Source organism: Hordeum vulgare, chromosome 1H (genome assembly GCF_904849725.1).
Source record: "Hordeum vulgare subsp. vulgare chromosome 1H, MorexV3_pseudomolecules_assembly, whole genome shotgun sequence".
In the NCBI taxonomy this organism is placed as follows: Eukaryota; Viridiplantae; Streptophyta; class Magnoliopsida; order Poales; family Poaceae; genus Hordeum; species Hordeum vulgare.
Genome location: NC_058518.1, coordinates 512,367,821 through 512,439,453, shown reverse-complemented (window position 1 = coordinate 512,439,453; position 71,633 = coordinate 512,367,821). Strand labels below are relative to the sequence as shown.

Sequence of the window (71,633 nt, the reverse complement as noted above, 5' to 3'; positions counted from 1 at the left end):
GAGATGCTTGCACCAGTCCATAAATGGATCGCTGGAGCTTGCACACCTTGTTAGCATTCTTAGGATCGACAAAACCTTCGGGTTGCATCATATACAACTCTTCCTTAAGGAAACCGTTGAGGAACGCCGTTTTGACATCCATCTGCCATATTTCATAATCGAAAAATGCAGCTATTGCTAACATGATTCTGACGGACTTAAGCATCGCTACGGGTGAGAATGTCTCATCGTAGTCAACTCCTTGAACTTGTGAAAAACCCTTTGCCACAAGTCGAGCTTTATAAACGGTCACATTGCCGTCAGCGTCCGTCTTCCTCTTAAAGATCCATTTGTTCTGAATAGCCTTGCGGCCCTCAGGTAATACTTCCAAAGTCCACACTTTGTTCTCATACATGGATCCTATCTTGAATCTGGGCCCACCATTGCTTCTTCATAATTTACAGGTTCATTGTTGTCTAACAACATGATTGACAAGACGGGATTACCGTACCACTCTCGAGCAGCACGTGGTCTCGTCGACCTGTGTGGTTTGACAGAAACTTGAACCGGAGTTTCATGATCATCATCATTAACTTCCTCCTCAACCGACGTCGCAACGACAGAGGTTTCCCCTTGCCCTGCGCCACCATCCAGAGGGATGAGAGGTTCGACAACCTCGTCAAGTTCTATCTCACTCCCACTCAATTCTCTCGAGAGAAACTCCTTCTCGAGAAAAGCTCCGTTTTTAGCAACAAACACTTTGCCCTCGGATTTGAGATAGAAGGTGTACCCAACTGTCTCTTTTGGGTAACCTATGAAGATGCACTTTTCCGCTTTGGGTTCCAGCTTTTCAGGCTGAAGCTTTTTGACATAAGCATCACATCCCCAAACTTTAAGAAACGACAACTTTGGCCTTTTGCCATACCACAGTTCGTATGGTGTCGTCTCAACGGATTTTGATGGTGCCCTATTTAAAGTGAATGCAGCTGTTTCTAATGCATAACCCCAAAACGATAGTGGCAAATCGGTAAGAGACATCATAGATCGCACCATCTCTAATAGAGTACGATTACGACGTTCGGACACACCATTACGCTGTGGTGTTCCAGGCGGTGTCAACTGTGAAACAATTCCACATTGTCTTAAGTGAGCACCAAACTCGAAACTCAGATATTCACCCCCACGATCAGACCGTAGGAACTTGATCTTCTTGTTACGATGATTTTCAACTTCACTCTGAAATTGCTTGAACTTTTCAAATGTTTCAGACTTGTGCTTCATTAAGTAGACATAACCATATCTACTCAAATCGTCTGTGAAGGTGAGAAAATAACGATATCCGCCGCGTGCCTCTACGCTCATTGGACCACACACATCGGTATGTATGATTTCCAACAAGTCACTTGCACGCTCCATTGTTCCGGAGAACGGAGTTTTAGTCATCTTGCCCATGAGGCATGGTTCACACGTGTCAAGTGAATCAAAGTCAAGTGACTCCAAAAGTTCATCGGCATGGAGTTTCTTCATGCGCTTTACACCAATATGACCTAAGCGGCAGTGCCACAAAAATATGGCGCTATCATTGTTAACTCTAACTCTTTTGGTATCAATGTTATGTATGTGTGTATCACTATCAAGATTTAATATGAACAATCCTCTCACATTGGGTGCATGACCATAAAAGATGTTACTCATAGAAATAGAACAACCATTATTCTCTGACTTCAAAGAGTAACCGTCTCGCAATAAACAAGATCCAGATATAATGTTCATGCTCAACGTAGGCACTAAATAACAATGATTCAAGTTCATAACTAATCCTGATGGTAACTGAAGTGAAACTGTGCCGACGGCGATTGCATCAACCTTGGAACCATTTCCTACACGCATCGTCACTTCATCTTTCGCCAGCCTTCGTCTATTCCGCAGTTCCTGTTTCGAGTTGCAAATATGAGCAACAGAACCGGTATCGAATACCCAGGCAGCACTGCGAGAGCCGGTTAAGTACACATCAATAACATGTATATCAAATATACCTGATTTTTCTTTGCCCGCCTTCTTATCAGCCAGATACTTGGGGCAATTGCGCTTCCAGTGACCCATACCCTTTCAATAGTAACACTTTGTTTCAGGCTTAGGTCCAGCTTTGGGTTTCTTCGTCGGAGTGGCAACAGGCTTGCCGCTCTTCTTTGAATTACCCTTCTTGCCTTTGCTGTTTCTCTTGAAACTAGTGGTCTTATTCACCATCAACACTTGATGCTCTTTACGGAGTTCAGACTCTGCGACTTTCAGCATCGCAAACAACTCGCCGGGAGACTTGTTCATCCCTTGCATGTTGTAGTTCAACACAAAGCCTTTATAGCTTGGCGGCAGTGATTGAAGGATTCTGTCAGTGATAGCTTCTTGCGGGAGTTCAATCCCCAGCTTAGCTAGATGGTTTGAGTACCCAGACATTTTGAGCACATGTTCACTCACAGACGAGTTCTCCTCCATCTTACAAGCATAGAATTTATCGGAGGTCTCATACCTCTCGATACGGGCGTTCTTCTGAAAGATAAACTTCAACTCCTGGAACCTCTCAAATGCTCCATGACGCTCAAAGCGACGTTGAAGTCCCGGTTCTAAGCCATACAAGACTGCACATTGAACTACTGAGTAGTCCTCCTTACGTGCTAACCAAGCGTTCTTAACATCCTGATCAGCCGTAGCGGGTGGTTCATCTCCTAGCGCAGCATTAAGGACATAATCCTTCTTCCCAGCTTGTAAGATTAGCTTAAGATTACGAGCCTAGTCTACAAAGTTGCTTCCATCATCTTTCAACTTAGCTTTCTCTAGGAACGTATTAAAATTCAGGGTGACTGTCGCGTGAGCCATGATCTACAACACAAATATATTCAAAGTGGACTTAGACTATGTTCAAGATAATTAGAGTTTAACTTAATCAAATTACTCGCTAAACTCCCACTCAAAAAGTACATCTCTCTAGTCATTTGAGTGGTTTCATGATCCACTTACACTAGCTCAAGTCCGATCATCACGTGAGTTGAGTATAGTTTCAGTGGTAAGCATCCCTATGCTAATCATATCATCTATATGATTCATGATCGACCTTTCGGTCTCATGTGTTCCGAGGCCATGTCTGCACATGCTAGGCTCGTCAAGCTTAACCCGAGTGTTCCGCGTGCGCAACTATTTTGCACCCGTTGTATGTGAACGTTGAGTCTATCACACCCGATCATCACGTGGTGTCTCGAAACGACGAACTGTAGCAACGGTGCATAGTCGGGGAGAACACAATTCCGTCTTGAAATTTTAGTGAGAGATCACCTCATAATGCTACCGTCGTTCTAAGCAAAATAAGGTGCATAAAAGGATTAACATCACATGCAATTCATAAGTGACATGATATGGCCATCATCACGTGCTTATTGATCTCCATCACCAAAGCACCGGCACGATCTTCTTGTCACCGGCGCCACACCATGATCTCCATCAACGTGTCGCCATCGGGGTTGTCGTGCTACTCATGCTATTACTACTAAAGCTACATCCTAGCAAAATAGTAAACGCATCTGCAAGCACAAACGTTAGTTATAAAGACAGCCCTATGGCTCCTGCCGGTTGCCGTACCATCGACGTGCAAGTCGATATTTTCTATTACAACATGATCATCTCATACATCCAATATATCACATCACATTGTTGGCCATATCACATCACAAGCATACCCTGCAAAAACAAGTTAGACGTCCTCTAATTTTGTTGTTGCATGTTTTACGTGGTGACCATGGGTATCTAGTAGGATCGCATCTTACTTACGCAAACACCACAACGGAGATATATGAGTTGCTATTTAACCTCATCCAAGGACCTCCTCGGTCAAATCCGATTCAACTAAAGCTGGAGAAACTGACACCCGCCAGTCATCTTTGAGCAACGGAGTTACTCGTAGCGATGAAACCAGTCTCTCGTAAGCGTACGAGTAATGTCGGTCCGAGCCGCTTCGATCCAACAATACCGCAGAATCAAGAAAAGACTAAGGAGGGCAGCAAAACGCACATCACCGCCCACAAAAACTTTTGTGTTCTACTCGAGAAGACATCTACGCATGAACATAGCTCATGATGCCGCTGTTGGGGAACGTCGCATGGGAAACAAAAAATTTCCTACGCGCACGAAGACCTATCATGGTGATGTCCATCTACGAGAGGGGATGTGTGATCTACGTACCCTTGTAGACCGTACAACAGATGCGTTAGTGAACGCAGTTGATGTAGTGGAACGTCCTCACGTCCCTCGATCCGCCCCGCGAACAATCCCGCGATCAGTCCCACGATCTAGTGCCGAACGGACGGCACCTCCACGTTCAGCACACGTACAGCTCGACGATGATCTCGGCCTTCTTGATCCAGCAAGAGAGACAGAGAGGTAGAAGAGTTCTCCGGCAGCGTGACGGCGCTCCGGAGGTTGGTGATGATCTCGTCTCAGCAGGGCTCCGCCCGAGCTCCGCAGAAACGCGATCTAGAGGTAAAACCGTGGAGATATGTGGTCGGGCTGCCGTGGCAAAGTTGTGTCAAATCAGCCCTAAAACCTCCGTATATATAGGGGGGGAGGGGGGAGCCTTGCCTTGGGGTCCAAGGACTCCCAAGGGGGTCGGCCAAACCTAAGGGGAAACCCTCCCCTTCCAAACCGAGTCCAACTAGGTTTGGAAGGAGGAGTCCTTCCCCCTTTTCCCACCTCCTCTTTTTTTCTTTTCTCTTTGATTTTTCTTCCTATGGCGCATAGGGCTCTCTTGGGCTGTCCCACCAGCCCACTAAGGGCTGGTGCGCCACCCCCAATGCCTATGGGCTTCCCCGGGGTGGGTTGCCCCCCCCCCCCCCCCCGCCGGTGAACTCCCGGAACCCATTCGTCATTCCCGGTAACTCCGAAAACCTTCCGGTAATCAAATGAGGTCATCCTATATATCAATCTTCATTTCTGGACCATTCCAGAAACCCTCGTGACGTCCATGATCTCATCCGGGACTCCGAACAACATTCGGTAACCAACCATATAACTCAAATACGCATAAAACAATGTCGAACCTTAAGTGTGCAGACCCTGCGGGTTCGAGAACTATGTAGACATGACCCGAGAGACTCCTCGGTCAATATCCAATAGCGGGACCTGGATGCCCATATTGGATCCTACATATTCTACGAAGATCTTATCGTTTGAACCTCAGTGCCAAGGATTCATATAATCCCGTATGTCATTCCCTTTGTCCTTCGGTATGTTACTTGTCCGAGATTCGATCGTCAGTATACGCATACCTATTTCAATCTCGTTTACCGGCAAGTCTCTTTACTCGTTCCGTAATACAAGATCCTGCAACTTACACTAAGTCACATTGCTTGCAAGGCTTGTGTGTGATGTTGTATTACCGAGTGGGCCCCGAGATACCTCTCTGTCACACGGAGTGACAAATCCCAGTCTCGATCCATACTAACTCAACGAACACCTTCGGAGATACCTGTAGAGCATCTTTATAGTCACCCAGTTACGTTGCGACGTTTGATACACACAAAGTATTCCTCCGGTGTTAGTGAGTTATATGATCTCATGGTCATAGGAACAAATACTTGACACGCAGAAAACAGTAGCAATAAAATGACACGATCAACATGCTACGTCTATTAGTTTGGGTCTAGTCCATCACGTGATTCTCCTAATGACGTGATCCAGTTATCAAGCAACAACACCTTATTCATAATCAGAAGACACTGACTATCGTTGATCAACTGGCTAGCCAACTAGAGGCTTGCTAGGGACAGTGTTTTGTCTATGTATCCACACATGTATATAAGTCTTCATTCAATACAATTATAGCATGGATAATAAACGATTATCTTGATACAGGAATTATAATAATAACTATATTTATTATTGCCTCTAGGGCATAATTCCAACACTATGTGGGGGTTAGGTGTGCTTCCATGGGCTTGCGTCAAAAGGAAGATCTCATACAACCCATGAAGGATGACGTCAAGTGGTGATCGTCATCAAGATTGTGGTGTGCAAGTTCAAGTGGATCAGCACGAATATATCATTGAAACTATTGTTATTGATCATGTGTTGATAAGGACAAGCTCATGTGCTAACAAGGACAAGATCAAGTAAGCATTCCTGAGCACTACATGCTTGATTCTTGTGGATGTTCACATGGTGGACAAATGAAGATGAATACATAAGCTAGGCTTTCCACATTGTGTATGGGAGAGCTTCTTGAAGACTTCATCATGTCTTGCTTTCAACTTGAGCCAAGAAGGAACAACAACATCAAGCTCAAGTGAAAGGGCTAACTCAAAGGTATCAGTTCCTTTGATGTTAGTGGTGCGGAGTGATGATCAACGAATAAAAGTATACACTCAAGTATGGATCATCAGTACCCCTTTTATGATTCTTGAGTCTTTAGGGATCCCGCACTATTAAGAGGGGATCACAGGCTTTGCGATGAACTTGCTCAAACTACATCTCTACTTTTCTGTTCATACCACATCTCCACTCCTCTGCTGTTATCTGAAAACAGAACCAATGCCTCGGACATCCGGCTTCCTCCGGACGTCCGAGGGACGGACGCCCGACCACTTCAGAAATCCGGAACCTTATACCAGAGAAATCCAGAGTCAAATAACTCGGACTTCCGGCTCTCTCCGGACGTCCGAGGCCCGAACGTCCGACTCTCCTCTGGACGTCCAAGGCCCGCATGTCCGACCCCCTTCGGAAAATCAGAACCTTGCACCAGAGAAATTTGAGTCAAATAACTCGGACTTCCGGCCTCCTCCTATCGTCCGAGGGCCGGACGTCCGACCTTCCTCCGGACGTCCGGTCCCTGTTCGACTACACAGTGGTTCCTGATATATTTACATCCCTCGGACGACCGACCCCTGTCGGACATCCGACCCCTTGTGGGAGTCCGGACATCCGAGAACTGCCGGATGTCCGACCACTGTCAGACTTGAGTGACCCCAACGGTCACTTTCCCTTCTCCACTATAAATACCCCCCCCTCCCACTTCGTGAGAGGGGGCCCAACACAGCCATATCCTCATAAGAACACATTTCTACCTCACACACATTTGCTCACACCAAATCTTAGATCCCAAGAGCATTTGTGAGCCCCTTTGAGAGTTGTTCCAATCAAAAGATAGATCGTCTCCCTCTCCTCCTCTCAACCCAAGCTATTTGAGATTTGAGCAAGTTTTGAGCATTCCCCGTGATCTTGTTACTCTTGGAGGTTGGAGACTCCTAGGCAGTAGGAGTTCTTCGGAGAGGAATCAATCCGTGTGATTTCCCCAGAAAAGTTTGTGAGGGTTTGGAAGCCACCTCAAAGGCTTACCACTAGTGGTTGAGAAACGCCTTCGTGGTGTTATATCAAAGGGAGAATAGAGTGAGCCTTCGTGGCGTTGGTGTGCCTTCGTGGTAACATCCACCTCTCTAACGGTGACTAGCTTCCCTCCAAGGAAGTGAACATCGGGATACATCTTTGTCTCAGTGACCTTGGTTATCCTTAACCCTAACTCCTTACTTGTGGTTTACTTGTGTTACTTGAGCATACATACATTGCATATTGTTTGTGCTCATTATATTGTGTTGGCTATTTCTTTGTACAAGATTAATCGTTCAAGCATACCCTCTATATCCACACGTTCACACTTGCAGCTTTTGATATATCGTGTGCTATAGTGTGATCTAGTATCTTGTGTCGTTCACCTACTTGTCGTGTGATATAGCTCAAGTAAGTTTGTGTAACTTACTTGTGCTTGTTAGTAACCGTGTTGTGTCCATCTTGGTAGATCGTGTTGTTGGTGCACGTTGCGGTGCCTATTGCATTTAGGATTTGTGCTTGAAAAGTATCCTCTTAGTTTATTTCTGCATTAGGTTTAAGCCAAATCCGAAGAAGTTTTTAAATAGCCTATTCACCCCCCCCCCTCTAGGCGTCATCGTGGTCCTTTCAATTGGTATCAGAGCAAGGTCTCTCTTTAATTAGGTTTCATGATCTAGAGAGTATCGATGTCGACTATTGGATTAGTGCACAATGACACATTTGACTTTGATGGCACAAATTATACCCTATGGAGAATGTGTATGCTTCATCACTTTCGGGCCATGGGCCCAAATACTTTACAAATTGTTCTTGTAGGGATTGCCGACAAAAAGGATGAAGCATCTTCATCTACTAATGAAATGTATCTTGATTGTGAGGCTTTTCTTGCCATTCGTCGAACCATAAGTCCTGAAGTGTTTAAGTCTATCTCGACTTGCAAGTCAGCTCATGAAGTTTGGACTAAACTTGAAGATATATATGTTGGGTCCAATCTTGATGAAGACGATATTATGATGAAGGAGTTGGTGCATGAGCTCTTCACTCTTTTCGATCATAAAGAGTCCACCACTACTTCCATATCTGATTGCTTGCACACCTCAGCATCTTCAATCTCACAAGGTAATGACATGGTGAGTGAAGAAATATATGTTGATGAAAATGTCATAGCCTCTATGGACATGAGCATATCTAGCACCACACATAGTGTAAATTATTGTGCTGATAGGTCATGCATTTCACTAAAGATCCCTCGACAAATGTGTGTGCTGATATGCCTGCTTTCCCGTGTCCTCTTGATCAAAATATCTTGTTTCTTCCTAGTTGCTCTATGACTAATCATTTAGGGGAAATCAAGAAATATGAAGTACTTTTGACTAATGAAGAATCTGATTCACCAAAAGAATCATCATCAACTCCTCCAGTTCACATGTGCCTCATGGCAAGAGGTAATAATGAGGTATCATCTTCCCTGTGCAATAATGATGATATTTGCGATGAGAATGATGATGATGACTTGACTGGAAATATCTATGTGATCAGTAAAATTCTTCATAAAGCTAAAAATAACGCTCTTCAAAGATTCCAAGATGTTCTTGCTTACTTTGAAAATTGTAATGATTCACTTAATCATGAACAAGCTAAAAGTGAACAACTTGAACATGAACTTGAGAAGAGTCATCAAGCATGTAGAGACTTAAAATCTTCAAAAGGAGAGATTGAAGTTGCTCATGATAAACTTAAAAAGGATTTTGAGGTCCTTCTCCTTGAATGCAATAATGTCAAGGGAGAGCTCATCAAAACCTCTAAGATCTATGAGGAGCTTCAATCTACTCATGAGAAGTCTCTATTTGCTACTTACTCCTCTCATATTGTTGATGATACTTGTACATCTAACTCAACCTCATTTGAAGTATCAACATTGAAGGAGAATATTGAGCTACGTGCTCAACTTGATTTACTAACTAGCAATTATGGGAAGTTGGAAGAAAACCATGTAATGCTCACAAGCTCTCATGCCGATCTTCTAACATCCTATAATGTGCAAAAGTTAGCTCATAAGGCTATCATCACCAAGGTAACATCAAGTGAGCCTCATGTGGACAATGGCACTACTTCTAGTCAAAGTACTATATTTCCATGTGCTAGTCCTCGTAATTCGTCTACTCATAATGTTGCTACGTCGTGTGATGAATTACTTTCCTTGCCTTGTTGCTCTAACATTGAAGCTTACACTTCCTCTAGTACTTGCATTGATACTAACCGTGCAAAGGAAATCGAAGAGGTCAAGGCCCAAGTCACTTCTTTGAAGAAAGACTTGGAACAGTGTCATGAAGGGATGTCCACACTCAACAACGTCATGTGTGAGCAAACATCTCCGAATGACAAAAATGATGTTGGAGTAAACTCAAATAAGAACAAGAGGGGCCTAGAACAAGTCAAGAATTCGGCCAAAATCATTTGCTTCAAGTGCAAAGTTAAAGGGCACCATGTTAGATCTTGCCCTCTGAAGACGAAGTCTCAAAGTCACAAGCAACAAGGGAAGCAGCCACAAACTCAATCACATATTCAGCTACAAGTTGAAGGAAGGCCTCTTCCCAATAAGACCCAAGCCAACACTCGCCGAGGTGAGAAATCAACTAGGAAGAAAGCAAAGGGTGGATGTTGCTACTTATGTCGTGAGAAGGGTCACGTCGCTTCGTCTTGCACAAGAGGTAACTTATCCACCCCAATCACTATTGATGATATCTATTCCCTTGGGAAGGATAAGGTTGGCAATGTGTTTGCCAAGTTTGTTGGTACTCAAAATGGTGTCAAGAAAAGAACCATTTGGGTTGCCAAGCCGATTGCGATTAACCTCTTAGGACCCAACGTAGTTGGGGACCAACAAGCTCAAACTTGATCAATAGGTGACTATGGAGGACATTAGAGACTTGGATACATAATGAATAATTAAGGGGTCTTCATCATTCATATTATCTCAAGCAAAGTCATTTGGATTATCGAGTTTCTATCTTATATCCAATGTGCATCCTTACGGTAACTTGTACTTAAACTGTTTACATTGTTAGGTGCTTGCCCCTTTGCATGTTGTGGTTTTGTACCTTGCATGCGTTTGTATATGTTGTGCTTCCAACTTGCTTATCTTGAGTAATCGAGTATGTGTATGTTGGTTTGCATATCATGTACATGTGAGTCTTGTATTGAGCCTTTTTGCATCTTGTTTGTATTTTTGTTGGCTCTTGTGAGAGATTAATGGATTATCCCATTGTGGGGGAGTGATGTGCTTTGCACACCTCACAATCCTACAAATGTGTATAGATGGGGAATACCACTTAGTTTTGATATTTCAAGATTATCTAGTTTCTATGTGGTATGTCTTACTCATGAGAAATTCAAATTCTATACGGTCCATTAATTATCTCTTGTTGGTTTTAATTTGCCACTTGTTAATATTGTTGGTTTATCACATTATGGGGGAGTAATATGCTATGTGCATATTACAAACCTAGAAAATGTGTACATTTGAGGTGTTGCCACTTAGTGTTGATATTGTAAATTATCTTGTTCCTAGGTGGCATGTTAGCTCTACAAGTGTCATTTGCTTGCGTTTTATGGGTAAAGATGATCTTGGATATATTTGCGATCTACCAATGAGTATCACTTCCAAAATACTTCTAGTCCTTGACAATTGGTATTCCCATCATGTGATAGGAATTGCTAATCGTCTTTACACTGAATTTTGTGTTTCGTTTGTCTTCCTTACCTCTTATGGATCTATTTTAACATGTCTAGTGTTTTTATAGATATATAGAAAGTGATGATCCCATCGTGTGCATTTTGTATTTAAATGCAAATTCTATATAATGCACGTCCCTTGGAGGAGCTATCCTATTTTCTTTAGAACACTCTCTTTATTCATCCATCATAAAATCTTTTGATCCCCATCAAGTGTGTGTTGATGGGAGGTAAGTCTTGCTCTTTATGATGCTTTGTGCCATCATGAAAATTTGTCAAGGGCTTGGTTTGTTGAAACCTAGCTCTCTTTTGAAAAATAGATACCTCGTGTTTGTTTTCCTTCAATTGGTTTCTTGTTTCCTTTTATTTGGCATGTGTCAATGGATATCTCATTCCTTAAGGTATCTTTTAATTGATATCCTTCAAGTGATAGTTCTTTTTTGTTTAGGATCTTATTATCACTTGATACCTTGTCTTTTGGTGACTTATCAACCTTGTGTTGAGTTGATTCTTGAGAGTCTTGAGCATGCATATCTACTATATACAACTTCTTTTGCTTGCTTTCCTTCTTTGACCCAATATATAGGGGAAACTCCACCTTGTCATAAATTTGCTAAAGTGTGCATGAAATTCAAATTCATATCTATATGCACATATGTATGTGGAGTTTGTCCTATGTATTGCTGGTTTTCTAACTCTTTGGTCCCAATGAGTTTGGGCACCATTTTGTTTGTTTTGCTGTTCCAGGAACAACTGGAGATGCATTGGATGCTCGGCTCACCTATAAGGAAGGTGTTGAGACCATGTGATTATTGGATCCAAGTTAGGGTGATCAAAGAACAACTATCTACTACATCAATCCAATGTTGTCTCGGTAACAAGTATCCACTTCATGCATTCTTTTCTTGCAAAGGCCCCAACCTGTCTTTTCTTTTCCAGGTTGCATCATGGCATGAATCTCTTGATTCGTTCTTGTAGTACTTGTTTGCTTTCTCAAAGCATCCGAACGATGATGTCTTACTACTAGTTGGGATGTCTTTGATGTTCGTATGTTGGAAGTTCATATTGTACAATAAGAAAATTTTAGGCCATGTGCTATGCTTCTAAGCAAAAGATCTCATTGATATATTTATGACTTCCTTTTGGATATCTAGTTTGTTCCTTCTTGTAACCATTTCGTGTGTACATCCTTCTTTGTGGATATATATCATCATGATTGTCTTCTACTTAGAATCTTTTACACATGAGAGAAGTTACATCTCTAATTGATATCCTCTTTTCTTTCACGTCCATCGTTCCATTCCCTTTTTCAGTTTTTGGTGGCTTCGTGAAAGGATTTGTTTTGAGTGCGTATCTTATTTTCCTACATCTTGATGCACTCTTTGGCCGTGATGATTATTTTTCCTCATGCTTGTCTTGATGAGGGTTTTGCCATTTCAATTAGTATCTCTCCTCTTGACAAGGTTCTTACTTCCTATCTTCACAATGGGTTGTCACAAGCGTTGGTTCTTATTTTGTTTATTAGTAAGCTTGTGAACCCATTTTCTAGTATGCGTGTGTGGGAATGACATGTCTTGCACTTTGTATCTCATTTCATCAAGACTATGTTGATGAGTAATGCTCATCCTTATCTTAGTCTTCTCAAGTGCTTTGCCATGACTCACACACATTACTTTGGTTGAGCCTATTCTTAAGTTGCTTCTTTTACATGTTGCTCAACCATTTGTTTTGTGCAATTGATATTCTTATTGTCTCATCTATCTTCTTGCACTCGTTGTGTGTTTTTATTAATTTTAGGGGAGCAACGATCCTATTTTGTGCACCTGTATCAAATACAAAAATCTCGTATTAGTGCACAAATCATGGGGAGCTTCTCTAGTTTTTTGATAAAACACTCTGTTGCCTTTATCATAATATCTTTTATTCATGTGGTTCGAAGGACCATATGATTGTTTGTTCCATCTGGAATCTTTTGATTGCTTGCCTCTATTTTTGTATGTCTTTGTGGCATACGATCCTTTTATTTGCAATCTTTGGGTCCTCAATATAGTTTGTTTTCCTCCAACTACTTATCATTGTATTTGTGTATTTCTCTGCTCTCATTTGCTGAGAAGTACACACTTTTTGAAAGACCACCTACTATATTGGCTTTCTAAACTTTCCGTCCATTTTGGCAATCGATGTCAATGGGGGAGAAGTTTAGAGAGTTTACTTTGGATATGTTTAGAGGGTTTTGCTTTTATTGCGTAAGCATTTACATCTTGCACGCATGCATTATTACCTTGTATGTGTGCGCTTGGTTATGCTTATTTCCTTATATAAACTCTCTTGAAGTGGTTGTCTTCAATTATCAAAATGGGGGAGATTGTTAGAGCATATATCTTCATATGTGGTTTTGGTAATTGATGACAATTCCTATGGACTAATGGTTGCCTTAAGTTATATTTATAGGATTTGTCCATAGGCACTTCTTGAAGTCCATCTGTTGGGTTCAAGGAGTTTATATGATGACCAAGATGGTATTCAAGGTATTATCCAAAGAATGGTCATAGAGACACTAGGTTGATCAAGATCTCAGACAAAGAGTAAATCAAGATGATCAACACACAAAGCGTATAAGATGTACCGAGAGGGATCAAGTGATCCCATGGTATGGTAAGCATTGTCCATTACGTGTTTGTGTACTAACCCATGGTCTTTGTGAGAGTCCTATGTGGGGGTTAGGTGTGCTTCCATGGGCTTGCGTCAAAAGGAAGATCTCATACAACCCATGAAGGATGACGTCAAGTGGTGATCGTCATCAATATTGTGGTGTGCAAGTTCAAGTGGATCAACACGAATATATCATTGAAACTATTGTTAATGATCATGTGTTGATAAGGACAAGCTCATGTGCTAACAAGGACAAGATACAGATAAGCATTCCTGAGCACTACATGCTTGATTCTTGTGGATGTTCACATGGTGGACAAATGAAGATGAATACATAAGCTAGGCTTTCCACATTGTGTATGGGAGAGCTGCCTGAAGACTTCATCATGTCTTGCTTTCAACTTGAGCCAAGAAGGAACAACAACATCAAGCTCAAGTGAAAGGGCTAACTCAAAGGTATCAGTTCCTTTGATGTTAGTGGTGCGGAGTGATGATCAGCGAATAAAAGTATACACTCAAGTATGGATCATCAGTACCCCTTTTATGATTCTTGAGTCTTTAGGGATCCCGCACTATTAAGAGGGGATCACAGGTTTTGCGATGAACTTGCTCAAACTACATCTCTACTTTTCTGCTCATACCACATCTCCACTGCTCTGCTGTTATCTGAAAACAGAACCAATGCCTCGGACATCCGGCTTCCTCCGGACGCCCGAGGGACGGACGCGCGACCACTTCAGAAATCCGGAACCTTATACCAGATAAATCCATAGTCAAATAACTCGGACTTCCGGCTCTCTCCGTACGTCCGAGGCCCGGATGTCCGGCTCTCTTCGGAAAACCGGAACCTTGCACCAGAGAAATTTGAGTTAAATAACTCGGACTTCCGGCCTCCTCCTGTCGTCCGAGGGCCGGACGTCCGACCTTCATCCGGACATCCGGTCCCTGTTCGACTACACAATGGTTCCTGATATATTTACATCCCTCGGACGACCGACCCCTGTCGGACGTCCAACCCCTTGTGGGAGTTCGGACATCCGAGAACTGTCGGATGTCCGACCACTGTCAGACTTAAGTGGCCCCAACGGTCACTTTCCCTTCACCACTATAAATACCCCCCTCCCAATTCGTTAGAGGGGGCCCAACACAGCCATATCCTCATAAGAAGACATTTCTACCTCACACACATTTGCTCACACCAAATCTTAGATCCCAAGAGCATTTGTGAGCCCCTTTGAGAGTTGTTCCAATCAAAAGATAGATCGTCTCCCTCTCCTCCTCTCAACCCAAGCTATTTGAGATTTGAGCAAGTTTTGAGCATTCCCCGTGATCTTGTTACTCTTGGAGGTTGAAGACTCCTAGGCGGTAGGAGTTCTTAGGAGAGGAATCAATCCGTGTGATTTCCCCCGGAAAAGTTTGTGAGGGTTTGGAAGCCACCTCAAAAGCTTACCACTAGTGGTTGAGAAACGCCTTTGTGGTGTTATCTCAAAGGGAGAATAGGGTGAGCCTTCGTGGCGTTGGTGTGCCTTCGTGGTAACATCCACCTCTCCAACGGTGACTAGCTTCCCTCCAAGGAAGTGAACATCGGGATACATCTTTGTCTCAGTGACCTTGGTTATCCTTAACCCTAACTCCTTACTTGTGGTTTACTTGTGTTACTTGAGCATACATACATTGCATATTGTTTGTGCTCATTATATTGTGTTGGCTATTTCTTTGTACAAGATTAATCGTTCAAGCATACCCTCTATATCCACACGTTCACACTTGCAGCTTTTGATATATCGTGTGCTATAGTGTGATCTAGTATCTTGTGTCGTTCACCTACTTGTCGTGTGATATAGCTCAAGTAAGTTTGTGTAACTTACTTGTGCTTGTTAGTAACCGTGTTGTGTCCATCTTGGTAGATCGTGTTGTTGGTGCACGTTGCGGTGCCTATTGCATTTAGGATTTGTGCTTGAAAAGTATCCTCTTAGTTTATTTCTGCATTAGGTTTAAGCCAAATCCGAAGAAGTTTTTAAATAGCCTATTCACCCCCCCCCTCTAGGCGTCATCGTGGTCCTTTCAGAGGGCCTCCAGGGCACACAATGTGACGATGGCCCGGTATAGGGAGAAGGCAGAGAAGTGGCCCGAGGGCTCGAGGCACCAAGACATGCGGTACGCTGAAGTGACTCAAAATAAATGACCCAAAAATGACTCAAAATGACTCAACTTTGTACTAAAATTAGTGCAAAGTTGAATCATTTATTTTGGGACGGGAGGAGTATAATTTAGAGGCTCCATTAAGAACATAAAATCTCTTGTTAGCTGGAATTCCTCAACAAGTTAAGAAGTGGGGGAATGTCGTAATGAAAGAAAAAGGGATATATATATATATAGCATGTACCACCGGTGATAGTTACCATCACTTGTATTACTTTTTCGGTAGTATGTCTTGTATTTTGTGTATGCTTCTTTTTACATACAAATATATAAATATTTCACAAATATAATAAAAACTATGGGTGAACTTGTAATTTTTTCAGGTAACTCACTTTGAAAAATGTTGTATATGGTATATGAACATAACTAAAATGATAAATTGGTATATATACAACCGCATGATACTATATGAAACATGTGGGGTAACTCCTCCTGGATGATAGAATATGTGTGTGTGTCTATATATATATATATATATATATATATATGACGACCGTTTGAGGCACCTAGGTGCCCATGCTCTTTGTCTTTCTACCACCCGATTGAATTTAAATGTGTGCTATTACAAAGGGTACGTGTATTAATGCATTAGTCACTAATTAGATACCATAAATAAGGCCCGTGTCCATCATGCATGGAAAGAATTCTATAGTAGAAAAAAAAGACTAACATGCATGGCAACGTTGCATATTTGAGTCATTAAAAGAAATAGGAGAGAGAGAAATCAAAAATAAATACTTCATGATTTGTATACATTCCTTTTCTTAGGTATATGGAGATATTTAAACAAATGGTACAAATGTGTTGAAGGAAGTATATGACACTATTATGTGGGATGCATGTTTTTTAATATAATCTAACGTATACAAATGATATTAATGTGTTGAAGAAGAATAATTCGTAGTCCACATATAGACCAACTATCTCAAGCATATATATAAATTTCACATGACCATAGTTGTATCTCGGCTGAAGCAATTTCCCGTTTTTATTGTCAGATACCTAAAACGTATCGTACAAAAATGCAAAGCATTCTTTTTCACTGTAGAAATCTATTGTACAAAAATGCAATGTATTTTGTTGTCAATTTATCAAATCTTGTGGGTATGTAATATCCAATGCATTTTACATTATAAAGGTAAATAAGTGTTACATACCCATACACCATATTCCAGAAAATATATACCCATGGTATGTGACATACCTAGCAATAATATACCCCAAAAATGAATTGTTGCCATATTTAAAATATATAAAGATTGATATGTAAATCATTTAAGGAAGTTTGAAGGTATCATATACACATGTATAATGTTCTGGGTACGTACAGTGGAACGATGTTCCATACTCCTAAATATTTCTTGGGTATATCCATTTTGGATATATAATTATTGAGTATGTCACACTTTGACTATCATCTTGGTGTATATCATTTTTGAGAGAAATATTTCTTCGGTATATCATTTCCCTTTAATTAACATACCTTGGGAATATTTCTTTATCATTTTATTAATAGGTATATCATTTTTTGAAAAACATTCTTTATCATTTTATTAATAGGTGTATGCATACCTGCATATGTATATAATATTATTAGTAGGTATATGCATATCCGTGTATGTACATAATTTCGTTACTAGGTATCCATATTCACGTATGTACATATTTTACTAGGCAGAACCCAGAATAAATAATGGATAAATATAGCCGTGTATATACATAATTTATTTTGTAGGTATTATATACTATCGATATTCATGTGTGCGTAGAAGGTTCGTCAATCGACGAGTCACATTATGCGTACATGCATGTATACCTCGATCCAAAAAATAATGCATGTTAACATGTATACTCTCTTTTTTTATTTTCTTATCCTCTTTACATCAATTAATGCGTGTTTTAATTATTTACAAATCAATAAATGCTAAAGAATTGACATATTATTAAATGCTAGGTGCTTAGCCTTCTAGGCACCCCAAATAATATATATATATATATAGGAGAGAGAGGGGAGAGAGAAAGAGAGAGAGAGAGAGAGTAGGAGGGAGCACCTATTTGCGACATTCTGCGTCAAATAGAGGTGGCGCCACACAGGGGGTCCTCGAATGGGCCGGCCCAGTACAACGGCGTCAAAAATGTTTTTGTTTTGTTCCTTTTTCCTTTTTTCCATTTTTTTCTTTACTTCGTTTTATGTTTCTTTTTATTTATTTTTTCCTTTTTATACTTCAAGGTTATTCAAATTTACTAAAACTAAGTTCATGTTTGAAAATTGTTTTTAAATTATGAAAAATGGTCTTCCTTTAAAACAATTCTCAATTTAAAAAAATGTTTGTATTTCAAATAAAATCATGATTTCAAAAAAAATTCGAATTTTCAAAAATGATTTTATTTATAAACAATGTTCTTATTTTTTAAAAAAAACTTGTATTCGTTAACATTTTTTTCCTTTCCACATTATCTTTTTACCTTTTCCTTTTTTTTTTTGACATTTTCCAATTTTTTCTCTAAATTTCAAAAAATGTTGTCGTGTTCAAAGAAAGAACAGAATAAGACAGTGAAGATACAGGAAAAACAAGCTTAAAGAACTACATACAGAGTGTGATGGACCGGCCCAGTTGATCGCACCCTGTACCTTTGCCAGATTATTGGACGCAGCGAGCGTCAAATAGGGATTTCCATAGTAGGAGGCGTCCCTATGTCAAACTTACAGCGAGCGAAATCACTAGTTAGCGAATACATCTTCCAACGATTACTCTCACCTTCACAGGTTGCGACAAGTGTCACACTACATGCGTGCCACTTGTCGTAACCTGGGGGTTTTCCTTTTTTCGTATATAAGTATTTTTAAAACATTTTATCTCCTAAACTGTGTGTCCAAATCTCGAATCGTTTTCACCTTTGGTTTTCTCGCGTCGAGATCTTCAAAACTAGATACTTTGTTGATAGATTTTGACGATTTTTTTTTCATTAAAAACCGGAAAAAAAAGCCATGCCTCACGCGATGGAAAAAACAAAAAACACATTTTTTTCCTTACCAAGAGGCACGGTTCATGCCTCTCGCGAAGGCAAATCCGTGCCTCCCGCGGAAGCAAAATCGTGCCTCTTGCGAAAAAAGAGAGAGCAGAAAACGCGTTTTTTTCCTCTTTCTGGGAGAGGCACGGGCATGCCTCTCACAAAAAAAACAGAAAACACGTTATTTTTCCTTTCGGGAGAGTGCCTCTCGCGAAGGCAGAACCGTGACTTTCACGAAAGCAAAACCGTGCCTCTCGTAAAAAAAACAGAAAACGCGTTTTTTCTATTTTCGAAAGGCACGGGCGTGCCTCTCGCGAAGGCAAATCCGTGTCTTTCGTCAAAGCAAAAACGCGCCTCTCGCAAAAAAAAGAAAACGTGTTTTTTCCTTTCCAAGAGGCACGGCCGTGCCTCTCGCAAAAAAGAAAAAACAAGTTTTTCACATAAAAAACATGTTTTCCGCGGGGAAAGAAAATATTTTTTCGTCCAAAAGTTACGAAAGACCGATGAAAAACCATAACACAAAAAAAATCAGAAAGAACCACTCAAAAAAGGCAAAAACGTGTGCGAAAAAATAATAAAAAAAAGTCTGAAAGAAACGCTCAGAACGCGACATGTGGCGGCAGCTGGAAACGCTTCAAGTGGTGACGCGCGGGAGCGATCGCTGGAAGACTCTTGAGGGAGCGCTCACCGGCTAGTTGCTCCCTACAGCGAGACCTAGGAACCCTCGCGTGAAGGTGATCCCGTGATGGGCCGTCTCATGCGCACGCGAGACCAGAACCTTGTTTTTTCTTCTTTTTTTGTCATGTTTTGTGTTTTTTATTCTCTCTTTATTTTTTTACTTTTGCTAAAATATAATAGACATTATTATGAAACATAGTCTACGTAAAACATTTAAATTCTTTGACCAAAAATTTGAAAAATGTTCAATATGTATAGAGAAAATATTTGTTGCGTCTATAAAAAATATATAGCACAAAATACAATGTGAATGGAAACATTTGGTCATGTATTTATAAAATATAATCAAGCATTTCAAAAAAATTGAACAAGTAATCTAATTTTTTGAATCAATCATTCAACAAAATGTATGTGTATAACAAAAATTATAACCTTTTACTACAAAAAGATGCAATTTTTTTATGATCAAACATTTGAGGAAATGTTGAAAATTATTTGAAAAAATGTTAATCAAACATTTGAAAAAATGTTGAATGTGTATAGATAAAATGTGTCCATGTATCAAAAAATTATTAAATTTTATTTGAAAATCATAAATTTATATACAAAAAATGTTGACCACGTATTAAAAATGTTATACTTGTATTTGAAAAATATTAAATGTGTAGAGAAAAAAGGTTGATCGAGCATTCAGAACAATTAAATTTATATTTATAAAAATGTTTATCAAGCATTTTAAATTTGTTAACATTTATAAAAAAAATTAACCATGTATTAAGGAAATATTAATTAGGTAGTTGAATAATGTTAATGAAGAGTCTAAAAAATGTTAAACATGTACTAAAATAATGTCTTAGTTATACACCAAAAATGTGTTTAGAAATCTAGTTAAATCCGAGAGGAAACAAGAAGAATCGATGAAAAACAAGAGTGAGAGAAACCAAACCGAACAAAATGAAAGAAAATGGGAAGAAAATAAAAATTAATAATGAGAACCAAAAAAGTAATAAATAGTTAAGTACTGAGGAAAAGAAAGAAAAAAAAGTAAAAATGAAGGAAAAACTAAAAATTGTTTGAGAAAAATAAAAGAAGAAACATGGAAAAACAAAAAAAAAACGGCTCTTTTCCCTGTAAATAGGTCGTGCCCTAGTACTCAACACGAACCATGCGCGTACGCAATGACTAGCTTCGCTACACATCATCGAGGAGTCCCGGGATCAAATGATGGGATCTCTCTTTTTGTTTTAAAAGTGCGCTAATGGGCCGATCCGTTGTTGCACACTATTAAGGTGAAAGATCCGTTCGTCTCGCTTAGATATACTACGTAGATCCCATGGAGAGTGGGTGGTTGTGACAGCCGAAAATAGGAAAAGTTCGCTTCGATTTTGAATGGGCTCGTGTGTTCTTGTTTAATGTCTATTGGACTAAAAGCATCGACCTCGTTGTGCTCGGATAGAGTCCATAAAAAAACAATAGTACACATACAAACTCACACACGTCACTCTAACTAAGTTTAAAATTATGTTCAAAACTAAATTTAAAAAAATGAGAAATTACATACAAAATTAGATACGATCAAAATTTAGAAAATGTTAGTTTAACAAAGCAAACTCTTAAAACCAACTAAAAGTCCATGTCACATTCCCTTTTCTTTTCTCAGACCTCTCGATACGTTTCTCAGCCGATAGTTAATGAGCCTTTGCCCTCTATCTCTCTCATCCCCATTTTCACACCATGCCCCTGAACCCACCCTTAATTGTACCTTAGCTTACGATGATTAAATAATTAATTAAGAAAAAATGTTCAAATTATCCTGCTGATCTTCTTCTCTCGTAAGCCTCCTTCTCCGCGTGCCATGTACCTGCATCAACTGCCCACCGCTTCACGAGAATCTTATCCTATCTGTACGAAGCAGCTCCTACACATATTTTCTTTCTTCCCTCTTTCCCTTACATCTCATCGTGCATCATGGCGGAGCACAAACACAACGGCTAGGAAATAGGAAGAGTTTTGACCTGAGTAAATTGCCAAAAACTACCACATTTCGCGTAACCGTATCCAGTAGCTACTATTTTACGATTTTGTATGAAAAACTATCAAAATTTTGTTAATCCGTTGCTAAAAACTACCAAGATTTGTAACTGTCCGTTTTAGCTCGTTTAATCGTTTTTCTGGCAAGCCCGGCCCACATGTCAGGTTGACTGTTAGCTTTGACCGTTATTACACATAGGACCCACATGTCAGATCTTTCTTCCACCTCTCTCCACCCTCGTATGCATTACATCGAACATGTTATGTGCGTCCCTGTGCGTGTCCTCGCCGCCACCAGCAGGCCTCTTGCCGCCCACCAGCGTCAGTCTCGTCTTGGGCGAGGTGGCAGAGGACGACGCCAGCGCCGTGGCCGCGGCCACGTCGGCGAGGGCGGCGACCTGGAGGAAGACGGACGCCGAGGCGGCCGCCGTGTCGCTCACGGCCTGGGCCACGGTTCGCGCTACCTCGACCCCGGACGAGGAGGAGGAGGTGGCGTGGTATGCACGGGCACGTAGCGGGCGACGGCGATGGCGAGGCCGGCAAGGTGTCCTACTTCAAAAGGTGTCCTACTTCAACTGCTGCTTGGAGTTACCGTCGTCGTGTATGTCCAGGAGGGGGCGGATGGGGCGCTGCCACCGTGCTCCTGGCCGCCGTTATGGGCTGCTCCCTCGTGGTGTACCTGTCGAGGTGGAGGACGTACCGGTACAGGGTGCCGCAAGGCAGCCCCTCACGCCGCTGCTTCGGGTCATCGTGGCCACCGTCTCGAAGCGGCGCCTTCAGCTGCCAGCCGATGCCGGCGAGATGTACGAGGAGGACGACTGCAAGAAGCGGCTGCTCTGCCACACCGACCAACTCTGGTGTCTCAACAAGGCAGCAGTTAGCAGTATTAGCTCTGAGGACAAGCGAGGTCTAAGCTTGGGGGAGTTTATACGTCCATTTTACTGTTGCAATTGTGCCCTAGAGGCAATAATAAATATAGTTATTATTATAATTCCTGTATCAAGATAATAGTTTATTATCCATGCTATAATTGTATTGAATGAAGACTCATTTACATGTGTGGATACATAGACAAAACACCGTCCCTAGCATGCCTCTAGTTGGCTAGCCAGTTGATCAATGATAGTCAGTGTCTTCTGATTATGAACAAGGTGTTGTTGCTTGATAACTGGATCATGTCATTAGGAGAATCACGTGATGGACTAGACCCAAACTAATAGACGTAGCTGTTGGAATTATGCCCTAGAGGCAATAATAAATATAGTTATTATTATAATTCCTGTATCAAGATAATAGTTTATTATCCATGCTATAATTGTATTGAATGAAGACTCATTTACATGTGTGGATACATAGACAAAACACCGTCCCTAGCATGCCTCTAGTTGGCTAGCCAGTTGGTCAATGATAGTCAGTGTCTTCTGATTATGAACAAGGTGTTGTTGCTTGATAACTGGATCACGTCATTGGGAGAATCACGTGATGGACTAGACCCAAACTAATAGACGTAGCATGTTGATCGTGTCATTTTGTTGCTACTGTTTTCTGCGTGTCAAGTATTTATTCCTATGACCATGAGATCATATAACTCACTGACACCGGAGGAATGCCTTGTGTGTATCAAACGTCGCAACGTAACTGGGTGACTATAAAGATGCTCTACAGGTATCTCCGAAGTTGTTAGTTGAGTTAGTATGGATCAAGACTGGGATTTGTCACTCCGTATGACGGAGAGGTATCTCGGGGCCCACTCGGTAATACAACATCACACACAAGCCTTGCAAGCAATGTAACTTAGTGTAAGTTGCGGGATCTTGTATTACGGAACGAGTAAAGAGACTTGCCAGTAAACGAGATTGAAATAGGTATGCGGATACTGACGATCGAATCTCGGGCAAGTAACATACCGAAGGACAAAGGGAATGACATACGGGATTATACGAATCCTTGGCACTGAGGTTCAAACGATAAGATCTTCGTAGAATATGTAGGATCCAATATGGGCATCCAGGTCCCGCTTTTGGATATTGACCGAGGAGTCTCTCGGGTCATGTCTACATAGTTCTCGAACCCGCAGGGTCTGCACACTTAAGGTTCGACGTTGTTTTATGCGTATTTGAGTTATATGGTTGGTTACCGAATGATGTTCGGAGTCTCGGATGAGATCACGGACGTCACGAGGGTTTCCGGAATGGTCCGGAAACGAAGATTGATATATAGGATGACCTCATTTGATTACCGGAAGGTTTTCGGAGTTACCGGGAATGTACCGGGAATGACGAATGGGTTCCGGGAGTTCACCGGGGGGGGGCAACCCACCCCAGGGAAGCCCATAGGCCTTGGGGGAGACACACCAGCCCTTAGTGGGCTGGTGGGACAGCCCACAAGTGCCCTATGCGCCAAGGAGAAGAAAATCAAGAGAGAAAAAAAAAGGAGGAGGTGGGGAGGAAGGGGGACTCCCTCCCACCAAACCTAGTCCAACTCGGTTTGGGGGGGGGGAGAGTCCTCCCCCTTGGCTCGGACGACCCCCTTGAGGGTCCTTGGACCCCAAGGCAAGGCCCCCTCCCTCCCAACTATATATACGGAGGTTTTAGGGCTGATTTGAGACGACTTTTTCCACGACAGCCCGACAACATACCTCCACGGTTTTTCATCTAGATCGCGTTTCTGCGGAGCTCGGGCGGAGCCCTGCTGAGAAAAGGTCATCACCAACCTCCGGAGCACCGTCACGCTGCCGAAGAACTCTTCTACCTCTCCGTCTCTCTTGCTGGATCAAGAAGGCCGAGATCATCGTCGAGTTGTACGTGTGCTGAACGCGGAGGTGCCGTCCGTTCGGTACTAGATCGTGGGACTGATCGCGGGATTGTTCGCGGGGCGGATCGAGGGACGAGAGGACGTTCCACTACATCAACCGCGTTCTCTAACGCTTCTGCTGTACGGTCTACAAGGCTACGTAGATCACTCATCCCCTCTCGTAGATGGACATCACCATGATAGGTCTTCGTGCGCGTAGGAAATTTTTTGTTTCCCATGCGACGTTCCCCAACAGTGGTATCAGAGCTAGGTTCATGCGTAAATGTCTTCTCGAGTAGAACACAAAAAGTTTTTGTGGGTGGTGATGTGCGTTTTGCTGCCCTCCTTAGTCTTTTCTTGATTCCGCGGTATTGTTGGATTGAAGCGGCTTGGACCGACATTACTTGTACGCTTACGAGAGACTGGTTTCATCGTTACGAGTAACCCCCTTTGCTCAAAGATGACTGGCAAGTGTCGGTTTCTCCAACTTTAGTTGAATCGGATTTGACCGAGGAGGTCCTTGGATGAGGTTAAAATAGCAACTCATATATCTCCGTTGTGGTGTTTGCGTAAGTAAGATGCGATCCTACTAGATACCCATGGTCACCACGTAGAACATGCAACAACAAAATTAGAGGACGTCTAACTTGTTTTTGCAGGGTATGATTGTGATGTGATATGGCCAACGATGTGATGTGATATATTGGATGTATGAGATGATCATGTTGTAATAGAAATATCGACTTGCACGTCGATGGTACGGCAATCGGCAGGAGCCATAGGGTTGTCTTTATACTAACGTTTGTGCTTGCAGATGTGTTTACTATTTTGCTAGGATGTAGCTTTAGTAGTAATAGCATGAGTAGCACGACAACCCCGATGGCAACACGTTGATGGATGATCATAGTGTGGCGCCGGTGACAAGAAGATCGTGTCGGTGCTTTGGTGATGGAGATCAAGAAGCACGTGATGATGGCCATATCATGTCACTTATGAATTGCATGTGATGTTAATCCTTTTATGCACCTTATTTTGCTTAGAACGACGGTAGAATTATGAGGTGATCTCTCACCAAAATTTCAAGACGAAATTGTGTTCTCCCCGACTGTGCACCGTTGCTACAGTTCGTCGTTTCGAGACACCACGTGATGATCGGGTGTGATAGACTCAACGTTCACATACAACGGGTGCAAAACAGTTGCGCACGCGGAACACTCGGGTTAAGCTTGACGAGCCTAGCATATGCATACATGGCCTCGGAACACATGAGACCGAAAGGTCGATCATGAATCGTATAGATGATATGATTAGCATAGGGATGCTTACCACTGAAACTATACTCAACTCACGTGATGATCGGACTTGGGATAGTGTAAGTGGATCATGAACCACTCAAATGACTAGAGAGATGTACTTTTTGAGTGGGAGTTTAGCATATAATTTTATTAAGTTAAACTCTAATTATCTTGAACATAGTCTAAGTCCACTTTGAATATATTTGTGTTGTAGATCATGGCTCACGCGACAGTCATCCTGAATTTTAATACGTTCCTAGAGAAAGCTAAGTTGAAAGATGATGGAAGCAACTTTGTAGACTGGGCTCGTAATCTTAAGCTAATCTTACAAGCTGGGAATAAGGATTATGTCCTTAATGCTGCGCTAGGAGATGAACCACCCGCTACGGCTGATCAGGATGTTAAGAACGCTTGGTTAGCACGTAAGGAGGACTACTCAATAGTTCAATGTGCAGTCTTGTATGGCTTAGAACCGGGACTTCAACGTCGTTTTGAGCGTCATGGAGCATTTGAGATGTTCCAGGAGTTGGAGTTTATCTTTCAGAAGAACGCCCGGATCGAGAGGTACGAGACCTCCGATAAATTCTATGCTTGCAAGATGGAGGAAAACTCGTCTGTCAGTGAACATGTGCTCAAAATGTCTGGGTACTCAAACCGTCTAGCTGAGCTGGGGATTGAACTCCCACAAGAAGCTATCACTGACAGAATCCTTCAATCACTGCCGCCAAGCTACAAAGGCTTTGTGTTGAACTACAACATGCAAGGGATGAACAAGTCTCCCGGCGAGTTGTTTGCGATGTTGAAAGTCGTAGAGTCTGAACTCCGTAAAGAGCATCAAGTGTTGATGGTGAATAAGACCACTAGTTTCAAGAGAAACGGCAAAGGCAAGAAGGGCAATTCGAAGAAGAGCGGCAAGCCTGTTGCCAATCCGCCGAAGAAACCCAAGGCTGGACCTAAGCCTGAAACAGAGTGCTTCTATTGCAAGGGTATGGGTCATTGGAAGTGCAATTGCCCCAAGTATCTGGCAGATAAGAAGGCGGGCAAAGAAAAATCAGGTATATTTGATATACATGTTATTGATGTGTACTTAACCGGCTCTTGTAGTAGTGCCTGGGTATTCGATACCGGTTCTGTTGCTCATATTTGCAACTCGAAGCAGGAACTGCGGAATAGACGAAGGCTGGCGAAAGATGAAGTGACGATGCGTGTAGGAAATGGTTCCAAGGTTGATGCAATCGCCGTCGGCACACTGTCACTTCAGCTACCATCGGGATTAGTGATGAACTTAAATCATTGTTATTTAGTGCCTGCGTTGAGCATGAACATTATATCTGGATCTTGTTTATTGCGAGACGGTTACTCTTTTAAGTCAGAGAATAATGGTTTTTCTATTTCTATGAGTAACATCTTTTATGGTCATGCACCGAATGTGAGAGGATTGTTCATATTGAATCTTGATAGCGATACGCATATACATAACATTGAGACCAAAAGAGTTAGAGTAAACAATGATAGCGCCATATTTTTGTGGCACTGCCGCTTGGGTCATATTGGTGTAAAGCGCATGAAGAAACTCCATGCTGATGGACTTTTGGAGTCACTTGACTTTGTTTCACTTGACACGTGCGAACCATGCCTCATGGGCAAGATACTAAGACTCCGTTCTCAGGAACAATGGAGCGTGCAAGTGACTTGTTGGAAATCATACATACCGATGTGTGTGGTCCGATGAGCGTGGAGGCACGCGGCGGATATCGTTATTTTCTCACCTTCACTGACGATTTAAGTAGATATGGTTATGTCTACTTGATGAAGCACAAGTCTGAAACATTTGAAAAGTTCAAGCAATTTCAGAGTGAAGTGGAAAATCATCGTAACAAGAAGATCAAGTTCCTGCGGTCTGATCGTGGGGGTGAATATCTGAGTTTCGAGTTTGGTGCTCACTTAAGACAATGTGGAATTGTTTCACAGTTAACACCGCCTGGAACACCACAGCGTAATGGTGTGTCCGAACGTCGTAACCGTACTCTATTAGAGATGGTGCGATCTATGATGTCTCTTACTGATTTGCCGTTATCGTTTTGGGGTTATGCATTAGAAACAGCTGCATTCACTTTAAATAGGGCACCATCAAAATCCGTTGAGACGACACCATACGAACTGTGGTATAGCAAAAGACCAAAGTTGTCGTTTCTTAAAGTTTGGGGATGTGATGCTTATGTCAAAAAGCTTCAGCCTGAGAAGCTGGAACCCAAAGCGGAAAAGTGCGTCTTCATAGGTTACCCAAAAGAGACAGTTGGGTACACCTTCTATCTCAAATCCGAGGGCAAAGTGTTTGTTGCTAAAAACGGAGCTTTTCTCGAGAAGGAGTTTCTCTCGAGAGAATTGAGTGGGAGGAAGATAGAACTTGACGAGGTTGTCGAACCTCTCATCCCTCTGGATGGTGGCGCAGGGTAAGGGGAAACCTCTGTCGTTGCGACACCGGTTGAGGAGGAAGTTAATGATGATGATCATGAAACTCCAGTTCAAGTTTCTGTTGAACCACGCAGGTCAACGAGATCACGTGCTGCTCCAGAGTGGTACGGTAATCCCGTCTTATCAATCATGTTGTTAGACAACAATGAACGTGCAAGTTATGAAGAAGCAATGGTGGGCCCAGATTCCAACAAATGGCTAGAAGCCATGAAATACGAGATAGGATCCATGTATGAGAACAAAGTGTGGACTTTGGAGATACTACCTGAGGGTCGCAAGGCTATTCAGAACAAATGGATCTTTAAGAAGAAGACGGACGCTGACGGCAATGTGACCGTTTATAAAGCTCGACTTGTGGCAAAGGGTTTTTCACAAGTTCCAGGAGTTGACTAAGATGAGACTTTCTCACCCGTAGCGATGCTTAAGTCCGTCAGTATCATGTTAGCAATAGCTGCATTTTTCGATTATGAAATCTGGCAGATGGATGTCAAAACGGCGTTCCTTAACGGTTTCCTTAAGGAAGAGTTGTATATGATGCAACCCGAAGGTTTTGTCGATCCTAAGAGTGCTAACAAGGTGTGTAAGCTCCAGCGATCCATTTATGGACTGGTGCAAGCATCTCGGAGTTGGAACAAACGCTTTGATGAGGTGATCAAGACATTTGGGTTTATACAAGTGGTTGGAGAATCTTGTATTTACAAGAAAGTGAGTGGGAGCTCTGTGGCGTTTCTAATATTATATGTGGATGACATATTACTGATTGGAAACAACGTAGAGTTTTTGGAGAGCATAAAAGGTTACTTGAATAAAAGTTTCTCTATGAAGGACCTAGGAGAAGCTGCTTACATTCTAGGCATTAAGATCTATAGGGATAGATCAAAACGCCTGATAGGACTTTCACAAAGCACATACCTTGATAAAAGTTTTGAAGAGGTTCAAAATGGAACAGTCCAAGAAAGGGTTCTTGCCAGTTTTACAAGGTACGAGATTGAGTAAGACTCGGTGCCCAGCAAGTGATGAAGATAGAGAGCATATGCGCTCCGTCCCCTATGCTTCAGCCATAGGTTCTATCATGTATGCGATGTTGTGCACTAGACCGGATGTTAGCCTGGCCATAAGTATGGCAGGTAGGTTCCATAGTAATCCAGGAGTGGATCACTGGACAGCGGTCAAGAATATCCTGAAGTACCTGAAAAGGACTAAGGAGATGTTTCTCGTGTATGGAGGTGACGAAGAGCTCGCCGTAAAAGGTTACGTCGATGCAAGCTTTGACACAGATCCGGACGACTCTAAGTCACAAACCGGATACGTATTTATTCTTAATGGGGGTGCAGTAAGCTAGTGCAGTTCCAAGCAAAGCGTCGTAGCAGATTCTACATGTGAAGCGGAGTACATGGCTGCCTCGGAGGCGGCTAAGGAGGGTGTCTGGATGAAGCAGTTCATGATGGATCTTGGAGTGGTGCCAAGCGCACTGAATCCAATAACCTTGTTCTGTGACAACACTGGTGCCATTGCCTTAGCAAAGGAACCACGGTTTCACAAGAAGACCAGACACATCAAACGACGCTTCAACCTCATCCGCGACTACGTCGAGGAAGAGGACGTAAATATATGCAAAGTGCACATGGATCTGAATGTAGCAGACCCGCTGACTAAACCTCTTCCACGGCCAAAACATGATCGACACCAGAACTGTATGGGTGTTAGATTTATTACAATGTAATTCACATGGTGATGTGAGGGCTGGATTATTGACTCTAGTGCAAGTGGGAGACTGTTGGAATTATGCCCTAGAGGCAATAATAAATATAGTTATTATTATAATTCCTGTATCAAGATAATAGTTTATTATCCATGCTATAATTGTATTGAATGAAGACTCATTTACATGTGTGGATACATAGACAAAACACCGTCCCTAGCATGCCTCTAGTTGGCTAGCCAGTTGGTCAATGATAGTCAGTGTCTTCTGATTATGAACAAGGTGTTGTTGCTTGATAACTGGATCACGTCATTGGGAGAATCACGTGATGGACTAGACCCAAACTAATAGACGTAGCATGTTGATCGTGTCATTTTGTTGCTACTGTTTTCTGCGTGTCAAGTATTTATTCCTATGACCATGAGATCATATAACTCACTGACACCGGAAGAATGCTTTGTGTGTATCAAACGTCGCAACGTAACTGGGTGACTATAAAGATGCTCTACAGGTATCTCCGAAGGTGTTAGTTGAGTTAGTATGGATCAAGACTGGGATTTGTCACTCCGTGTGACGGAGAGGTATCTCGGGGCCCACTCGGTAATACAACATCACACACAAGCCTTGCAAGCAATGTAACTTAGTGTAAGTTGCGGGATCTTGTATTACGGAACGAGTAAAGAGACTTGCCGGTAAACGAGATTGAAATAGGTATGCGGATACTGACGATCGAATCTCGGGCAAGTAACATACCGAAGGACAAAGGGAATGACATACGGGATTATACGAATCCTTGGCACTGAGGTTCAAACGATAAGATCTTCGTAGAATATGTAGGATCCAATATGGGCATCCAGGTCCCGCTATTGGATATTGACCGAGGAGTCTCTCGGGTCATGTCTACATAGTTCTCGAACCCGCAGGGTCTGCACACTTAAGGTTCGACGTTGTTTTATGCGTATTTGAGTTATATGGTTGGTTACCGAATGATGTTCGGAGTCCCGGATGAGATCACGGACGTCACGAGGGTTTCCGGAATGGTCCGGAAACGAAGATTGATATATAGGATGACCTCATTTGATTACCGGAAGGTTTTCGGAGTTACCGGGAATGTACCGGGAATGACGAATGGGTTCCGGGAGTTCACCGGGGGGGCAACCCACCCCGAGGAAGCCCATAGGCCTTGGGGGAGACACACCAGCCCTTAGTGGGCTGGTGGGACAGCCCACAAGTGCCCTATGCGCCAAGGAGAAGAAAATCAAGACAGAGAAAAAAAAAGGGAGGAGGTGGGAAGGAAGGGGGACTCCCTCCCACCAAACCTAGTCCAACTCGGTTTGGGGGGGGGGGGAGAGTCCTCCCCCTTGGCTCGGCCGACCCCCTTGAGGGTCCTTGGACCCCAAGGCAAGGCCCCCTCCCTCCCACCTATATATACGGAGGTTTTAGGGCTGATTTGAGACGACTTTTTCCACGGCAGCCCGACCACATACCTCCACGGTTTTTCCTCTAGATCGCGTTTCTGCGGAGCTCGGGCGGAGCCCTGCTGAGACAAGGTCATCACCAACCTCCGGAGCGCCGTCACGCTGCCGGAGAACTCTTCTACCTCTCCGTCTCTCTTGCTGGATCAAGAAGGCCGAGATCATCGTCGAGCTGTACGTGTGCTGAACGCGGAGGTGTCGTCCGTTCGGTACTAGATCGTGGGACTGGTCGCGGGATTGTTCGCGGGGCGGATCGAGGGACGTGAGGACGTTCCACTACATCAACCGCGTTCTCTAACACTTCTGCTGTACGGTCTACAAGGGTACGTAGATCACTCATCCCCTCTCGTAGATGGACATCACCATGATAGGTCTTCGTGCGCGTAGGAAAATTTTTGTTTCCCATGCGACGTTCCCCAACAGTAGCATGTTGATCGTGTCATTTTGTTGCTACTGTTTTTTGCGTGTCAAGTATTTATTCCTATGACCATGAGATCATATAACTCACTGACACCGGAAGAATGCTTTGTGTGTATCAAACGTCGCAACGTAACTGGGTGACTATAAAGATGCTCTACAGGTATCTCCGAAGGTGTTAGTTGAGTTAGTATGGATCAAGACTGTGATTTGTCACTCCGTGTGACGGAGAGGTATCTCGGGGCCCACTCGGTAATACAACATCACACACAAGCCTTGCAAGCAATGTAGCTTAGTGTAAGTTACGGGATCTTGTATTACGGAACGAGTAAAGAGACTTGTCGGTAAACGAGATTGAAATAGGTATGCGGATACTAACGATCGAATCTCGGGCAAGTAACATACCGAAGGACAAAGGGAATGACATACGGGATTATATGAATCCTTGGCACTGAGGTTCAAACGATAAGATCTTCGTAGAATATGTAGGATCCAATATGGGCATCCAGGTCCCGCTATTGGATATTGACCGAGGAGTCTCTCGGGTCATGTCTACATAGTTCTCGAACCCGCAGGGTCTGCACACTTAAGGTTCCACGTTGTTTTATGCGTATTTGAGTTATATGGTTGGTTACCGAATGTTCTTCGGAGTCCCGAATGAGATCACGGACGTCACGAGGGTTTCCGGAATAGTCCGGAAACGAAGATTGATATATAGGATGACCTCATTTGATTACTGGAAGGTTTTCGGAGTTACCGGGAATGTACCGGGAATGACGAATGGGTTCCGGGAGTTCACCGGGGGGGGGGGGGGGGGGCAACCCACCCCGGGGAAGCCCATAGGCCTTGAGGGTGGCACACCAGCCCTTAGTGGGCTGGTGGGACAACCCAAAAGGGCTCTATGCGCCAAGAAGAAAAAATCAAGAGAAAAAAAAAGGAGGAGGTGGGAAGGAAGGGGGACTCCCTCCCACCAAACCAAGTCCAACTCGGTTTGGGGGGGGGAGTCCTCCCCCCTTGGACTCGGCCGACCCCCTTGGGGCTCCTTGAGCCCCAAGGCAAGGTCCCCTCCCTCCCACCTATATATACAGAGGTTTTAGGGCTGATTTGAGACGTTTTTCCCACGGCAGCCCGACCACATACCTCCACGGTTTTTCCTCTAGATCGCGTTTCTGCGGAGCTTGGGCGGAGCCCTGCTGAGACAAGGTCATCACCAACCTCCGGAGCGCCGTCACGCTGCCGGAGAACTCTTCTACCTCTCCGTCTCTCTTGCTGGATCAAGAAGGCCGAGATCATCGTCGAGCTGTACGTGTGCTGAACGCGGAGGTGCCGTCCGTTCGGTACTAGATCGTGGGACTGATCGCGGGATTGTTCGCGGGGCGGATCGAGGGACGTGAGGACGTTCCACTACATCAACCGCGTTCACTAACGCTTCTGCTGTACGATCTACAAGGGTACGTAGATCACTCATCCCCTCTCGTAGATGGACATCACCATGATAGGTCTTCGTGCGCGTAGGAATTTTTTTGTTTCCCATGCAACGTTTCCCAACATTTACATCATGCTTTCATGTTGATATTTATTGCTTTATGGGCTGTTATATTACTTTGTGGTACCATATTTATGCCTTTTCTCTCTTATTTTGCAAGGTTTATTTGAAGAGGGAGAATCCAGGCAGCTGGAATTCTGGACTGAAAAAGGAGCAAATCTTAGTCCACTATTCTGCACATCTCCAAATGCCCTGAAAAGTTACGTGGAATTTTTTGGGATTATATAAAAAATACTGGGCGAAAGAAGTACCAGAGGGGGGCTGCCAGGGCGCCACAAGCCCTGCCACCGCCACCCCCCTCGTGGCGGAGTGGGGGCTTGTGGGCTCCCTGACGGCCCACTAGCCCCCTCTTTTGCTATATGAAGGGTTTTGGTCCAGAAAAAAAAATTCACTCGGGAGCTTTTTCGTGGTTTCGCCGCCGCCACGAGGCGGAACTTGAGCTGATCCAATCTAGAGCTTCGGCAGGACGATCCTGTCGGGGAAACTTCCCTCCCGGAGGGGGAAATCATCGTCATCGTCATCACCAACACTCCTCTCATCGGAGGGGAGGCATCTTCATCAACATCTTCATCAGCACCATCTCCTCTCCAATCCCTTCATCTCTTGTAATCAATCTCCATCTCACGACTCCGATTGGTACTTGTAAGGTTGCTACTAGTGTTGATTACTCTTTGTAGTTGATGCTAGTTGGATTACTTGGTGGAAGAGTTTATGTTCAGATCCTTGATGCTATTCATTACACCTCTGATCATGATTATGATTATGTTTTGTGAGTAGTTACTTTTGTTCCTGAGGACATGGGACAAGTCATGTTAATAATAGTCATGTGAATTTGATATTCGTTCGGTATTTTGATATGTTGTATGTTGTCTTTTCCTCAAGTGGTGTTATGTGAACGTCGACTACATAACACTTCACCATAACTGAGCCTAGAGGAAGGCATTGGGGAGTAGTAAGTAGATGATGGGTTGCTGGAGTGACAGAAGCTTAAACCCCAGTCTATGCGTTGCTTCGTGAGGGGCTGATTTGGATCCACTAGTTTAATGCTATGGTTAGACTTTGTCTTAATTCTTCTTTTATAGTTGCGGATGCTTGCGAGAGAGGTTAATCATAAGTGGTATGCTTGTCCAAGTAAGGGCAGTACCCAAGCGCCGGTCCACCCACATATCAAACTATCAAAGTAACGGACCCGAATCATATGAACATGATGAAACTAGCATGACAGAAATTCCCGTGTGTCCTCAGGAGCGTTTTCCCTCCTATAAGACTTTGTTCAGGCTTGTCCCTTGCTACAAAATGGATTGGGCCACTTGCTGCACCGTTGCTACTACTTGTTACTTGTTACTTTTTGCTTGCTACGTTTCACCTCGCTACACAATCACTTGTTACCGCTACTTTCAGTGCTTGCAGTTATTACCTTGCTGAAAACCGTTTACCAGAGCCTTCTGCTCCTCGTTGGGTTCGACACTCTTGCTTATCGAAAGGACTACGATTGATCCCCTATACTTGTGGGTCATCAAACCTCTTCCCGCACCTCTCCCAACACCTCTCCCAGCAACACTTGTTCCAAATTGAGCAGCATTAGCACCTCTCCCAACACCTCTTCCAGCAGCTCTTCCACATCCTCTTCCACCACCTCTTCCTACACCTCCTCTTCTAGCTGTTGGTGCTGGTGTAGGAGCTGGATCAGAAGCTCTTGGTGGTGGTGTAGGAGCACCAACAACAGATGAATTCCTCGCAGTAGGTTTGCATAAACATGAAAATTAGTTAGCAAATAGTACACATATGTAATTTATAAGGAAAAACTAACATACACAAAACATATGTAATTTATAAGGAAAAACTAACATACACAAATGCAAGGGGCATTACTACATATTTGTTCTTCCTCAAAGCCAACTCAGGCTTCAACTGTTTGATGCAGCTTGTGTACCTATGGCCTTGGAGTCCACAATTGCCACATGTTATAGTCCCCATTCTTGATGTGTCCTTTGGCTTTGGAAGTACAAATATCCCCTTGATTCTCTTCTCTTTCTTTATTCCCCTCTTCACTTAAAATGCAGGTGGTTCAATGTGTGGACCAGGGGTTCTTGTCCAATCATGCGCACCAGGAACTTGATAAATCATTGGTTCATAAGCTGCCACATATAATTGTTTCTTGAAGAATTTGCTGACACAATCTCCTGGAAATCTTGTTCCCTTGTTTATTGCCGAGATGGCATGGTTACATGGGATACCACTAAGGTCCCATTTTCCGCAACCACATGTGTGAAGTTCCAAGTTCACATCATGTGTTTGCTATCCACTAGTAACTTGCCATAAGTCCACAGCAATTGCAATATTTGGCCCTCTCCTTCTCAACCTCTAGCTTCTCAGTGTAATGGGTTCGAGCCGGAATCGTCCTAGCTAGTCAAAGTGCGGGCACGCGCCGATTTGACAGCGTGTCACCTAGCTTGCGGACCAGTTTCTCTGTCAATACGTGTAAACACCGATTTTAGCCTTTTTTTGTAACGCCTCTCCCTAGAGTTGGTACTGAACTGCGAAAATTACCAGCCTTGGTACCAATCTGCTCGAAATGCTCCAATTATGATAATTCTGTGCAATTAGAGCATCTACAGCCACACATGGCTATTTTCATCCCTCAAACGCCTACGAAAGCACCCGGTTAGTGTCAGGGCGTGTCTGTTTTGACCCCTCATTTTTCTTGCAAAATAATCACACCCCCTACTTTGAACCCCCACTATTGTTGTTTTATACAAACATTTGATCGAACACTCTATGTGCGACACCGTTGGAGATGTGTAGAACATGCACAACAACAACATCATTCCGAATCGGGGCACCGACCGGCAACAAATGCGCGGGCGCAGGCTGCAACATGCACGCAAAGGGAGAGAGTTGCCACCTGCACTGCACTCGAACGGGAGAAAAGGCACGCCCGGCGGCTGCACGCGGCGCTGGCCGCCTGCTGTGGCTCCAGCGCGACGCGGGCGAGCTCAGGTGCGGTGCATGCAATGTCACTGGCAGGGCGTGAGCTACGGGGGAGGTGCGGCACGGGCGGGCTCATGTGCGACATGGGCAACAACTGCAGCACGACGCAGGCGAATTCCTCGTCGACACAGGCTCGATGATGGTTTTCTCGAGTCGCTGTATGTGGGACCGTGTTGAAAGCGCGGGCGTGACCCCTCATATTGTCCTCATATTTGAGACAGGTTCAAGGAATGCCGGCCAGTCCGGTCGTTTAGGAATAAAATGGAGGAGTCTGGTTGGGTCACTAATTTTTTATCAGGCACCGATCGGATGAACGTTTCAGACATTAGAAATTGAGAAGGAGAAAATAGGAGGTACGGCTGTAGATGCCATACCTTTAGAAATTGAGAAGGAGAAAAGAGCAAAAAAAAAGTCCCTCTCATAGGGACTTCTTCCTTTAGTCTCAAATACCCCATTTTAGTTTCTAAAAGTCTCTTCTGTTTTTACACCAAAAAGTCCGTCAAAAGAAACACCGCCTTACCTCTTCTATGGGCTTGCTTTTCTGTGGGCTGGGTGGTGGAATCCACCACCACGGAGACGGAGGGAGGAGGGGAGGGGATAGCCCTGCCCCTCTCTGTGCATGTGCTGGCTGCTGCCATAAATGACCCCCTCTCCCACAGCAAGGAACAAGCATACAACAAGCAAGCAAGCAAGCAAAAAAGGGGCTTCGGATTTGTGGCTGGGGAAAGCAAAGAAACAACACAACAAAAACTAACAACAACAACTGGTAATTGATTGCAACTACTCTCTACTCCGGGGGTTTCCTTCCCTTTCCTCCCCGGATTCGGCATCCTCACCATCATCGATCCATCGATCTGGTTCTGGCGCCGGCCGAAAACCTAACAACCTCTCCATGAACGACCGACCATTGAACCGGGCCTGACAGGCAGCAAGAACGAACCTACTGCTGGCGGTAGGTAAATCCATCCCATCCCGTCCTTGTCCTCCTGCTTAATCTTAGTTTCCTGGGTGGATTGGGGGATGGATCTTCCCCCTTCTGCTTTTATTTTATTTGTTTGTTTATAAATATCTGGGTGGATTAGGTGTTATCTGCAGTAGATCTGCCATGTGTGGTCTGTAGATTTGTTGCTAGACTGGAATCCGCCATGGAAATTTCTCGGAGCTCGCTCGCTCGAGGTTCCGTCCATGGTGGTGGTGGTGTCCAAGCATATACCCACGCACAGTAGTATTTTCTTTTTTGGGACAAAAGTCGAGGTAAGACAGGCAGGGAGAACCACCCCCTCACCTGTCAACCACCGACCTCATCCCCCCCTCCCCCTCCCCCTGTCTCTGCCCCACGCCGCCTCGCCCCGCCTCCGCCGCCCACCACGCCGGCCGGCGCGGCCGGAGCCTCTCGGCGAATCGGGTCGGGCAGCTCCCCGATCTGGATTGATTGGGGGTGGATCGGGGGCCTTGTGGACGAATCCGGCAGGTACGGGCTACCCATCCAGCCCACACTGGCCGCTGCTCCATCTGGCCGATTCCCTAGGGTTTGTTCGATCGATTCCGAAGCTGCTTTAGCTTTGCTTCATGTTCCTATTGTTTCTGTTGGATTTGGAAGGGGGCACATCCCATCCCTCGTATTGGTTCAGACACTAACTAACCCTGCCTCTATTCTTTTCTGGAAAATCTATAAATCTGCATGCATACACTGTTGATGGTCTGAATCGATGCATGCTTGCAATACGCACCAGAGTCCCTCTCTTTGTGTAGCCATCAGCAGCCACAGATCCAGTTTTAGTTGTTGTTATGGTGTTGTTATTGTCTATGTTGCGTGTCTGTTGCGGTGGCCGATCTGGGTTAACAGCCCGATGTCTCTGCTCGTCGGCAATGCTCGTTGTGGCCAGCAGCTGCAGCTCTGGTGGCTTATTGTTGCCTATATAGGACTACTGTATTTTTCTTTCATGATGGTGCGGTTGGTTCAACGCTTGAGCTTAGCTGGGCTTCTCGCTCAACAGCAACATGATGCGGATGTATAGATGTGCACCACCCTGATTTTGTTATTTTAAAAGCTGCTAAGCTCTTGTATGGTTATTGTTGCCTTGGTTTGTTACTTGTGGGCATTGTTTGTATGTTCAGCTCAAATATTTGTGATCTCTCTGAGATAACATATGTCCTGATTCAAGTGTATGTTTTTCTTCTGATGCAGTGATGATGGGAACAGAGTGCATAACTACCTCACTCGGCGAGGATCCTGAACCCTCAGTCCCACCTGGATTTGGACCGCCACCTGGATTCGGACCGTTTGCTGCGTTTGCATTGCAAGGAAAAGGAATCCAGAAGAACGCCGAACCTGTTGGTGCTCATCCTAGTCCTGCTCAAGTATTTCAGAATGAGAAGAAACATGTTGAATCCCTGGAAGGCCAGCCCCATTCAGCTCAGAACCGAAACGACACTCACTGTAGTACTTCCGGGAGCCATACGTGTAGGCAATCGTTGCGGAACAGGCCTCCAGTAGACTACAGCCGCTTTGACAGTATGTCAGACGAAGATTCTGATGTCGAAGTAGTAGAAAAGGTTGCACTTGCTAATGTTTTATTTAATACTCTTGTTCTCCAATCAACTGAAGCTCACTATGATCTTAACGCATTCTCACAATATCAAAATATTCTTCTGGCAGGCGGCTGCAAGTTTAGTGAGACGCAGACAGCAGTTACCCAAAGGAGTTTTTCGGGGGTGTGCAGCATGCAGTGACTGTCAAAAGGTTCATATTCATTGCCAAATTGCGTGTTATTTGTATGAAACTGTGGCTTATGTGATATCACATAATGCAGGTTATTGCAAGTTGGAATCCAGCTGGTGCACGGAGACCTGTTCTTGATGAGGCTCCTGTCTTTCATCCTACTGAGGAGGTACCTTACATCTTGTTGCTAACTGCTGTATCGTGCTTTATGTAGTACTGTTGCTTTACTAAATTTATCATTTGCATACTCCAGTCTTATGATATATATCCTGTGGTGTATCAGGAATTCAAAGATACCCTTAAATATATTGAGAGCATACGGCCAACAGCAGAACCATATGGGATTTGCCGTATTGTTCCACCACCTTCGTGGAAGCCGCCGTGCCTTCTTAAAGAGAAGAGTACGTGGGAAAACTCAACATTTTCTACACGGGTGCAAAAGGTTGACAAGCTTCAAAACCGCACATCATCCAAAAAGAGCACAAGAGGTGGAATGATGAAGAAGCGGAGAAAGCTTTCAGAGCCAGAAGAAAACAGTAAGAGATTTGGATTTGAACCTGGACCAGAGCTCACATTGCAGAAATTTCAGAAGTATGCAGATTACTTCAGCGAGCAGTATTTTAAGAAAGATGCATCTATGAATTCACTGCCATCAGTGGAAGATATTGAAGGCGAGTATTGGCGTATAGTGGAAAGTCCCACAGAAGAGATAGAGGTATTGGGTTCTGTTTACCAAAGCACACATATGTCCTTTGCAGTTCGTTGCTTAATTCGAACTTCAGAAAACTCACATGCATAAATCATAAGTTTGTGATATATGTGTCATGGATTATGGTTATTCAGAGTTCTCCTACTTAAGTTTTGTGTTGTGGTTTACATAATTGCATGCAGTCTTACATAATCACAGCACTTGCATTTCTGCCGCTGTAAGTGCTCAAAACTATTTGCCCTGCATTTTGCTTCTTAACTTATTGGAAGGTGTATATTGCAGGTGATCTATGGCGCTGATTTGGAGACGGGATCTTTTGGCAGTGGCTTTCCAAAGTTACCTCCTGAGACAAAATCAGATATTGAGGATAAGTATGCACATTCTGGTTGGAATCTAAACAACTTGCCTCGACTACAGGGCTCAGTTCTTTCTTTTGAGGGTGGTGACATTTCTGGTGTTCTGGTGCCTTGGGTCTATGTTGGCATGTGCTTTTCATCATTCTGCTGGGTAAGAAGCTTGTGATGTTGCTTGCCTATCATGGATTCATCACCGTGTTCTTGTTGTGCTTATTCGTTTAGACTATGCTGGTTCTATATGATCGCACCCTGAGATTACTCTGCAATGTTGTGTTTTAAACAGCATGTTGAAGATCATCATTTATACTCGCTAAACTACTTGCATTGGGGTGCCCCAAAGATGTGGTATGGAGTTCCAGGAAAGGATGCTGTGAATCTGGAATCTGCAATGAGGAAACATCTACCTGACTTGTTTGAGGAGCAACCTGATTTGCTTCACAACCTGGTGAGTGTTTTCTCTTGACTGGCAATTATTAGTTTAATATTTTTCCTATGCTGTACAAGAAGGCCTGTAATCTTTATAGTATCCATCCTTTTCTGACTATGTTTCAAACTTGCTATCACTACCTACCAGGGAATCACGTCCAACTTACATGCTTCTCTAGAATCTTTCTGCTTTGCATTTGTTCCTTGTGTAAAACACTAAAACATGCTAACACATTGATAGAACATGCATGTAAGGTAGTTTCTTTGAGAAGTCATCTAGGGGCTTAGGCAGCACCACAGATAGTTGGCTAGCCAGCTCTTGTTAGAACCCTCACTACTTCAAAGTCTACCTAGTCCCAGGTAACCGTTGCTTGTAATTAAGGTGATCTTTTAGTGACAGCTGCAACTTCTCATGCAGGTTACTCAATTTTCACCATCACTGCTAAAATCTGAAGGAGTACAAGCCTATCGTTGTGTTCAGCGTGAGGGCGAATTTGTCCTGACATTCCCGCGAGCGTACCATGCTGGGTTCAATTGTGGCTTCAATTGTGCAGAAGCTGTTAATGTGGCACCTATTGATTGGTTGCCAGTTGGACAGAATGCTGTAGAGCTTTATCGTGAACAAGCTCGGAAAATTACTGTTTCCCATGATAAGCTGTTGTTGGGGGCTGCAAGAGAAGCAATCAGAGCTCAGTGGGATATCCTATTCCTCAAGAGGAATACTGCTGATAATTTGAGATGGAAAAGTGTATGTGGACCTGATAGCACTATATGCAAATCACTTAAGGTAAATGACAGTGACAATAATAATTTGTAATTTGGTTAAACATGGAATCTTATATTTTTACAACTTATCTGTCTAGGCACGAATCGAGACGGAGTTGGCGCAAAGGCAAAATCTATGTTCCCCATCTCAGTCTAGGAAAATGGATGCTGAGTTTGATTCCGCTGATAGGGAGTGTGCTTTTTGCTACTACGATTTGCATCTTTCTGCTTCTGGCTGTCCATGCTGCCCAGAGAAGTATGCTTGCCTGTTACACGCAAAGCAACTTTGCTCATGTGACTGGGACAAAAGATTCTTCCTATTCCGCTATGATGTCAATGAGCTTAATATCTTGGCTGATGCTTTGGGGGGCAAGTTGAGTGCTGTTCACAGATGGGGTGTCTCTGATCTTGGCTTAAGTTTGAGCTCATGTGTCAAAAGAGAAAAGGTCCAGGATTCCAAGACTGTTCGCAGATCAACTGATGGCCCAAGAAGGTCCTACATGTCACAGGCATCAACAGTATCCTTGGTACCATCCCTTGCTTGCAACGAACAGAAAGATAAAGAAAATAAGATGCCGAGCTTAGCTAGTCCAGAGGCTAATAATGCCTGCCCTTCTGTAGAGCAGAGGAAATTGGGAAATGTTTCACCATCAAAGCAGCCCTCCATGAAGGATGGGCCATCTTGTCCAACAAACAATGACACCAACAGATTGCAATATAATGGAGGGCTTGGAGACCAGAAAAGCTCTGCATCCGTCTTACCAATTTCTTCCAGCCAATCATTTTCTTCGGATGTTGTGACAACACCCTTCAATGCTTCAAGTGAATCCACGAAGAGTGTGCATGGCTTGGCAGTATTGAAAGCGGGTAGAGAATCTTCTTTACAAGCTGGAGAATATAGATCATCACTTGTTGAGCATCATACCAGGTCACCTACTATGATTCATGACGGAACCAACATGAAGCCCTTAGATAGCTCAAACACTTCTCACAGGTTGATTGCATCCGACTCTAATGCAACTCTCTGTCACTCGGACAATCATCATGCACTTATAACACCAGAGACTAAGGCCACAATAATGCTTGAGAAAGGCAACAGCCAGCTCCGTACTGTGTCGAGTCAGCAGTTTAACCAAAATGTTTCATGGACACCAAGTGTGTCACAGGAAGCATCAAGCAGTGTCTTTGTACCCATAGACCCTTCTAGTGTTAAAAATCCACACGTGAGTTTTCCTTCAGCCAGTGTCCATCATGGAAATTTAACTTCCAATCAGCAACCAAACGATGGATGGTTTCAAAGAAAACCTGAATCTCAATCGGCCGTAGAGGTTAGAGCTAGGGGGCATCCACCTGCCACAGCACAACATGCCCATCCATCTGCCGCAGCACAACATGCCCATCCATCTGTCGCAGCACAATATGCCCATCCATCTGTTGTAGCACAACATGCCCATCCATCTTCCGCAGCACAACATACCCATCCATCTGCCGTAGCACACCCTGCTCCAGAAATGCACAACAGGAATGGAGGTCCTGCTCTGGAAATGCACAGCAGGAATGGAGGTCCACAGAGGGGCCCTCGCATAGCAAATGTCGTGCATCGATTCAAATGCTCTGTTGAACCTCTGGAAATTGGCACTGTGTTATCAGGGAGAATGTGGTCTTCAGGCCAAACAATATTCCCCAAAGGTTCGTTGGCTAATAGTTTGATACATCTTTCAGTTGCGGTCAATAATGGAGGATTTCTGTTATCATCCTTGAATGCTGCTGCCTTTACCCATTAAAATGTTACAGATTAGCCAGATTGTTTCTTCGTATATGATTTCTCTCTTAGGCAGTTTCATCTTTTTGTTGCTTTTTGTTAACATGCCATCTCTTTGTAAATGCAGGATTTAAGAGCAGAGTAAAATACTGGAGCATTGTGGATCCAGTTCAAATGGCATACTACTTTTCTGAAATATTAGACGCTGGGTTGCAAGGACCTCTATTTATGGTAAATTCCAGTTTTATACCTACTATACTATCTACTCTTCTTCAGCATCGTTGATATCTTACTACTTGATGCATTTTCAGGTTACTGTAGAGAACTGCCCAGGTGAAATTTTCATCAATGTATCACCTACCAAGTGCTGGAACATGGTCAGAGAGAGGCTGAACATGGAAATACGGAGGCAACTTAGTATGGGAAGGCCTAATGTTCCGACTCCGCAGCCTCCAGGATCCATCGATGGTCTTGAAATGTTTGGGCTCTCATCACCAGAAATAGTCCGGGTGAGACATTGGTGCTTGGCATTCACTTGACTAGTTTCGGGACAAATACCATTATTTTGAAAATGTTATCCCCAGCTTCCTAGTTTTGGGACAAATACCATTATTTTGAAAATGTTATCCCCAGCTTCCTATCCTGGTAGACTGGTTTTAAGAAAGGCTTGCTCCTGCAGTTACATATAATTAGGGATGAGTCCAAACACTAATCCTGTCAGTAATGTCTTTCTTTGGGGTTTGACTTGTACTTACTTGATAATCCCTTAAATTTTTTGTACATATTCTTATAAAGAATAATATTTTATTATTAATAAAACAATCCTACCAGGGCCTCCCCTACAGCTCTCCATAAAAACGAATGTCTTAACAAACAGTGTAGGTGATATGTCAGGCTCTTCTATGATAATCCAAAAGTTTGCAGTTATTGGTCAAAAAACCTAATTCAGGTGCTAAGTTTTCACGATTGCTTAATTGCATGAACGATTGGCACTTAACTAAAGATTTTTCCAGTTATGTTAGTTTGTTGAAGCCATAGGTCACTGGTATTTTTGCAGTAAACTTATCTTCTAATCCTTTACAGGCAATTGAGGTCCGGGATAGAGATCGCATCTGTACAGAGTACTGGAGATACAGGCCTCATGTTGCCACTGGTAATCAACATACCCTACCTCAGAATCCGCCAAGTATTGTTCTGAGGGGGCTCTTCCAGAGAGCTAGCCCAGACGAACTGCGAGCCCTACGAAGTTTACTGGCAAGCAATATCAATCTGGATGATAGGTCCAGGCAGCAGGCCACCCATATGCTTGATGAGGAGATTGCGAAGCAATGGCGCTGACAAGAGTAGATATTAACAGAGTGTTGTATCGTAGATGGCATGATTTTTTCTAGAAGGCAGAGCAAATTTCTTTCTTCTTTTATTCCTATGAGCATGTTGCTCCTTGTGGACAACTGGACATGGCATATCTCAATGCCTTTTCCTGATGTATAAGATCATTCTGTACTGGCCATTTTCAAAGTTGAAATGCCATGAGAATTCTTTCCATTTCTTTTCTGTTACCTGTTCATCTTTTTTCGTTTGCATTTCTTTTCCTGATGATGACATTGATCTTATTCTCTGTTCTTCATAAAGAAACGAACAGCATGAAACGTACCTGTAAACAATTCAGGATTGGTTCCAGTCTGTACCTCGAACCATCGGATTTTATCAGCTTAGTGTTCCCTTTATGATTCTGATCTCCTGCAGTTTTTCTTTTGTACGTCCATGATTCTGATCTCCGTGTTTGCTGTTTTTATATCTTCACAAGATCTGGTTTTCCTTTTTTGTAATTGTTGCTGCACTACTTCTGCTTTGCTGGCCACTTGATTATTCCCAAGGGTAATTTTGCCAGCTTACCTTTCTATATGTAACTGCATGCTTCATTATCTTGAAGTTCATCTTTAAATTTTGTTGCAGAAAAGGTGTCCACTACCGTGGTTAATACTATCTTTCTGATGGCTTGTTCAGGGGATACTTGGAAGGACCTTGTCTTCGAATGGAGACAAATAACACTACACTCGGCCAACTTAGCTTAAGTGCTGCAACTTCTCTTGGGGTTTCTGGTATCACCACCCATCTTTTCTCAGAATTATGAAGATCTAATCTTGTTTGAGTAGTTGCAGCTTATGAGCTATACCTTTGTATTGGCAGCTTATGATCTAATCTGGCAATGTAACTCAGCTGTTTATGTATTGGCATATAGGTTATCTTTACACATATTTGCTGATGTTACTCTGCCCTATTCAGTTCATAGCTGGGGGATAATGCAAGGGCACTATATGCTAATTTTCTGCAGTCATCAAGAACATTATTGGGTGTAGCCGTCCTGCAACCAATCTTTGGCTAACCACTACCAACTAGTTGGGCCTCGCATATTAATTCTAGTCCCAAATTTTATCCTGGCTTGTTCTCTCCATCATCTCATGGCCACTAGCTGGTAACTATGCAGCCTCTGCTTGTCTGAGGGGTGGCTGTGTGTGTAGGGTGACATGGCAATATGTCAGATCTTATGCAAGTTGTCAAGTTACATATATATAACTTATCGCAACAGTACTTACAAAGTTATTTAGAAGCACACTGTTAAGTACAGGTGCGTCGAAAAACTAAAAAACACAATGCTTTTAGCTGTCAAAATGATCGACATATGTTCCAATGGATCTCCTGTAGGACCTATCTACATGGTACACGCAGTCTCTGGTCACCATCACCTTCCGCAATCCTAGTCGCTTCCGTTTTCTGTAAAATCATTCTTCACCACCACCTTTTTGTCATCCTTCTTCTCCTCCACCTGCACACTTTCAGTCTTGATCTCATCAACAGTTTTCTTCTCGTCCACCTGCATACTCTGGGTCTTGATCTCATTGGAGTCTTTCTTCTCCTCCGCCTTCTTACTTTCAGTCCCGATCTCAGTGGCATCATTCTTCTTTAACTTCAGGAGCTCGACAAGATCATGGAGCGCAACATCAGTATCGTCGTTCCTCATCAGAACCTCGGCGACCTCTGCAGGCGTCACTGTCACCTCCTCGATCAGCTCCTCGATCTCTGGGTAGGTGGCATGGTAGTCGATGGAATGGTAGTTGTTGGCAAGGATTCGGAAGGCCTCCGTGGTGCAGTACCCCATGTGGATGTGCATGTCCATCCTGCCAGGCCGCAGGAGTGCCGGGTCGAGACGCTCTTTGTAATTGGTGGTGAAGATGATGATCCTTTCCTCCCCACTTGTCGACCACAAGCCATCAACAAAATTGAGCAGTCCAGACAGTGTGACCTGTGTGTGCAGGCAGCAACAAAATTGTCATCAGCATAGGTACGAAAGTAAGCTGTCAAATTGAGGAGAAACAAAGAGGTTTATGCATATACACATACAAGGTATCCAATGTGTCTCAAAGTTACATTGTCTTCTATCCGCAAACAAAAAAAGTTACCTTGTCTTCTGGCTTCTTTTCTGTAGAATTGGACTTGGAATCCTCCTCGTCATCTTCCTCCCGCTGCTTGAGTTCAATGGTGCAGTCGATGTCCTCAACCACGAGAATGGAACGGTTGGTCATCCCGACGAGAAGCCTCCTGAGGTCCGAGTTGGAATTGACCCCAGTCAGCTCGAGATCGTAGATGTCGAACCTGAGGTGGTTGGCGATGGCGGCGATGAGGCTGGACTTGCCGGTACCTGGCGGGCCGTACAGCAGGTACCCGCGCTTCCATGCCTTACCGATCCTCCTGTAGTAGTCCTTCCTTTTGATGAACCGGTCGAGGTCATCAACAATTGACTGTTTCTGCTTCTGGTCCATGGCGAGGGTGTCGAAGGTGGAGGGGTGCTGGAGGTCAATCGGGGACCACTCGTCGTAGCGCTCGTTCATGTAGATGTTGAGGCTTCTCTCCTGGTCCTTTATGGCCTTGGCCGTGGCGACGATGAACGGGAGGTACTCTTTCAGGGCCTTCTCCTTGTGCCTCTTGTGGAAGCTCACCTCATAGGACCTGACCTCCCGCGCCCCACCGCCGCCGTTGTTCGGGTCGCCACTGACCTCATGGGTGACCAGGCACCAATTGAACTCTGCTCCTTGATACACATCTGCCATCTCCTCGCCCGCCTCCATGCTGACGACCATCTTCTCAGATTCGTCGGTGCTGCTGACGCGCAGGCGCTGCATATTGATGTTGGCGTTGATGCGCGTGGCCAAGTAGGCCTTGACGGCGCTGTAGACGCGGTTGCTGGACCATCCCTCGTTCTCCTCGATGACGATGGTGTGTTGCCACGTCATGCGTGCCCGCAGGCTGCTGAGGGCTGTGGACAGCGCACCCCGCACCTCGGATGGCAGCAGCTCGCTTGCCAGGCTGCGGACGAGCATCAGGGAGGCTGCCAACGAGGCCGCCGTGGCGATGGTCTTGTCATAGGACGGCGCCATGGCCCTTGAAGCTGTGGTGAAATCTCCTTTTTGTGCGAGGGTTGGGTGCTCTGTTTCCTCTGTCCCTGATGTGGAACAGGGGTGAGGGTGTTGTGAATGAAGTGAGTTGTGGTTGGTCTTTTATAGGCGATGGATTGGAGTGGAGTGTGGGGTGGGTGGGGTTGACTGAGTGACTGGTGTTTCTTCCTCTGAAAGGAAGAGGTGTGAATGAATAATAAGAAATGGACTTGGCATGGTCTTCCAGGTTCCAATCACACTTAGCATGATCTAAGGGGTTAGAAAAAGGTAGTAGCCTCACATCACATCAGTAATAAGCAAGCAACTACAGCTTCCTTGGACACTAATTAATTCCCCTGGAAGGGAATCTCCTACTAACACCATGTGATGTTCTGGGAGTATAGTAGTATATACATTTTGAAGCATCAATTGATACTTTTCTCTTTCGAAAAGAAAAGATTCTATGCTAGTTAATGAGCATTTGCTTCTGAATCACTTAAACTTGCTGTTTTTCTGTGCTGTCTACTTTTGTATACGGTAATGTGCCTTTGTTTGGCATTACTACATTCCGTTCCACCCTCAACGCGTGTTGGCTGCCGTCCGCGCGGGTGCTGGAAAAAGGTTGTAGAGTAGCATCACATCTCTTAGCAACTGGAGTAGCGTCCTTCCACATTAATTAGTTCCCCTTCTGTGGGTCTGAAAACTGGCACTTACTATTACGGGTGTGGTAGCAGTTGTATATATCCTGAGGTATCAATTTGTTATTTTCTAATTATAACGAGTATTTTGCATCTGAATCATCTACTGAGCAATATTTTCCATGGATTCGTTTCAGATGGACCGCGGAGTTGTTAAAGCGAGTGGTGTGTGTCACTAACTCTGCTTCCTTGGCATCCAAGTTCCTTTCTTGTGTGGGATGGCACTTGTCATTTTTCCTGGAAAAATATTCATCAGTTTTCTCGAAAGAAGCACAAGTTTCCTTCCTTCCTTCCTGGTACGTAGACAACAAACACGCCATAACAGAAAATGCAGGTGCTGTGCAGATCATCCTTGCCGCCTACTCCTTCTACCACTTGTCATTTTCTGCTGTGTGAACTGGTGCGTGTGCTGTCCATCCATTCTTGTATATAGCGCTATGCTTTTGCTTGCCATTACTTTCCATTCCACGATAGCTCCTCACTCTTGTATATAGTGCTATGCTTTGGCTTGTCATTACTTTCCTTTCCACGCTAGCTAGCTCACGCGCACGGACCAAGACCCATCCACGTCGTGCAACTGAAACAATAAGTGCCAAATATATGCCTCATGGATGACTCCAGTGTCTGGATGGATGGCTACTGGTATATGTGGAGAAAGTGATGATGAGGTTGCGTTACCATCGTGTTGACTGTCCAGGTCGGTGCACGTGTTTTTTTGTTTTTTTTGCGTCACCTGATGGACCGCCCTGAACGTCAGTCAGTTAGTATATTCAAAGAGAATACTTGCTTTTTTGCTCATATTACTCTGCTCTATTCACTTTATAGCTTGGGCCTTGGGGGATAATCTGAGGGCACTGTATGCTAATTTCCTGCATGTGATCAAGAATATTATTGGGTTTATCCATCACACAATCAGTATCTGCTTAAGCACTACCAACTAGTTGGCTATATGCAACGGCGTTCTTTGTTTGCTCTGCCATATCAATCCTAGTATCAAACTTTATCCTGGCTTGTTCTCTCCATAATCTCATGGTCACTAGCAGGTAACTATGCTTGTGTCAGCTCACCGTCGGCTTCCGCACTCCCTAGTGTCTTTCATTTTCAGTAAAATATTTTCACCAACGTCTCTTTGCCATCTTTCTCCTCCTTCACTTGCACACTTCCAGTCTTGATCTCATGGACATCTTTCTTCTCAATCTCGCCCATCCGCATACTCTCGGTCTTCCTTACCAAAAGGTAACACCCCATTAGTCACTCATTGATTCTTTTCTTTTTCTTCTGCTAAGTACAAGTGCTGCTGGCTGGGGTTCTTCGTTTGGCCAGATTCATAAAGCGCCCGTGGAAAAGCTACTTTGCTTTCTTCGCATCCAAGTTTCTTCCTTGGTCAATTAGCTTCTCGAGAGAAAGCAGCAGGAGAAGAAAGTATGCAGGTGCGTTTTCCTTGCGTCCTACTACTCTTCCTCGCTGCGTGTGCTACGGTGTATTATGCACACATTATGCGCACCTTTTTAGTTTGTCAAACTTCATTCTACCGTCATTCATTTCCACGGCCTGCTCTGACCAAAGATCGATCGACGTATAGGCGTGGTGATGTCGTCGCAGCTATACGCTTTGTGACTCCAGTGGCTGGCTGCTCGTGTCCTTTTGGGGGAGAAGTGATGAGATTACTACTCATACAGCTTTATCTATCTGGCTAATTAAGTAGAGTGTGGATCGTTCCTTGTCAGTAGCTAGCATCATCCTGCCAATATCTTATGGGACATGTCCAGTTTGCATCTATGTAACTTGTTGCAACAGCACTTGAATAATTATTTAGAAGCACACTGTGTTAAGTTAAATACAGGTGCACGGAACTACTCCAGACAATGTGATTTTATTAGGTGTCAAAATGATCAACATATGTTCCAATGGATCTCCCGTAGGACCTATCTAATTGGTACGCGCGTAGTCTCTGGTCACCGTCAGCTTCCCCACTCCTAGCCGCTTCCGTTTTCTGTGAAATCATTCTTCACAACCACCTTTTTGTCATTTTTCTTCCCCTCCACCTGCACACATTCAGTCTTGATCTCAGCAACAACTTTCTTCTCGTCCACCTGCATACTCTGGGTCTTGGTCTCATTGGTGTCTTTCTTCTCCTCCGCCTGTTTACTTTCAGTTTCGATCTTAGTGGCATCTATCTTCTTTAACTTCAGGAGCTTGACAAGATCATGGAGCGCAGCATCAGTGTCGTCGCTCCTCATGAGGACCTCGGCGACCTCTGCAGGCGTCACCGTCACCTCCTCGATCAGCGCCTCGATCTCCGGATAGGCGACATGGTAGTCGATGGAATGGTAGTTGTTGGCAAGGATCCGGAAGGCCTCTGTGGTGCAGTACCCCATGTGGATGTGCATGTCCATCCTGCCCGGCCGCAACAACGCCGGGTCGAGACGCTCCTTGTAGTTGGTGGTGAAGATGATGATCCTTTCCTCCCCACTCGTCGACCACAAGCCATCAACAAAATTGAGCAGCCCAGACAACGTGACCTGTGTGTGCAGGCAGCAACCAAATTAGTTTGTCATCAGCATAGGTAAGAAAGAAAGCTGTCGAAAATTGAGGAGAAGCAGAGACGTTTATGTATACATAGGAGTATAAGGTATTCCTTCTGAAATCAAAGTTTACCTTGTCTTCTGCCTTCTTCTTCTCTGTAGGATTCGACTTGGTGGCATGTTCCTCGTCTTCTTCCTCCCGCTGCTTGAGTTCAATGGTGCAGTCGATGTCCTCGACCACGAGAATGGACCGGTTGGTCATCCCGACGAGAAGCCTCCGGAGGTCGGAGTTGGAGTCGACCCCGGTGAGCTCGAGGTCGTAAATGTTGAACCTGAGGTGGTTGGCGATGGCGGCGATGAGGCTGGACTTGCCGGTGCCCGGCGGGCCGTACAGCAGGTACCCGCGCTTCCATGCCTTGCCGATCCTCCTGTAGTAGTCCTTCCTCTTGATGAACCGGTCGAGGTCGTCGACAATTGACTGTTTCTGCTTCCTGTCCATGGCGAGGGTGTCGAAGGTGGAAGGGTGCTGGAGGTCGATGGGCGACCACTCGTCGCCGTACTCGTTCATGTAGATGCTGAGGCTCCGCTCCTGGTCCTTGATGGCCTTGGCCGTGGCGACGATGAACGGGAGGTACTCTTTCAGGGCCTTCTCCTTGCTCCTCTTATGGAAGCTCACCTCGTATGACCTGACCTCCCGTGCGCCGCCGCCATTGTTGGGGTCGCCCTTCACCTCCCGGGTGACCAGGCACCACCTGAACTCCACTCCCTCGTACAAATCCACCATCTCCTCCCCGGCCTCCATGCTGACCACCATCTTCTTGGCGTCCTCCTCGGTGCTGCTGACGCGGAGGCGCTGCATGGAGAGGTTGGCGCTGGTGCGCGTGGCGAGGTAGGCCTTGACGGCGCCGTAGACGCGGTTGCCGGACCACCCCTCCGTCTCCTCGATGACGATGGTGTGCTGCCACGTCATGCGGGAGCGCAGGCTGGCGAGGGCCGAGGACAGCGCGTCGCGGAGCTCGGACGGCAGCAGCTCGCTCGCCAGGCTGCGGACGAGCATCAGGGAGGCCGCCAGCGAGGCCGCCGTGGCGATGGTCTTGTCGTACGACGGCGCCATGGCTCTTGAAGCTCTGTTTTCTTCTCGTGTGAGGGACTGAGGGTGGGTTGGTGGCTCTGGTTCCGTCTGTGTTCCTGATGTAGAAGAGTGTGTGTGTGTGTTGAATGAGCTGGGGATCTGGGGTGGGTGAGTGGTGATTTTTATAGGCGATGGATCGGACTGGGGTGTGGGGTGGGTGAGGTTGACTGACTGACTGAATAATTAATGGTTAGCAAAAGGTTGTAGAGTAGCGTCACATCACATGATTAATCAGCAACTAGCTTCCTTTGGACACTACATAATTAATTCCCCTTGAAGTGAAGCTCCTGCTTACGGCAGATTATTCATGCAGCCTGTAATTACCGGCACCTACTAACCATGTGGTGTTCTGGGATAATAGGAGCAGTATATATTTGGAAGCATCAATTGATTCTTCACTTTTCTCTTTCTTTTGAAAAAATAAGATTCTTTGCTAGTTAATGAGCATTTGCATCTGAATCACTTAAACTTGTTGAGCTAGACATGGCGGAAAATCACTTTTGCTTCGATACACCCTTAATAAAACGTAGAAGGGAAAATATATACCCACGTCGTATTATACAATATTTACACTACAGACATACGTATACCCACCTCGTATTGCATACAATATGAGGTCGGTATACGTTCTTCTTTGTATGTTTTGTGCGGGTGTACCGAAGCACACCTGGGCGGAAAATTCAGTTCCTGCCTATTGCTTCTACTGCCATTTCCCCCCTGTCCCCTGTCTACATTTGCATACGGCACTGTGCCTTTGTTTGTCATCGCTACATTCCGTTCCACCGCCCGCATGGATGCTGGAAAAGGTAGCAGAGTAGCATCACATCACGTACTAAGCAACTGGGGTAGCTTCCTTCCACGCTAATTAATTCCCCGTGTGTGCATAAGGTAGATTGTTGATGCCCACCTACTATTCCTAGCAGTATATGCTCCGAGTCTGAGACATCAATTGGTTCTTTGGTAATTAACCAGCATTTGCATCTGAATCACCTACTAAACATGATTTTTTTTTCCGTGGATTCGTTTCAGATGGACGGCGGGAAGTCGTAAAGCGAGCGGCGTGTGTCATGAGCTCTGCTTCCTTGGCATCCAAGTTGGTCTCTTATGTGGGATTGCGCTTTCTTTTTGGCGGGGAAAGAAAATACATACATACATATATAGTTGCGCGGCGCAAGTTTTTTTGTTTTCAAAAAAGCAGAATACGTGGACACAGCACACAGCATAACAGAAAATGTAGGTATATCATCCTTGCTGCCTACTCCTTCCTCTACTACCTGTCATTTTCTGTTGGGTGTGCACCGTTTCCTGTGCCGTCCGTTCTTGATTTTGCTTGTCATTACTTGATTTTGATTGCTATTACACCGTCCGTTTTCTGTTAGAGTACTATGCTTTCGTTTGCCATTACTTTCCTTTCCACGCTAGCTAGCACGGACCAAAACCCGTCCACGTCGTACAACTGAAACAATAGGCGCCAAAATGGATGGCTACTGCTGTCTGTGGAGAAAGTGATGATGATGTGATGAGGTTACGTTACCATCGTGTCGACCGTCCAGGTCGGTGCACGGATAATGTGAGGGCACTGTATGCTAACAATCTGCATGTCATCAAGAACATCGTTGGGTTTATCACTTATAGCGATCTGAGATTTTATCCTGGCTCGTTCTCTCCGTGATTTCTGCGCGCGCCCGTCTTCTCCAAAAGCTCTGCGCCTGTGTGTAGAGTCGCATAGCTCTGTTGGGCAATACCTTATGCAAGATTTTAAGGTGCACGTATGTAACTTTGTGCAACACTGCTTACAAAATCATCTAGAAGCACACTGTCTCAAGCACAGGCGCGCCTCCTCACTACTCCTATTAGTTGTCAAAATGAGACGTTCCAATGGGTCTCCTTTTAGGACCTAGCTATGTACTACGTACATGGTACGCGCAGTCTCTGGTGACCATGCATGCATCAGCTTACGCACTCCTAGCCGCTTCCGTTTTCTGTGAACTCATTCTTCAGCACAACCTCTTTTGTCATCTTTCTTCTCCTCCACCTGCACACTTTCAGGTCCTAGAGCCCCGTCGCCACCGGGAGCCGCCGCCCCGGGCGCCGCCGTCTAGGCCCTAGAGCCCCGTCGCGACCGGGAGCCGCCGCCCCGGTAGCCGAAGCCGCCGCCGCCCCGGTAGCCGCCGTCCATCTCCACACTTTCAGTCTTGATTTCATCATCACCATCTTTCTTGCCGTCCACCCCCATACTCCCTGTCTTTGTTTCGTTGGTGTCTTTCTTCTCTCCTGCCTGCATGCTCTCTTTCTTGGTCTCAGTGGCGTCTTTCTTCTTTAACCTCAGGAGCTCGACAAGATCATGGAGCGCAACGTCAGTGTCGTCGTTCCTCATCAGAACCTCCGCGACCTCTGCGGGGGTCACCGACACCTCCTCGATCAGCCCCTCGATCTCTGGATAGGTGGCGGCATGGTAGTCGATGGAATGGTAGTTGTTGGCAAGGATCCGGAAGGCCTCCGTGGTGCAGTACCCCATGTGGATGTGCATGTCCATCCTGCCAGGCCGCAGGAGTGCCGGGTCGAGGCGCTCCTTGTAGTTGGTGGTGAAGATGATGATCCTCTCCTCCCCACTGGTAGACCACAAACCATCCACAAAATTGAGCAGCCCAGACAATGTTACCTTGTCTTCTGCCTTCTTCTTCTGTGTAGGATTGGACGTGGTGGCATGTTCTTGGTCGGTTTCCTCCCGCTGCTTGAGTTCGATGGTGCAGTCGATGTCCTCCACCACGAGAATGGATCGGTTGGTCATCCCGACGAGAAGCCTCCTGAGGTCGGAGTTGGAGTCGACCCCGGTGAGCTCGAGATCGTAGATGTCGAACCTGAGGTGGTTGGCGATGGCGGCGATGAGGCTGGACTTGCCGGTGCCAGGCGGGCCGTATAGAAGGTACCCTCGCTTCCACGCCTTTCCGATCCTCCTGTAGTAGTCCTTCCTTTTGATGAACCTGTCGAGGTCATCAACAATGGCCTTCTTCTCCTTCATGTCCATGGCGAGGGTGTCGAAGGTGGAGGGGTGCTGGAGGTCGATGGGGTTCCACTCGTCGCCGTACTCGTTCATGTAGATGTTGAGGCTCCGGTCCTGGTCCTTGATGGCTTTGGCGGTGGCGACGATGAAGGGCAGGTACTCTTTGAGGGCCTTCTCCTTGTGCCGCTTGTGGAAGCTGAGCTCGTAGGACCTGACCTCCCGCGCCCCGCCGTTGCCGTTGGGGTCGCCCTTCACCTCCCGGGTCACCAGGCACCACCTGAACTCCGTCCCCTCGTATACGTCCGACATTTCCTCGCCGGCCTCCATGCTGACCACCATCTTGCTGTCGGGCCCCTCCTCGTCGGCGCTGCTGACGCGCAGCCGCTGCATGGCGAGGTTGGCGCTGGTTCGCGTGGCGAGGTAGGCCTTGACGGCGCCGTAGACGCGGTTGCCGGACCACCCCTCCGTCTCCTCGATGACGATGGTGTGCTGCCACGTCATGCGGGAGCGGAGGCTGGCGAGGGCCGAGGAGAGCGCGTCGCGCACCTCGGACGGCAGCAGCTCGTTGGCGAGGCTGCGGACGAGCATGAGGGACGCCGCCAGCGAGGCCGCCGTCGCGATGGTCTTGTCGTACGACGGCGCCATGGCCTTCTTCTACTGTCTTTGTTTGTGTGTGCACTCTGTTCCTGATGGGGATGGGGATGGGGAAGGGGAACAGGGGTGTGATGGAGGGAGGAAATGTGGGTGTGTGTGTGTGTGTTGAATTGGGGTTGGGGATATAAGCTTTTATAGGCAGCGAGTGTGGGGGTGGGTGGTGAACCGACTTATAAGTGGTGTCTTGGTCTGGAAGGAAGAGGTCCATGCATCTCGAAGGAAGAAACTTTGGCTTCGGTAATTCTATTCTGAGCACGGGCTCAGATGCTCCCGCTCAAAAAAAAATTAAAAACAAATACTACAAAAAAACTTTGGCTCTGCAGTTGGCGGTTACTACTGATTGCTTGTATCATGTACTTCTTTCGTTTCTAAATATAAAACCTTTTAATTTTTTTTAATATAGACTGCATATGGATGTATGTTGTCGTATTTTACAGTCTAGATTCATTCATTTTGCTTCATGTGTAGTCTATAATATAATCTTTATAAGGTTTTATATTTAAAAAGGAACGAAGTAATTAACATGTGTCCCAACTAATTTTTGATATATAAGAATAGTTATGTCGACTCGTTCCATGTAGATGGCCAAATTCGTGTTGTGCACTGGGTCTGGGTGCGTGGTGGAAAGGAAGATGTCTGAATGATAATACATAGACCTGGCATGTTGTTCAACCCACCACAGGGAGAGGCCGGGAGGTCTCCCTTGCCAAAAGCAAAAGGTAACATCACATTGCTACACATCTTGCATGCATACGTACATAGATGCAGCAGTGATTAGTTATTTCATACAGTACATCATTAACTATTTTACCCCTCCCGGCAGAGCATTCGCATTCGCATTCGCATTCGCATTCGATTGATTGATTCTTGGCTAAATTAGCGAGCACTCGCTTCGCTTGTGTCTTGTGAATGTCAATGTTTTGGGCTAGTCATTAACTGAACCTTTACTTTTCGTCTTCTTTTGCTAGTAACTATAAGTGCCGGGGGTTTCCTTTTCGCCAGATTCGTAAAGCGTGTGCGGGAAAGCTGCTTTGCTATATATCTTGGCATCCAAGCTTCTTCCTTGGTCACTTGGCTTCTCGAGTCGAGACAAGAAGCAGCATAAGAAGAAGAAGAAGAAGAAAAATATGTACGTGCGTCCTCCTTGGGGCCTACTCTTTCTCTAGTTAGCCACCTCTACTGCCACTTGTGCTGGAGTCGGTGCGTGTGCCTTTAGTTTCTCAAACTTCATTCCACCGTGATTCAGTTCCGCGTGCATGCTGGAATTCCACGCACGAGCTGGTCAAAGACCGGTCCACATACGTCTCGTCAGGCGAGGTGAGGTCGTTGCAGGTATATGCCTCCTATCTTGTCAGTAGCATCATCTATCTTGTCTTGTGAAGATGAAGATCGTTCTGTTCTTGTGGACAAGTAGCTAGGATCACATAGCTCTGTTGGCCAACATCTTGTGCAACATGTCAAATTGTATAAATGTAACTTGTTGCAACTTGCAACACAACTTACAAAATTATTTACAAGCATGTTGTGTTAAGTACAGAGTCCAACCAACTACAGTACATACTAAAAAAGCTCAATGTTTTTAGTTGTCAAAATTAATGATCACATATGTTCCGATGGATCTCCTGTAGGACCTCCTATCTGCATGATAAGAGGGCAGTCTCTGGTCACTGTCAGCTTCCGCCGCTCCTGGCTGCTTCCGTTTCCTGTGAAATCATTCTTCAGCACCACCTCTTTGTCATCTTTCTTTTCCTCCAACTGCACACTTTCAGTCTTGATCTTCTCAGTCAGTGGTGTACGTCTTTCTTCTTGTCCACCTGCATACTCTCAGTCTCAGTCCTGATATCGTTGGTGTCTTTCTTCTGGCTGCTTAATGTCTGTCTTGATCTCAGTGGCATCTTTCTTCTTTAACTTCAGGAGCTTGACAAGATCATGGAGCGCAGCATCAGTGTCGTCGCTCCTCATGAGGACCTCGGCGACCTCTGCAGGCGTGACCGTCACCTCCTCGATCAGCGCCTCGATCTCCGGATAGGCGACATGGTAGTCAATGAAATGGTAGTTGTTGGCAAGGATCCGGAAGGCCTCTGTGGTGCAGTACCCCATGTGGATGTGCATGTCCATCCTGCCCGGCCGCAACAACGCCGGGTCGAGACGCTCCTTGTAGTTGGTGGTGAAGATGATGATCCTTTCCTCCCCACTCGTCGACCACAAGCCATCAACAAAATTGAGCAGCCCAGACAACGTGACCTGTGTGTGCAGGCAGCAACCAAATTAGTTTGTCATCAGCATAGGTAAGAAAGAAAGCTGTCGAAAATTGAGGAGAAGCAGAGACGTTTATGTATACATAGGAGTATAAGGTATTCGTTCTGATATCAAAGTTTACCTTGTCTTCTGCCTTCTTCTTCTTCTGTGTAGGATTGGACTTGGTGGCATGTGTTAGATTGATCTCTTTTTCAATGGGCTCAACGACCCATTGGACCTTGACTCATGCCCTGATCGGGGGCGTACAGCCCAAGCAAGGCCGGTGAGCCCCTATCGCGCAGTGCTATAAAGAGGAGGTGGGGACCATGGCACAAGTTACGAGGTTCGCCGCCGCCACTGGTACCCCACTCCTAACCCTAATCCGATCCAAAGGGTAGCACTGAAGCGATGGGAAGTCCATCACCGCCACTACCGGATCTCCCTCAGCTTCCCCACCGTCGCCACCACCTCACGACGGTCTCTGGAGGAAGCTCATCGAGTTCATCACAAGGTAATAATCTACTATTTCATGCCGAACACATCTAGCCTAAGATCCACGGGATCTATCTGTTAAACATTGTATATGGTTACGATACGGGTATTGTATATAAACCGTATTCTATCATTTAACTTATGTAATCTGTTAGGCTTAGAGATAAGATCCTTACTTGGAGATCAATCCTAAGTCTAACCACCTTGTATATCTCCTGGTGCCGGCGTTGCCCACCTATATATCAACACGGATGCGTCCCTGCTAGGCTTACGCTTAACCTAGCTATTTTTCACATGGTATCAGAGCCTAGCTCTTCCATCACATCTAGCTTAGCCGCCATGTCCTCCTCATCCTCCGCCATCGCCATGACCACTTCCTCCATTGCCTCTCTTGGCCACACCATCACCGAGAAGCTGCCAAGGGAGAACTTTCTTGTGTGGAGAGCCCAGGTACTGCCCCACGTCCGTGCGGCAGGCATGCTAGGGTATCTCGATGGATCACACAAGGAACCCATCGCCGAGATCCTCTTGGAGAAAGAGATCGCCGGCAAGAAGGAGACCGTCACCGCCCCCAACCCCGAGCACGCCATATGGGTCACGCAAGACCAGCAGGTTCTCACCTTCCTGTTGGCATCCCTCTCCCGCGACGTCCTCATGCAGGTTAGCAACTGCGAAACCACCGCTGAAGCATGGAAGGAGATCCTCCAGAGCTTCGCGTCGCAATCCAGAGCTCAGGTGATCCAGCTTCGCTCGCAGATCGCCAACACCAGGAAAGGAGACCTCTCTGCCGCGGCCTACTTCACCAAGATGAAGGGCCTCGCCGACGAGCTTGCTGCCGCCGGTAAACCTCTCGACGAGGATGATGTCGTCTCACACATCCTCCAGGGACTGATGCATGAATCCGAGTACAACGAGTTCGTCTCTGCGATCTCCACGCGCACGGTTACTGATCAGTCGATCAGCCTTGGGGAGTTATACTCCCTTCTTCTCGCGGCCGAAGGCCGGATCAACGCCCAGGCCTCTGTCCATGCTGCAAACCTGGCTGCTAAAGGTGGTGGTCGGGGCTCCTACGGCCGTTCTGGGAACGGCAATGGCGGTGGCAACAACTCCGTGGCTACACCAACAATCCCACGGGTGCTCGCTTCTCCGACAACAACACTGGTGGTGGCTTCGGTGGTGGACGTGGTGACCGCGGTGGTGACCGTGGTGACCGCAACAACACCAACCGCGAGAACTGTCAAATATGCAAGGAGAGTGGGCATGGTGCGTGGCGCTGCAAGAAGCGTTACGTCCGCAACTACAACAACAATGTACGCAACCCTGCTGGTGGTGGAGGTGGAAATAGATCAGCCAACACTGCCCACTCCTACGGTGTGGATACCAACTGGTACCTTGACACTGGTGCCACCGATCATGTCACTGGTGAACTAGAAAAGCTGGCTGTTCGTGATCGATACACTGGCACAGAACAAATCCACACTGCAAGTGGTCAAGGTATGGACATTGCTCATGTTGGTCATTCTGTTTTATCTACTCCCCATGGCTCCTTGCATCTAAATAATATCCTTCATGCACCCCAAGCTGATAAAAGTTTACTCTCTGCCTGACAACTTATTCAAGATAATCATGCTTTCCTTGAGGTTTACCCTGAAATTGTTTTTGTTAAGGATCGGGACACTCGGAGAACCATTCTTCAAAGCAAGAGTAAGGGTCGGCTGTTCCCAGTTTCTGGTCACCATGAGGCTCCCCAACGTCAAGTCCTTGGTGTGGTAAAACCATCTACCTCAAGATGGCACAAGCGCCTAGGTCATCCAGCACTACCGGTGGTCCAGAAAATTCTTCGTGATTTTTGTCTTCCAGTGTCAAATAAAAAGGATCACTTGCTCGTTTGTGATTCATGTCAAATGGCCAAAAGCCATCAACTTCCTTATTCTCGTTCCACTAGTGAGTCAAAAGCTCCTTTAGAGCTTATTTTTTCCGATGTGTGGGGCCCTGGACCCCTTTCTGTAGGCAAGGAAAAATACTATGTTAGCTTCATTGATGATTTCAGCAAGTTTAGTTGGATCTATTTGCTTCAGCATAAATCTGATGTGTTTGCTAAATTCCACCTCTTTCAGCAACATGTTGAACGTTTGTTTGATCGCAAAATCTTGTCCATGCAAACAGACTCGGGAGGAGAGTACCAAAAACTTAATGTGTTCTTTGAGCGCATTGGGATTACTCACCATGTCTCATGTCCCCATTCTCACCAGCAAAATGGGTCCGCTGAAAGGAAACATCGACACATTGTCAAAGTTGGTCTATCCTTTCTTGCACATGCATTTATGCCACTTAAATTCTGGGATGAGGCGTTCCTCACTGCAGTCTACCTTATTAACCGTGTTCCCAGCAGGGTCATCAACAACCAAACTCCTCTTGAGCGTCTCTTCCACACAAAACCCAACTACACCTTTCTATGTATTTTTGGGTGTGCTGTCTGGCCCAACCTGCGCCCCTTCAACAAACACAAGCTTGAGTTTCGCTCAAAACAGTGTGTATTCCTAGGATACAGCACTATGCACAAAGGATATAAATGCCTTGATATTGCCTCTGGTCGGGTCTATATTTCACGTGATGTTGTGTTCGATGAACAAGTCTTTCCCTTTGCGACTCTCCATCCTAATGCCGGTGCCCAACTCCGCAAAGAGCTCATTCTTCTTCCCACCCACCTTCTACCATCCTCACAATTTCTGCCTCGGGGAGTTGATACTACTGATGATCACATGACCATGTCTACTAATAATGCCTTTGATGACCCTTCTGATAATAGTGTGCAGGAAAATAATGCAGATTCTGGTGCAACTCAGCGTCATTTTATGGACTCCGATGGCTCCTCAGAAGATCCCACCTCGGCGTCAGGACCGGATCCTCTAGCTGCCTCGGGATCGGACGCTGTGTCAGGTGCAGCACCCCCTGGCGCTGACACCCATGGCGGATCTCCCACAGGCCCGCTGGCGCGTTCCCCCGTGCCACCCGGCCATTTGCATCGTGCGCGGCCAGATCCCGTGTCGGGTCTCGAGACGCGGGACGCGCGGGCCACCCCTGTGTCGGGCCTCGAGCCGCGCGACGCGAGCGCCACCCCTGCTTCGCCTTCTGGTGGCCGCGGTCGGAGTCGGCTGTTCACTGCGGGCCCACCCGACGTGGCGGTTTCCTCGCCAGGCGCGTCCGGCTCTCCAACGACCGCCTCGCATGCAGACGCGCCGCCCCATACAACGGCTCATGAAGTTTGGGCGTTGGAGGCCCCTGGTGGATATGCCTCGGACGCTGCTGCCTCTGTCGCAGGTTCCCCTATCGGATCTGCCTCGGATCACGATCCTTCTGCCTATACTACATCCGCTCCAGAGTGTGCACCCAAAAATCGTCTCCAACAACACCTTCTTCGCCCCGCTGCTCCTCCACCTGTCCGAGCTCATACCCGTGCCCAAGGTGGCATTATTAAACCGAAAGTTTTTACTGACGGTTGTATACGTTGGGGCTCGTTTTGCTCACAGGTGAACCACAAAATCTTGTTGAAGCTCTAGGTGGTCCTCGGTGGAAAGCAGCAATGGATGAAGAATATTCAGCTCTCATCAACAATAAGACATGGCGCCTTGTTCCTCCTGCCATAGGGAGAAACATTATTGACTGTAAGTGGGTCTATAAAGTTAAAAGAAAATCTGATGGTACTATTGACAGGTATAAGGCACGTCTTGTTGCCAAAGGGTTTAAACAACGATATGACTTGGATTATGAGGACACCTTTAGCCCTATTGTTAAGGCTGCCACTATCAGATTGATCCTCTGAGTTGCAGTATCTCGCAACTGGTGCATGTGACAGCTAGATGTAAAGAATGCGTTCTTACACGGCGTTTTGGAAGAGGAAGTATTCATGCAACAACCTCCCGAGTATGAGAGTTCTCATTCACCTCGTTATGTATGCAAGCTGGATAAAGCACTATATGGCCTGAAACAAGCCCCTAGAGCTTGGTACTCTCGCTTATCTTTTAAGTTACAATCTCTAGGGTTTGTTCCATCCAAGGGGGATACATCACTCTTCTTTTATCACAAGCATGGGATAACTATTTTTATGCTCATTTATGTTGATGATATAGTGGTCACTAGCTTGTCCACTCAAGCAGTTGAGGCCCTCCTTAAGGACTTAAGCAAGGACTTTGCTCTCAAGGATCTAGGTGATCTTCATTTCTTTCTTGGCATAGAAGTCAAAAAGGTACCCACATGGATTATGCTGTCACAAGGAAAGTATGTGCAAGAGATACTTCATAGAATAGGTATGAAAGGATGCAAACCCTCCTATACACCTCTATCTACATCTAAGAAATTATCTCTTCATGATGGGGAGATACTTGGAGCAGAAGACTCCACCAGATATAGAAGCATTGTAGGAGCATTACAATATTTAACCTTGACCAGGCCAGATATTTCTGACTCAGTGAATAAGGTATGCCAGTTTTTGCATGCTCCTACCAGTACACATTGGACATCAGTGAAAAGGATACTTAGATATCTACAAGGATCAAGGAGTGATGGACTCAAGATTAGCAGGTCAGATTCTATGCTTGTAAGTGCTTTCTCAGATGCAGATTGGGCAGGATGTCCAGATGACAGAAGATCCACTGGAGGCTTTGCAGTATTTTTAGGAGGCAATTTAGTATCATGGAGTGCTCGCAAACAGCCTACTGTGTCCAGATCAAGCACAGAAGCAGAATACAAAGCCTTAGCCAATGCTACTGCTGAGGTCATTTGGGTTCATAACATGTTGACTGAGTTAGGGATAAGACATCCCAAAGCAGCATCTCTCTGGTGTGATAACCTTGGTGGTACGTACTTGTCTGCTAATCCAATCTTTCATGCCAGGACGAAGCACATTGAGATTGACTATCATTTTGTTCGAGAATGTGTGGCAGACAAGCTGTTGAATATTCGGTTTATACCTACGGGCGATCAAGTTGCTGATGGCTTCACTAAACCACTCACTCTTCGGCAGTTGGAAGGATTTCGACGCAACCTCAACTTAGATAGTTGTGATTGAGGGGGAGTGTTAAACATTGTATATGGTTATGATACGGGTATTGTATATAAACCGTATTCTATCCTTTAACTTAGGTAATCTGTTAGGCTTAGAGATAAGATCCTTACTTGAAGATCAATCCTAAGTCTAACCACCTTGTATATCTCCTGGTGCCGGCGTTGCCCACCTATATATCAACACGGATGCGTCCCTGCTAGGCATACGCTTAACCTAGCTATTTTTCGCACTATCAATGGTATCATGAGACACAAGGATTTTGATGTGTTTTCGGTTTAAATATGTAAAAGAAAGCATTCCCCTCCCCGATATGAACCCAAGAAAGGGCAAAGATCAAGCTGAAAAGCAAAAGAAAAGGAAAGTCACCGGATTTCCATCCGGCAAAGAAGCGCCGCCGCAAGGCCGCGCCTGTTCCTCTCGATCCCCACACGCATCGGCATGCCGAGGTGTGGTGAAGAAGAACCCACCTCCTCGGAGGCAAAGGACGGATCTAGATCCAACAGGAAAACGGAAAAGAATTCGGATTGGATCCAAAACAAGTCAAACAAAAAAAAGGAGGGGAACATGCTAAGTAAAGTATCAGCCCTTCAGGGCAAAGGGCACCACCACCGCGCCCTTGACGGTGGCGCGTTCATCGTGAAGGTGCTCGCGTGCGCCGGCAAAGGAACGGAGGTGGAGCCACCATGTCATGCCGTCGAGGGACCAAAAGGAAGAAGTGGCAGCACGACCGACCCACTCGACGGTGGCACGCTCACCGCAAAGGGAACGCGCAACCGGCGAAAGGGAAGGCCACGGCGCCACGATGTGCTGCTCCACCGACACCCATTACTCTCTCTGTCCAATTTTTTAGAGGGGGCAAGAGGGGCTGGTCGAGCTAGGGAAAAAAATAGAGAACGTCACAGGACGACGAGTGGCTCGGTGGAACGCTGGCGCGCGCGGCGCGGGACAGAAACGGCCGCTGCCGGTGGCCAAACCCACCCCGCTTTCGCTGCCAAGACACACCACCACCGCGGGGCTCCAGGAAACCTACTCGGCGGGACAGAAGAGCCGCCACGCGAGCAAGGAGTCCCGGCCGCCGCGGGCTGCTCGGGAACGAGCGAGGAAAAGGGAGAAGAGGATCTCCTCGGTAGGGCATGGATGCCACCACGCGAGGAAGGGCCAAGATCCCTTGCACGCGGCGCGGTGTACCAAGGTTGCCGTTGTCGGTGGCCAGCCTAGAGCTCACTGGCGGGACAACCGGCAGATGCTGACTCGCGAGAGACAGCGGCGCTCGAGGGAAAGAATGGGTCGCTAGGGTTCCCCTGGCCGGCTCGGTGGTTTTGTTCTAGCGATCCCCACGAGGGGCCGTCGGATCTCTTGGACGGCCAGGATTACCCCGTGCCAAAATCCTAGGGGCGGCTCGGGCCTAACAGGCCGGCTGGAGGTGGCAAGGCCCCTCGGGCGCCAGCGGGAGCCAGGCCGAGGCCGGCCCAAAAGAAAAATGCCACAGACCGGCGGGAACCAGGCCAGCCCAAGTCGGGCATTTTTCTTTATTTTAAAGAATTCTCAGTTTCTGTCCTTTCATGCAGATTCAACAATTGTTTCTAAGCATTGTTTTTCTATGAAACTATGTTTAGAAAATAGAAAAGAAAAATGTTCAAAGTTTCTGTAAATGTAGATAGAATTATAATATTATTTTTCTGAAAAGAAAAATAAAAGATTCTCAAAATAAAAGAATATTTTCAGAAAAAGAAAATTTCATGGATTTTATAAGAAGGGATTATAAAGTTCATGAATTTTATTTTATTTTGAATTATGACAGAATATATTTTTCTGTAATAGTGACATAATTTTTTTGCAAAGAAAAATAAAAGTTTCTGAAAATACAATATTTTTTCAGAAAAAGAAAAGTTCATGGATTTTATAAAAGTAATTATAAAGTTCATGAAACTTTGATTTTAACAGAATATTTTTCTGTAAAGGTGCATGAGTTTTTATATTCACGTTTTCCCGCTGCAAAGTAAAAGGTTTAGTCCTCCAATTAAATTGGAACCAACGGGAAAATTTAATTGAAAGAACTGTTATTAGCAAAGTTTTTTCCTTGTGGGTGAAATAAGATTCAAACAGTTTCCGCTATGACAATAGAATGATGTTTGTTTTTAAAGTTAAGATATGGTATTGTTGTTTTCTGACCAACGTTGATGATAACAATACTATATTTGTATGAGTCATCTTATATTCAAAGCTTGAATCTCTGATAAATTTTGTATCAAAGTGATCAATTTTTTGGAACACAGATAGAGAAATGCATATTTCTATTTCTGCTGCAATATGGTTAATGATGATGATTATTTCTTAGCAAAGTTGTTCAATAAGAATACTATCATCACATTGTTCATGAGTTATATGCATTATTTCCATTTGTGCCCAGCGGTGATATGGAATTAATGTAGAAGTATGATGTTTTATTCTAATTCTGCCACCACGGTGATTTAGAATATTCCAGAAAGTTTAAAAAGGTTTAATGTGCATGATTTTAATGAGACCAACGTAGGGTTATTTTTATGCTCACTACCATTGTTTATTGGCTAAGTTTTCTCAGACTAAAAGTTATTCAAGCTTTCACTCATGAAAGCGAATGTTTTGGGTACTAGTGACCCAAAAGATGGAAAAGAAAGGTCATAACTTGAGGGAATAAATTCTCTGTAAAGAATGGCTTCACAAGAAAAGAACTCTTGGATATTAATTCAAGAAAAGAAAAGAGATAGATCATTGAGAGTCTTGGTTGACGAATGTCTTTCATGTACTCTCTATGATGAAGTCTCCTTTTCTTAGTCAACATGATTGAAATGAAACAAGCAACATGCATGTTGAATTTGACCAACGTCGGATCAAACATGTGTGTCAAAGATAATTCAGATTTATTTCTGAATTTGATGCAGTCAAAAGAGCCAATTATGGCATTTATGTCCCTTAAAGGGAATTACCCGCATGGCGGGAGAAGTCTGGGAAGAATGACTGCGTAACCGGGTAAAGTTGACATTGTATTATGTCAACAATCCGTGTATGGCGGGAGAAATTTTGGCAAAGGCCTTATCCTGTATGACAGGAGAAAGTTAAGATGACTCATGTGCAATTAATGTGTCCCACTATGGGAGAAAAGTATGGAGTAGCTATTAAGCTTTCCTAGTATCGACCGTACACCTTATGTGTAATGGTCATTATGCAATCACTAAATCCAGAAAGGATGAAAGTAACAGACGAACCTAAAGACAAGAATGATATGCAAGTGTGACTTGCAAAAGAGACAATGATAAAGAACTCTGTTGAGTTTCTGAATGAAATGAGGAAAAAGTACTTCCATACTAGTTAACTTATAACTTCATTTTACATGAAGTGATAAGATGAATGAGCTAGATAATCGAAGTTTCCTCATTTCACAAGAGCTATGAATGGGTTTCAAATTTGTGGCAGAAAAGTTCTTGCCACATTTCTAGGGGGAGAAAGAGACATGAAATACATTGTAGTGTATTTCATGACTCCTCTGTACTTTAGATGATGTGATGCACATTATGCATCTAAAGTGATCCATTAATGAAGAATGTGATTGTCAAGGGGAGTACGATAGTCATCTGAATAACGTCATTATGATACCCCTAAAGAAAAGAAACAGTTGTATTTTCGGATCTTTTATAGTTCCGAAAGCAGACTAAGGAATACAACAGTGGTGCTTAAAGTGCCATAAAGAAGAAAGTTTAAAGATACGCCATTTCTTCAGTGAAGATGGAGTAATCTGGGGGAGCATGTTGTATGACCTATACAACACCTGTTGTTAGCTCTACAAGGGATCTTGTGATACAGGTCCCTGTAAAACCTATTGCCTTTTGGAAATGGGTGACTATAGAATTAATTTGCCTCTTGGCAATGACAAAGCAACGACAACCCCATATGAAAGAAGTGCCAGTACCTGAGACTTTGATGGTCTCTAGGAATGTGAAAATCAGATACTTGTGACTACTATAAAGTCTATGTTAATGAAATTCCATCATTTGAATTTCACTAACATAGACTTTATGAAGGGTCTACAAGGCAAATGTGACTCCAAAGGAAATATGTAAAGGTGTAAAACATGACTTAAATCAGAAGATTTTGTGCAAAGAAAATGAGTGGACAATTGCATTCATGCAAAGTTATAGAATGGGAATTTCGTTTCCCAATTCCTATGCATGTGGATGATGTCCTACTTGCTAGTGGTGATGTCAATCTACTGCAGGAGGAGAAAAGAAGTTCTTGTCCTCAAAGTTCAAAAGAATAAAAGGGGGTATTAGGAATGTCGCATGGACATGCTAAGAAAGATCTCTAAAGTATGCATACGAGAAAACCTACGCCTGTTCTCGTAGTCAAGGGTAATGGAACTGGAAACTATGGTGTTTCAAAAGCTAATAAGAAAAGATTGTAAACGAATATGGTACCACATGCTTCAGTTGATGGAAGCTCAAGATATTACCCTGACACAGTTCACGTATATATTCGGGTTGTTTTGGCAAATGTCCAGTCCATAGATAAATCAATGGAATGGAGTCAAAGATATCAGCCTCATGATGAAAGAAATAAGTGCTCTCAAAAGATTGTGAGTACAAAGGCAGGACTTGTGAAATGTATAGCGAAATCCACAATTGTCGCTAACTTTCATACTCGGAGTTTTGTGTGGAAAATCTCCAAATGAGTGAAACGATTGTCATCAATGTGATGCAATCATATGTTATAGCTTGATATGAGGCTGAGGGATAGGCAAAATGGTTAATGGCTACCTATGCCCGGAGTTGATAATGGTTGACAACAACGATAACCATTTTAAGTTCTTTCGCTCCTGTCACAACGAAAGTGTTGATGCCAAACACACTGACAAAGAGTTACATGTTGTGAAGGAGAAAGTCCGGAATTATGGAAAAATGCTTGAAGCATAAAAGCAACAAACAAGTGTTTGCAGATCTGCTTATCAAAGGCTTACAGCGCAGTGTGTTCGGAGAACACACAGTCGACATAGGTTTTATGGTATAGTCTAATATTTCCGGACAATAAAGGGCCCAAGGTTAAAAAATCTGTCTCAAAATAGAGAGGTACATTGTGGCTGTCTGATTCCATCGGCAATTGAGCCGTGACGATGAAACATGCCCTATGTATTGATCTGTTACGAAACGGGTAAAGTTAAAAGTATATGATGAGATCAAGGGGGAGAATGTTAGATTGATCTCTTTCCAAATGGACCCAACGGCCCATTGGACCTTGACTCACGCCCTGATCGGGGGCGTCCAGCCCAAGCAAGGCTGGTGGCCCCCTATCACGCAGTGCTATAAAGAGGAGGTGGGGACCATGGCATAAGTTACGAGGTTCACCGCTGCCACTGGTTCCCCACTCCTAACCCTAATCCGATCCAAAGGGTAGCACTGAAGCGATGGGAAGTCTATCACCGTCACTACCGGATCTCTCTCAGCTTCCCCACCGTCGCCACCACCTCACGACGGTCTCTGGAGGGAGCTCATCGAGTTCATCACAAGGTAATAATCTACTATTTCATGCCGAACACATCTAGCCTAAGATCCACGGGATCTATCAGCATGTTCTTCGTCGGTTTCCTCCCGCAGCTTGAGTTCGATGGTGCAGTCGATGTCTTCGACCACGAGAATGGACCGGTTGGTCATCCTGACGAGAAGCCTCCTGAGGTCTGAGTTGGAGTCGACCCCGGTGAGCTCGAGATCGTAGATGTCGAACCTGAGGTGGTTGGCGATGGCGGCGATGAGGCTGGACTTGCCGGTGCCAGGCGGGCCGTATAGAAGGTACCCGCGCTTCCACGCCTTTCCGATCCTCCTGTAGTAGTCCTTCCTTTTGATGAACCTGTCGAGGTCATCACCGATGGCCTTCTTCTGCTTCATGTCCATGGCGAGGGTGTCGAAGGTGGAGGGGTGCTGGAGGTTGGTGGAAGACCAGTACCCGTCGTAGGGATCGTTCATGTAGATGTCGAGGCGGCGACGATGAACGGGAGGTACCCTTTCAGGGCCTTCTCCTTGTGCCTCTTGTGGAAGCTCACCTCATAGGATCTGACCTCCTGGGCACGGTTGTCGGTGTCGCCATTGATGACCTCGCGAGTGACCAGGCACCACTTGAACTCGGCTCCTTGATACACATCTGCCATCTCCTCGCCTGCCTCCATGCTGACGAGCATCTTCATAGGTTCGTCGGTGCTGCTGACGCGCAGGCGCTGCATGTTGTTGGGGTTGGTGTTGATGCGCGTGGCGAGGTAGGCCTTGACGGCGTCGTAGACATAGTTGTTGCACCAGCCGTCCGTCTCCTCGACGACGATGGTGTGCCGCCATGTCATGTATGAGCGGAGGCTGGCGAGGGCTGAGGACAGCGCGTCGCGCACCTCGGACGGCAGCAGCTCATCCGTGAGGCTGCGGAGGAGCATAAGGGATGCCGCCAGGGAGGCTGCCGTCGCCATGGCTCCCTGTTGCTCCTCCTCCCTGCTTGTATTTTCTGTCTGTTCCTAATTAATGTTGAACGGGCGTGGGGGGGAAGGAGGATGTGTGTGTTGAATGAAGTGAGGAGGTTGGATGCTTTTCTTTTTTACTTTTTATAGGCGATATTTATAGATTTTAGTGGCGGGTGGGGTGGGTGGGATTGACAAACTGATCGATGCCTTAAAGGAACTAGCAAAATGGCCCGTGCGTTCTCCTGGAAGAAAAAAAAACATAATCTTTAATGATGGTGACCACATTATGTTTACATATCATCGCTTGATTTAGAAATTTTATGCACAAATGCAAGAAAATGTCTCTTCTTTTAAATTTATTCAAAAATTGAAGCAATCTTTACATTTTCAAAAAATATATATCATGGTTGTCAAAAATCTTGGTAACTCAAAGATTTATTCTGAATTTCAAGATTTTTTTTAAAAACATACAATAACAATCCGATCCATCCAACAATTAATTCTTCAAAATTCACACAGGTATATGTCACAAAGACTTATAAGCATTAATATTTAACTACATACATTAGATCTTTCGTAAACAATTTTACAAATATGAGAATAATTTTAAAACCGAGAACAATTTTTACAATTCACAAACATTTATTAAAAATCGTGAATATTTTTTATATTTCGAACGGGTTTAAATATTTTCTTTTGAATTGGCGACCAATTCAAGAAAAGACGAACATAATTTTTGATGTTGGAGGATTTTATTTTAAATTTACAAACATTTTTTGAAATGCATGAAGCTTTTCTGAATAAACAAACATTTTTATAAATCAGTCATATATTTATTAAATTCATGGACATTTTTTTGGAATTTGGAAAAAATATATATAATCCGGTGCTTTTTTTGAATCCTATTTTTAATTCAAAATAAAAATTCGTCAGCATTTTAATTCAAAATTCCTATTTTTTAATATGCCAAATTTTTTGTAATTCTAAATGATTTAACTTATAAATAAACAAAAATGGAATGAAAAATTTTAAATAAAAAAAGAAACTACCAGGACAGGCATTAGCTATTTTTAAAATTTTAGGACATTTTTTAAATGCATTAACATATTTTGAATTAGAAAGCATTTTGTTAAATGCCTTTAATAATTTTTAATACATGGAATTGTATTTGAGATCATGTACTTTGCTTATTGTACAAACATTTTTTCTAAAATTGCAAACATTTTATTGTATATGCGAGTATTTTTTACAAAACTCCGAGCAGTTTTTGAAGTCACAAACATTTTAAATTTTTAAATATGTTGATTTTTTTTCAGTTTATTAAAATTTTAAATATTATTTGAAGTTCTAATTTATTTAAAATAAAAAATAAAACGGAACTGAAAATAAATAAATAAACGGAACTAAAAGTAGGCGCCAATGCATGAGCCGGTCCATACAGTGTGCTGGATATTCTCCCAGCGTGCAGAGCGTAATATAGGAGGTTTTTACATGGGCCGGCCTAGTCCAAGATTTTTCGCTTTGTGAAACGTTTTCTATTACTTACCGGTGGCATGGTGGGTAATTTATGCAAAATTTAGGGGTAATTTTCAAGACGGACGACCAGAAACCGAATTTGCTTTATTATTAGGGAGAGATATAATAAATGGACTTGGCATAATCTTTCAGGTTCCAATCTTTTTCTACAAAAAAGCCCGTGGGTTGCAACGAAAGAGAAAATAACACGCGCTTTGAACGTAATATATTTTCACATGGCATCACATTTGTGTTGTCGACGATGGCCTCAGTGCTCACACAACGAGAAAGCGTTTGAATGTACAATCATTGTGAATAAG

The 71,633-nt window shown here is 44.7% G+C and overlaps 4 protein-coding genes and 1 pseudogene across 6 annotated transcripts; 1 reads left to right on the top strand and 4 right to left on the bottom strand.

The window, feature by feature from the left end:
* The first annotated feature begins 36,958 nt into the window (after positions 1-36,958).
* LOC123452400 (lysine-specific demethylase JMJ703-like) lies at positions 36,959-44,633 on the top strand. Of its 2 annotated transcripts, none has more exons than XM_045129051.1 (12): positions 36,959-37,300; positions 38,537-38,904; positions 39,008-39,091; positions 39,162-39,239; positions 39,354-39,785; positions 40,062-40,286; positions 40,419-40,580; positions 40,980-41,348; positions 41,425-43,015; positions 43,216-43,319; positions 43,400-43,597; positions 44,172-44,633. In XM_045129051.1, the coding sequence occupies exons 2-12, from the start codon at positions 38,539-38,541 to the stop codon at positions 44,424-44,426; spliced, it is 3,864 nt and encodes a 1,287-aa protein (XP_044984986.1). In that variant the 5' UTR covers positions 36,959-37,300; positions 38,537-38,538; the 3' UTR covers positions 44,427-44,633. The 2 variants fall into 2 exon arrangements, with proteins under 2 accessions (XP_044984986.1, XP_044984993.1); XM_045129058.1 differs by having other exon boundaries at positions 36,959-37,304.
* Positions 44,634-45,632: 999 nt separating this feature from the next.
* LOC123452389 (AAA-ATPase At3g50940-like) lies at positions 45,633-47,638 on the bottom strand. Its single transcript, XM_045129040.1, has 2 exons — positions 46,550-47,638; positions 45,633-46,392 (listed from the first exon to the last, which is right to left on the bottom strand). The coding sequence occupies exons 1-2, from the start codon at positions 47,522-47,524 to the stop codon at positions 45,847-45,849; spliced, it is 1,521 nt and encodes a 506-aa protein (XP_044984975.1). The 5' UTR covers positions 47,525-47,638; the 3' UTR covers positions 45,633-45,846.
* Positions 47,639-50,073: 2,435 nt separating this feature from the next.
* Positions 50,074-55,556, bottom strand: LOC123452371 (AAA-ATPase At3g50940-like). Of its 2 annotated transcripts, none has more exons than XM_045129024.1 (2): positions 54,539-55,556; positions 50,074-50,741 (listed from the first exon to the last, which is right to left on the bottom strand). In XM_045129024.1, the coding sequence occupies exons 1-2, from the start codon at positions 55,523-55,525 to the stop codon at positions 50,196-50,198; spliced, it is 1,533 nt and encodes a 510-aa protein (XP_044984959.1). In that variant the 5' UTR covers positions 55,526-55,556; the 3' UTR covers positions 50,074-50,195. The 2 variants fall into 2 exon arrangements, with proteins under 2 accessions (XP_044984959.1, XP_044984965.1); XM_045129030.1 differs by lacking the exon at positions 54,539-55,556 and adding an exon at positions 50,878-51,975.
* LOC123422379 (AAA-ATPase At3g50940) lies at positions 53,975-54,532 on the bottom strand (the record flags this gene model as incomplete). The annotated part of the gene is made up of 1 exon (XM_045107682.1): positions 53,975-54,532. A coding segment is annotated over one exon (558 nt), but the record flags the coding sequence as incomplete, so codon positions are not given.
* A 1,577-nt stretch (positions 55,557-57,133) lies between the features above and the next one.
* On the bottom strand, positions 57,134-69,807 carry LOC123402997 (annotated as a pseudogene).
* Between the last annotated feature and the right edge of the window lie 1,826 nt (positions 69,808-71,633).

Bases quoted from the DNA above. Each gene is read 5' to 3' on its own strand.
- LOC123452400 (XM_045129051.1), top strand. From the start codon at position 38,539: ATGATGGGAACAGAGTGCATAACTACCTCACTCGGCGAGGATCCTGAA. The intron at 40,287-40,418 runs GTAAGAAGCTTG...TGTTTTAAACAG, and splicing joins GCTTTTCATCATTCTGCTGG to CATGTTGAAGATCATCATTT. The intron at 41,349-41,424 runs GTAAATGACAGT...TTATCTGTCTAG, and splicing joins CTATATGCAAATCACTTAAG to GCACGAATCGAGACGGAGTT.
- LOC123452389 (XM_045129040.1), bottom strand. From the start codon at position 47,524: ATGGCGCCGTCCTATGACAAGACCATCGCCACGGCGGCCTCGTTGGCA. The intron at 46,393-46,549 runs GTAACTTTTTTT...CTGCACACACAG, and splicing joins AAAAGAAGCCAGAAGACAAG to GTCACACTGTCTGGACTGCT.
- LOC123452371 (XM_045129024.1), bottom strand. From the start codon at position 55,525: ATGGCGCCGTCGTACGACAAGACCATCGCGACGGCGGCCTCGCTGGCG. The intron at 50,742-54,538 runs GTAACATTGTCT...CTGCACACACAG, and splicing joins AGAAGAAGGCAGAAGACAAG to GTCACGTTGTCTGGGCTGCT.